We start from the raw sequence: 69,720 nt of genomic DNA, 5'->3' as shown, positions 1-69,720 counted from the left end.
GTAGAGAGAAGAAGACGTCCAGCAGTCACGACGGCGCTTCCCAAAAACCTGATACGCCCCCTACCCCGTGCAGGGATGCGAGGAGACGTAGGCTTCAGAGCCTACTCTCCCGACACCGATGGCACGTCAGCGATGGGATGGGGAAGACGGTGACAGCGCAACAATGTGGCGAGGAATTGATGAATCTCTCGATACTGAGGACGACGTCTCGTCCCATATTTATACACACATCGCACGCAGCTAAGAAAAGCACTTAGCCGCTCAATCAACCACAGTGTTATGGTAATTACTTGTCGTTTGTCCACTTACCAAATAGGCTGACACAATTTTCTCCATGCATACAAAAATTTGGAGTGGTAAAAGGAAGCCGCGCCCACAAGGGTTGGAGCGGGAAATCATCGGACCATTCATTCTCCATGCATACAAAAATTTGGAGTGGCAAAAGGAAGCTGTGCCCACAAGGGTTGGAGCGGGAAATCATCGGACCATTCACGCGCATGTCGTGCGTGCGTGTCCATTGGCCCTGCCCTAGCGAGGCAAGGCGAGGCGAGTGAGCGCGCACGCGCACGCGTGTGGTTTTTTTCCTTTACCTCTCCCACTAGCTTCAATAAGATAGAGATAGCTACCTCTCCCACTAGCTTCAATAAGATAGAGATAGCTCAACTATTTAAGTTGGCCTCACTCCTCTTGAAGTAGCAAGGTGGGACTAAAGTCCTCCACCTTTCCATATATGTATGCATATATAAGTAGGTCTTTGGGATTTATTTAAAATTTTTTAGCCCATGGCCCAAAACATCTAACATCTAACAGCAAGATTGCTTCTTCGCGGCGGGGACATGGCCTGCTTGGAGCGAAGGAGCAGCGCAGACAGAGCCCAGCCAAACGTGCCTAATTATGTTATTATTATCTGTTACCTCATTTGTCCAAAATAAAATGCTAAGCCATAATTAAATTCAACAAGAAGTTAGTTGTTTATAAAATTAAAGTTAGTGTCTAGATACTTATTTGTTTTGCAACGAGAAAACTTTTAAATTTTATAAAAGGGGTAAAAGATAAATACATATTTCTCTCATCATTATTTTCAATGAATATATTTAATTGTTTTTTCCTGTTGCAACGTACGGACATGTTTACTAGTTAGGTACAAAAGTTAAGTTGTCATATAACAACGTACGGGCACGCTATCTAGTACAAATAATGTAAGCCAAAACATCCTATAATTTAGAATTGGATGGAGTATATAGACTTTGCTATGCATTTATTATATATAATAAAGAGCGAACGGGCCTCTTGGCTAGTGGTTGCTCATCAGTAGCACTCCGCTAAATCGGTTCGAATCTTTATGGGAATGAATTTCTAGGCCAGGTTAAAAAAAACAGGAAGGCTCTCCTGACGGTTCAAAAAAAGGTATATAATAAAGATAATGTATATATAATTTGAAATAAAGAGAATATTATAAGTATATAAATATAGATGAAGCGAGAAAGGGGTAATGTATGGGGGAGCGTATACTATGGAAACCAACTAGCTATGCAAACTATGCAAACTCGATGGCTTCCGGTGGAAGTGGGACAATTAACCACTTAAACCCTCCCACCAAAAACTTCCTAATCACTTAAACCCAGTCTGCCCCGCTCCGTTACGTCGATCTCCGTTACACCGTTCTCCGTCCGCGACTTGTGGACTCCCCTCGGTGCCGCCCCCAGTCGCGCTCCGCTCGGCGCCGCCTCATCTCCGTGTTACCTCCATCGATCTCGCGTCGTGCTCTCCATCGATCTCCATCCTTCCGTATTCTCGACGCTGCCGGCTTGACGCTGTGCCACGCAAGCACGGAAGCCCCGCCGCCATGCAAGCACGGAAGCCGTGGTGCCGGTGCGTGCGAGCCCTCTGGTCGACGTAGTGAGGTGGGCAGGACATGAGTCACGACCTTCGTCTTCATCTACCGGTTCTGCATCGTCAGGGGCGAAGGCATATATTGTGTACTTGGTGCAGATGCACCACCCCGATTTTTGTTTTCACCTTATAGTAATCAAGTTTTGGCCCTATATGCACCCCCCAAAGCCCAATAAGCTGCACCACCCACAGTTGACAGCCCAGCTAACGTGAAGGAAGCCAGGAAATATTTTCTCATAATTTCAATCATCGTCGCTTTGTTTTCCGTCGCCGCCGACATTCACGAGTAAAAGAAAGTCCGCGTCGTTTCATCTGCTTCCTTTGTCTCTCTCCGACTCTCCCAGCCTCCTAGCGAGGAGGGACGAGAGCTCCTTTCTGAACTTCTGATCTGACAAGAATACAGAGCACTGAGAGCACAGGTCCCCAACCCCAGTCCCCTTCACAGACGGAATCACAGCAACACGGCTGCTGGATGCACGCACGGCTTCATTCAGCAAGCAAGAACAATATTTTACGGTGAGATTAGATGTCATTCCTTGTTCTTTTCCACATCGTTAGACTTGCAGTAGTGTACATATTTATGCTCCTTTTATATGTGTCAATGTCAGACTAATAGATGGAACAATTTTTCAAAAGGAAAGCACCAGAACCTAGCACTGCCAATAATCTCCAGAATTCTTGTTTGGATGATATTAATTGGGAGGAGGAGATCAAATATGATCCAGGATTACGGAAACAAATTGATGATTACCATCCTAATCAGAGAGAGAGAGAGTAAGAAGGAAGTACTTGGAGAATAGGCCATGCCAGCCTCGTACACTTGGTTTTCCAGTGACATATATTGGAGGAGTTCCGAGAAGATTCGTTCCAGAATGGTTTGATGAGTTTGATTGGCTTGAATACAGTGAGTCCAGAGATAGAGCATATATATTGTTTTTGTTGTTTCTTATTTAGAGATAAGAAGGATGCTGGTTATAATGCATTTGTTAAAGATGGTTGGAACACTTTTCATAAGAAAGAAAGGTTGAGAATTCATGCAGGAGATGTCGGTGGTGCACACTATATTGCAATGAAGAAGTGTGATGATCTGCTACAAAGAAATCAGCATATTGATGTTGCTTTTCATAGCTTGAGTGAATCTAGTAAGAAGAATTATTTTACTAGGCTGAATGGGTCTATTGATGTTGGCAGAATATTATTGCTGCAAGGATTGCCTTTCCGAGGCCACGATGAGTCAAAGGAGTCCTTAAATAAAGGGAATTTCAGAGAATTTCATAATTTTGCAGCTGAGCAAAATCCAACCTTGAGAAAAGCAATAGGCACAAGTGGATCAGATAACAGTCTTTTGATTGCTCCTGAAATACAAAGGGATATTGTGCATTGCTTTGCACAGGAAGTGCTACAATCTATTCTAGAAGAAATTAGGGATGACGTTTTTTCCTTACTAGTTGATGAGTCAAGAGATGTTTCTTGGAAAGAGCAAATGGCAATTGTCTTGAGGTATGTAGATAAATGTGGAATTGTCAAAGAGAGACTTGTTGGTCTTGTTCATGTGACTGAAACAACATCTGCCCATCTCAAGTCTGCTATTGATGCACTATTGGCTAATCTTAAGTTAAGCTTAAAGCAAGTCTGAGGCCAAGGATATGATGGTGCTAGCAATATGAGAGGTGAGTTCAATGGCTTGAAGTCTTTGATATTGAGAGAAAATAGTTCAGCTTATTATGTGCATTGTTTTGCTCACCAACTACAGCTAGTACTTGTGGCTATCGTTAGGAAAGCATAAAGGGGTTAGTGAACTTTTTAATAAGATTTCCATGTTACTGAATGCGGTGGGTGGATCATCCAAGAGAAGAGACATGATTAGAGATATTAATCTTGAAGAAATTAGCAAGGCACTAGGATGTGGGCAACTTGAAACGGGGACTGGGTTGAATCAAGAGCAAAGTCTTCAAAGACCCGGGGATACTCGTTGGAGTTCCCATTATAAGTCTCTCAAAAGTTTGGTTGGCATGTTTTCTACCATAGTCAAGGTGCTACAAATTGTGGAAAAGGATAACAGGGAATGGAAACTTAGAGACCAAGCGTCAAATCTTCTAGAGTACTTCCAGTCTTTTGACTTTGTCTTCTATTTGCATCCCATGTTGACTATATTGGGAATCACAAACATCTTGTCATTAGCATTGCAACGCAAGGATCAGGACATATTAAATGATATTAAATGTGTGGGAGCAACTAGAGCCCAACTAGATGAGCTTAGAACAGAAAAAAGGGAAAAATTATTAGATGAGGTGCATGAATTTTGGTGATAAGAATGATATTTCCAAATTGGAAATGGAAGATGAATATATTGATCCCAAGAAGCGGAGGCATAAATCTGGAATTACAAACAAACATTACTATCAAGTTGATTGTTTTAATGATGTTATTGATTGGCTACTTCAAGAGCTTGACAACCGCTTCAATGAAACAAGCTCTCAGTTGCTTATTTGCTCAGCTTCTTTTAGTCCAAGAGACTCATTTCATGATTTTAATTTGGAGAATTTGATGAGCCTTGCAAAGCTTTATCCACATGACTTTGATGCTAGGGAATCGAGGGATCTTCGCCACCATCTTGGTGTCTACATATCTGATGTGAAAGATGATGATAGGTTTTCTAACCTTCAGACTGTTTCTGAGCTTTCCCAGAAAATGGTGGCGACTAGAAAGCATGAACGATATCCATTAGTTTATCGACTAATGAAGCTTGTATTAGTGTTGCCTGTTGCGACTGCTACAGTTGAGAGGATTTTCTCTGGGATGAAGATTGTGAAGACAAATTTACGCAATCGCATTGGTGATGAATATATGAGTAATTCCCTTATTTGCTATGTGGAGAAAGAATTGATGTTGAAAGTCACAAATAATGCCGTCGTTCGTCGTTTCATGAAAATGAAAGGACATAGATTTCAAGATGAAGATTAAAGGTAATTGCTTATATTTATTTTTATTTGTTCATTGTTTTGTTGAAACAAAATGAAATTTGATCCACAAGTAATTTGTTTTCTTTGTTTAGGGCCTCAAATCTATAACTCTTATAAAGCTAAACCCCACTAGATGAATTCTCTCTTCATGCAAGGTGTCCACATCATTCTCCACTAAGTAACCCACTAAATATTCTATCTCTTCATGCAAGGTGTCCACATCATTCCCCACTAAGTCCATGTCATCTCATATTAATTACAAAAAATGACCATGTCATCTATATCATGTGAAATATTTTAAATTTTTAATCTATTAATATACAAGAGTATGTACACTATTTGTTTTATCACCAATTAATTCCTCTATGATGTAACCAAATATAAGTTTTTGTTCTATTAACTTTTACTAGATGTAATACAATAAAATACATGCAAGTCAAATTCATATGCATACATACATAATAAACTGAATGCCATATAGTAATGCTATGTATATAATGATTTATTTTTATGAAAATACCGCAGCAACGCGCGGGGAATTCACCTAGTTGTTGAGATGTTCAAGACTTGAAGTTAAACGGTGTATTTTGCCCCATGCAGACGTTTTTATCATTGCAACGGTACTTATTCTTTTCTAAACCTCTTTACCACTTATTTGAGTTGCACCACCCACTATTTCGCTCTAGCTTCGCCACTGTGCATCGTCGAGGTCATGATCAAGGTATCGCACGAGCCGACGGAGCTCCAGACGATGGGGACAATGCTCGTCATCTCCACGGCGGCCATGATCACGTCCGGCATGGTGGAGAGCAGAGGCTGGTGCGCGCCACGGGAGGTGTCAGCGTCGACGCATCCAGCACTCTCAGCATCCGCTGGCAGATCCTGCAGTACCTGCTGATCAGAGCGTCCAAGGTGTTCATGTATGTCACCATGACAGAGTTCTTCAACGACCAGCTCCCGGAAGGCCTGAGGAGCCTCGACAGCGCCATGAGCTTCGCCTCCATGTCGGCTGGGAGCTTTGCGAGCAGCCTTCTTGTTACTCTGGTGATGACCATCACCTGTAGAGGTGGCCGGCTTGGGTGGATACCTCAGGATCTCAACAAGGGTCATGTGGACTGGTTCTTCTACCTCATAGCAGAGCTTAATGCTGTGGATCTCTTCGCCGTTCGTGGTGTTTGCCAAGAGGTATAGGCCGGCTCAGGTGATCATACATGGACTTGGCGTTCGTGCTGCTGGGGGGTGAGTTGAAAAAAATGAATAAGATTGGATTGGTGGGAGGGTTTAAATAGTTAATTTTCCCACCTCCACCGGAAGCCATCAGACAGATTAGAATAGTGTGTGCTTAATTAGAGTTTGCATAGTTTGCATAGCTAGTTGGTTTTCAGAGCATACGCTCCCATGTATGGGTGCCTCTCATGATATTATGCTGACTTCAGGTTTACATTTTTTTTAGTCATGTGATGTGGGAAGGGTGTGCAGTAACAAGTGCAAAATATTGGGCCTCTTTGGATTCATCAACTAAACTTTAGGGTACCAAATTTAGCTGCTAGGGATTCCAATGGCCTAGCTAAAATATCAGCTAAAGTTTAGCTAAGTTTAGCTAGCCTTTTTTTTGAGATTACACAGTACAACGCAGACACTCAACACGCACGCACACTCACCCCTATGAACACACGTACGCAAACCCTACCCCTATGAGCACCTTCGAAGGACTGAGCCAGCAAATCTTGAAGTTCACGAAGTCACCATAGGCGCCTCGCTGTCGACGGGCACGTCGCCTACCACTTAATGCATAGCGCCGGAAAATCCTGGAATAAATCCAGAATAAGCTGAAAGATTCAAACACCCTAGCTAAAAATTTGGAAGAACTTTTAGTTGATTAAAGTTTAGCTTTGATTTTTGCTTGTTAAATAACTTTAGTTAGGTAGATCTAAACAAAACCATAATAGGAGAGCTCCTCCTCGTGTTTCTTTTGGGCCGTGTTTAGTTCCTGAAGGGAAAAATTTCGTGACACTGTAGCACGTTCGTTTGTTTGTGATAATTATTGTCTAACCATGGACTAACTAGGCTCAAAAAATTTATCTCGTAAATTGTGACCAAACTGTGCAATTAGTTTTTATTTTCATCTATATTTAAACTTCATGCATACGTTTAAAGATTCAATGTGACAGGGAATCTTGAGAAATTTTAGGTTTTGGGGTATAAGTAATAAACAAGGCCTTGATAAATTTATAAAGATGAGCGGAAGTTATTTTTGGAGACAAAGATTTAAATTTTGAGCTAAATTACCTGCTAGTACAACAGTACCATTATAGTATGTAGTCGCAACACCCTGTAACAAAATAATAATACAATCCTTCTCTTGACGGAGTACTAAGGCCTTGTTTAGTTCCTAAAAAATTTTGCGGAATTTTTCAGATTCCCTGTCACATCGAATCTTTAGACGCATGCATGAAATATTAAATATAGACGAAAATAAAAACTAATTGCATAGTTTGGTCGGAATTGATGGGACGGATTTTTTAGGCCTAGTTAATCCATGATTGGATAATATTTTTCACAAACAAACGAAAGTGCTACAGTACCTGTTTTGCAAAATTTTTTGAAACTAAACAAGGCCTAACCAAAGGTTGTTCCGTATGTTCCCCTCAGATAAGCCAAAAGAGAAAAACGACACCTGCAATTGCGGCTTTTGGATAGGACTGGGAGCAGGCAATTTTTGTCAGTCTGCAACTTCACAGCAACCTTTGCGGCGGAGGCCTTGTTTAGTTCCGAAAATATTTTAGATTTTGATACTATAGCATTTATTTTTATTTTTATTTGATAAATATTATTCGATTATGGACTAACTAGACTCAAAAGATTCATCTCGTGATTTACAGGTAAACTATACAATTAGTTTTTGTTTTTATCTATATTTAATGCTCCATGCATATGCCGCAAGATTCTATATGACAGGAAATCTTAAAAAAAAAATAGTTTTGAGGTGAACTAAACCAGGCCTGAAATGTGCCTGCACTTTTGACCAGACCGACAACACCGGAAATGGAGCTCGAAAATGCAATTACAAGCTTTTCAATTTTTCATACACACCACACATTTAACCCCTATGGATAGGAGAGCACAGATCTGCCTTGTTCGTTTGGCTAATAAACCGTAGCAGAAAGTATCGTTGGCTGATTTGTTGTGAGAGAAAAATATTGCTAAATAACTGGCTAATTCGGCTGATAAGCTTAAACGAACAAGTTGATATGATAGTTTTCAAAAAAAATTACACAAAAAAAATTAGTATAAGATATTGAATATAGAGAAAAAAATAGATCCTTTTTTTACAAAAACGGAATTCATTTATTAACCGCAAGAAGCTGTGAGTAACCTTACAGAGGTTAGGGTAACATTATTCAGAGCCTGAAGTACAGGAGCAGAAAGCCTAGAAAGGCTGAGAGATGTCTAAACTATAAGCCAGAGCCTATCTAGCTAAAAGATCCGCTTCATTGTTGTTTTCCATGCTAATCTTGCAGGTAGTAAATGATGAGTTTTGGGAACTAGCATCGAAATGTTGTATGTAAGTCTTCGTTCTCCAATCAGGGGGGTGATTGCGTTCCTCTTCATTGAGGTATTGAAGGAGTAATATGTTGTCCCCTAGAATCTGAGCTTCATGTACCTACATAGCATCAAGAATTTTGGCAGCAAGGGCTACCGCAGCTGCTTCAGCCATAATGACCGAGAAAGTGTCATTTAAGACGGCTTTTATGTGGATTCTTGATTCCGGTTGTGCCTGCATGTTAACAATGAAAATACCCAGACCAGCTGGACGTATGTTGTGGGCAAGAGTTTCAGGTTCAGTAGAGGCGTCAACATAGCATGTAATCCCTTGTAACATCTGCGGATTTTGAATATGTTGAACTTGTATTCCTGCATTGGTAGAATGGATGTGATGATTACCATGTAACTGAATTTCACTATGAGCTTGCATATGTACATAAGCATGGGACTTGGCCGCCTGATGGACACTCCAGGCAGTCCATGTTTTCCTGTTAAACCTGTTGTCATTTCTAGCCTTCCAAATGTACCAAAGGAGAAGAATGGTACGGGTTAGTATTTCATCATCAGCATTATTAGGTATAATAAGAGGTAAAATTAGCTGAATTCCATCTTCTTCTGGTTGGAAGCCGTCAGTAATGTTAGGCGGATTGGACAGTCTCCAGACCTGTTTTGCTAAGTTACATTGGAAAAACAGGTGGAAGTCATTTTCAATAAGACCACAGTAGGAACAGCATTGATCAATATGTACCGTGAATCTACTGGCCCTTTCTGTAGTAGCCAAGGCCCTCCTAATTAGTCTCCAACTAAAGTTCTTGAGGATTGGCGGAATGGTTTTGCATTTCTAGGCTTTCTGGAGAATTTGGTTGGCATTGGGGTGGATACTACGAGTACCATTAGGTGGCAAGGGTTCTGTATTCTGAGAAGCCAGATAAAGATAGATGTTTTTGGAAGTGCACTGGCCATTAGTGGCAGGTTGCCATCTGAGAATGTCATCAGTGTCGCTCGGTATTATTTGGGTGGAGGTAACAGAGTTGGTGAAATCGGTAGAGAAGGTGTTGGCAATAAGTTGATGATCCCAGTCATGAGTACCTTGAATCCAAAGGTCAGAGACCTTGGCGGGGAGAGGATTGGTAGTGACTAGAATGTTGAGGTGATCATGGATGTCGGACCATAGAGGGGTCCAAGGTTCTGACCAGATGGGAGTGTTGCCTCCATGGATTTGGATCATGCAGTTGGCAGAGAGTTCCTCTTTGACCTGCAAAATAGATGACCAAAAGATAGATCTAGTCCCTCTGTTGTTAGCTTTCCAGAAGGAAGTGTTATTATAATATTTGGCTTTTAAAATCTGCGTGAGAAAAGGGTTTTTATTATTAGCGATATTCCAAGCAGACTGCATGATAAGGCTTTTGTTGATATTGTGAAGGTCTCTAATTCCAAGTCCCCCTTGCTCTTTGGGCTTGCAAATGCCCTGCCAAGACCTGTAAGAGCATCTCCAACAGTTATGCAATTGGACTTTGCATTCTTAAAATTTGCCAAAAACCTTAAAAATTGCTTTCCAACAGTTTTGCATTTGACTTACGCATTTTGGCAAACTTGACATTTGATGTACCAAACTTGGCATTTTTACATAGGCACAATGGCTTGGCAATTTTGATATCCCGAGAATCTTGGACTCCTTGTCGTGCCCGTACTCCCCACGTCGCGGTAGTTTCCCGCGAGACGACTCCTCCCCGCGCGCGACTCTTTTCTTTCCCCCGCGTGCCGCCTCCTTTCTTCGCGCGGGGACGAAGGAGATCGATGAACGTGGTGGTACGTGAGACCTCGAGCAGATGTCGTCGGCCTGGATTAAGCAGATGAACGTGGTGCACCCTGGGACTGTTGCCTCGATCAGATCTCGACGACCTGGACCAAGCGGCAACGTGGACTTGCGGGATGAACATGGCCGCGCGACGCGCGAGAGAATTGGTGGCGACGGATGAAGGAATTGCGCGCGACGGGCGAAGGAATTGCGCGCGAAAAAGAAAGCGCTCGCGCGACGCACGAGAGAATTTCCCGCGAAGATGAAAGATTCTCGGACAAAAATAGTTGGATCCACTATTTTGGGAAATGCCAAGTCAAAAATACCAAACACTTGAAGATGAACTTATTTTTCCTTTGGCAAAACGTTCAGGGACTTGGCAAACTCCAACAAATAGCAAATTCCAATTGTATAACTGTTGGAGATGCTCTAAGCAATAGGACTAGTGGTATACTCATCCTGCACACCAGCCCACCAGAATCTTTTTATGATTGTATTAATCTTTCCAATAAAAGTATTAGAAAATAGAACAATAGACATGTAATAAACAAGGATGGAAGAAAGAACAGCTTTGATGTATTGGAGCCTGCCTGTGTGGTTAAGTTTGTTAGATTTAAGAGTGCCAAATTTAGCCATATACTTGTTGTAAATGAACTCATATGCTTTATTCTTGTCCTTGTGGCTAAAGATGAGTGGATGACCAAGATGCATAGTATGAGGTTGAAGGTCACATACTGGAAAGATAGATTTGATTTGCTATTTGGTTTGATTAGAAACATTTTTGCTAAACAGGATAGATATTTATTTAGGTTGGGTGACTGACCTGATCTGCTGCAGAAGTCGTTAAGTATGTCTTTCATGGCCTGCGCTTCTTGAATTGTGGCATTGCCACAAAGAATTAAGTCATCTGCAAATAAAAGAGAGTGGATCTGTGGACATCCAGGTCCTAGGGTGATACCTTGTAGTCTGCTAGCTCTTAAGGCCTCCTGAAATCTTAGAGATAATTCATTGATGGCTATAACAAAAAAGAGAGGGGGAGAGAGGACAGCCCTGTCTGATTCCCCTTTGAGAGATGAACTGGTCAGTAGGTTCATCATTGACAAGAACTGAGAATTGAGGAGAACAAATGCAAGCATGATCAGTGAAATGAAATCATCATTAAAATTTTTACGTTTGAGAGCTTCATAGATGAAGTTCCATTCAAGTCTATCCACTACAAGAAATCGTTTAATCCGTGACGGATTCATTATGACGTATTCACAAACCGTCACAAACGACGCACAACTCCAGCAATACATCGAGCTACTGCAGTGGATATCCAGCCCGAAGCCCAATACCCGCTGACATATATAAACAATCCTGAAAACCTAACCGCACATACCCTGCTGCCTCCGTTCTCTGCAACACCGCAAAAGCCGCCGCCGTGAACCCCACAACTTCGTTGCCATCGCCGGCCCTTGCCCACGCCAATGTGGATTTGGCCTCGGAGGCCAGCACACGCATGGCGCAGGAGGCGACCAAGGGCGGCACTCCATCCAGCCTTCACCACGGAGGAAACTGAGGGCGCCGCCGCCTACCTAGCCCTCGCCGAATCTGGACCCTCGAGCGGAGGATCTTGGCGTCGGATCCGTATCTTGGAGCGGAGGAGCTCGGTGCCGATCCAGACGCTGGAGCAGTCCCACCCCCACGTTAAGTCCAGCAGCGAGCACTTCAAGGCAAAACTGGTCCACATCGAGCTGCTCAGGTGACTCATGTGTTCCCCCATGTGGTTCTATATCCATCTTTCTGCAGGGATTTTACTAGCATGCCGGTGGTGAGGGATCTGCACGGCCAGGGTCTGACGCTCGACGGAACCTGATCTGAATGAATCCAAGTGCCATGATGCCAATACTGCAGATTTTGCTCATCCAGTGCAATGACCAGAGCTTGCATTCGGATTCCTAAAAATCTAGTATTTCACATTCCAGGAGATACTTAAATCTTAGCTTCGACCATGTTTGTTTTTTTAGAGTAATTTTTAATCAAATGCTATGCAGACCCATGGGTTGAGGAATAAAGCGACACTGGAAGTTTATGAGAGATATATTTTTTTATTTCAAATATGTTGTTTGCTACGGCATGCTTATCATGATTGGAGGTTCATGTTATGTGATAGTCTTATTCATCTGTGGGTATGAAGATCTATTAATGTCTTACACAAATTTGTGAGGACACAAGTGAATCCTATATGTATTCCAAAATTATCTTCACTTATACAGGCTCTACTTCTTCCCATTTTCACAAATGTGTTATGGAAGTAGGTAGTATTAATTTAGTTGGCCCAACTAATTATACATTAGCTTCAATAAATTCTTGTGTATTGTTTTATGATTTTTTGGTTGGAAATTTCATATCATTAAGAGAGCTCTCTGCTTTTATTTTGCATACCTAACTTAGTTTTCAGTTTTATATTCTTTGTATGAATCAGTTTGGATGTAGTTTCAGTTACCGTTTGTATTTCTATCTAGCTTGTTATATGATATATGTGAAGCTACTATAATACTATGCATTTTGGCTTGTATCTTTTGTCATCACAATTTTAGATGATTGTTTTAGTATGGAACGCATGAGCATGTGCTCTGGTCTGGCTGTTACCATTTATTCAACATTTCTTAGTGCTAGTTGTCTGAATATTTTGCTTGATTTATTCTCTGCACAAGTTGTGGTCTTTTTACAATGTAATAGCAGCTTAACTCATTCTGACCTTTTAGTTATGGCCGCTTCGGTTACAAGTCGTTTTGCCTGCCTTGGTTTTTAGGTAGCAATAATAGCAGACTGTTGTATTCCTCTCTAACGAGAATCAGCAGCTGCTACAATTTGTTCTTGTTGTCAGTTCTCTAAAGTCTGATTAATATGTTGACAACTAAAGAATGCAGGTTTTTATTAACTAGTGCAGCAGCAGCTCGTGCTTTTCAAGGGTAGTTTTTCTCGCTGCCATTCACCAACCACAGCCACAGGAGTAGACAGACAGCAGCTATTGGTTTTCTTCAATGACGACAAAAGCTTTAGCAATAGTATTCTGGTATGTTCATTTCAATTTAGGATTCAGTAACTAGTGCAGCCGCACATTGGAGTTAGTTCAGCACTGTTAGTGCATCACTTTACATAGATTTTATTTTGTGAATTTTCAGATTTGATGGCCATTTATTCTTTTTATACAAATGTGAGTTTTCAGAGTTTCAATTTTTTGTTTATATGAAGCTCTATTGTTTTATTGTTTGCCATGCGTTGGTTCCTCTAGACTTATTGACCACAATATTCAGTTTACATGGAAACATGATCCATGTATCTCATTTTCTGCCTGTCTTGCTCGTTATGGATTAGTGTTTGCTTCTCTACATGGTTGTGTAGTTTTAGTTCTCTGCATTCCAATTGTTAACTAAAATATATTATTTTGTTGTAGTTACTCTGTTTAACCACGACCGCAGGATCCGGCTCCAATGTCTTGGTTCGGCTGTAGCGCCATCCTGGAGCGCACGACGATCTGATAGGTGGCTACTGGTTGTATTTCTTTGATAAGTGGAGAAAATTTGACAAGTGCACAAAATGACCATCCATGCTTTCAATAAGGGAATCGATGGATAAACAACATTGGAGAAATGCTTGACGAAGGAGCATCATTCCATTGAGGCGGCTGCATTGCCTATTTGCTTATTTGCGGCACGGAGAGACAATTGTTGGTTGTATGAATTAGTCTTGTTTTTAAATTGCTTCATCATCAATGTGTAAATATTTATATATACATAAACATATTTGACCAAATGGTTGTAAATCTATAATTGGAAATGTAATAAAGAAATGTCATCATATTTATCATTCAATAAATGTCTGTGATTTCTTACAACAAAAATAGCTGGGCTAGATGGTGATATAAGCATCCATGTCATGGTCCACATAAGCAGTCTAGATGATGTGGCAATTTATCTATGACGGTTTAGAACTGTCACAGGTAATGGGTTTGGGCTGGGCTAACTAGGCCTTGGGCTTAATTGTGACGGTTTGAGATCGTCACGAATTCTGTTAATCTGTGACGGTTTTCTCAAAACCGTCACGGAGGTTAATCCTTGACGCTCAATAGGTGACGTTCTCTAAAACCGTCACAAATGTTGCATAGTGACAGTTTTTTGATGATCCGTGACAGAAATTTTTCATCATGGATTAGCAAGATTCTTGTAGTGATCAAAAGCCTTGGCGAGATCAATTTCAAGAATGAAGACTTGACTATTCCAGGACTTAAGATGGAAAGAATGGATAATATTCTGGGTAGTAATGATATTAGATGAAATATTACGACTAGATACAAAGGCAGATTGACCTTGATGAATGCAGTTGGGAAGATGAGGTTTAATTCTATTAGCCAATGATTTAGAAATGATTTTATAAATAACATTACAGAGACTAATAGGTCTGAAGTCCTGTGGAATAGTAGGTTGGGTTTTTTTCAGAATCAAGGTAATATAAGTTTGATTTATGTCGGGATGCAAAGATTTAGAGGAGTAGAAATCAGTGACTACCTTGAGGACATCATCTTTGATCCAGGGCCAAGCTGATTTATAGAAAAGCTGCATTAAGACCATCAGGGCTAGGAGTTGCATTGCTTTCATTTCCTTGATGATTGCATGGACTTCACTGGCGTTAGGGGTGGAGTAGGTGAATTCCAGTTGTTCTGCATCCACCATATTGTTGTCGTGCTGCATATTATCTGTGACTGAAAAGTTTAAATTTAGGTGAGGATAGTTAGTAGCATCATTGTTGATTTAAGAAGTGAAAATCAATTGAAAGTAATTCTTGAGAGTATTGGCTATGTCTTCAGGGGTGGTGGAGTGAGACCCATCCGGGTTAGTGAGGTGGGTAATCCTATTCTTCCGGTTTCTTTTGGTTATGGCTCTAAAGAAGGAGGTGTTCTTGTCTCCTTGAATGATAAGCCTCTTCTTTTGTAGTGATGTCTTGATGTCTCTCCATTAGCTGTTTCTATAGGTTATAGTCCTGCTGATCTGGTGGCTTGGACTGCTCGTCAAGCAGTTGGGCCTCAATAGTGGCTAGCATATCACAGTTCCTGGGTTTGGATCTTCTCCACGATCTGAGGTCAGCAGCAAGGTATCTTGTCTTTTGAGTGAAGATGCGGGAAGAGGATTTGCTCCAGCTTTCTTGTGCAACCTCTTGGTATTGTTGGTCCATGAGCCACCAATTGTCAAACCGAAAGGGTTTGCGAGTCTTCCTGCTTGTGGATTTAAGAACCGCAAGAATAGGGGCGTGGTCGCTGTGCATCATGGGAAGATGGTAGATTGTGGTAGTGGGAAACGCCATACACCAATCTGCATTACCCAAGCAACGATCAAGTTGTTAGCACGAGAACATATAAAGAGAAATACTTATTCAATGACTTAAAATCTCCTACAACTAAAAATACTAAAAGTAAGACTTCCCCATGGTGCGACATTCGTTTTCGTTCCGTCGGTCCACGCTTGGTGCGACAATCGTCGCTCCGTCCATCCACTCGGCCCGCCCTGTGCGAAAAGGAAACTCGCAGCCTCGCCATCTCGGAAGGAAACCTCGCGCGTCGCACGCCTCCCCGGAGCCATCGCGCGCTTTGCTCGCTCTCCCAGTCTCCCTTCCTTCCCCGCACTCCCCCGCTCGTGCAGTCCCCTCCCTCCCGCACGACGATCTCGGTATGCTGCTGCCAGGCGTTGCGCCGTCGCCGAGGCCACAATGACGGCTGCGCCCATGTCTTCATCGGGGCCTCACACGACCGGAACCCACTAGATCCAGGTACGCCCGCCCCTTCTCTTTCCTTCCAGGTACCCGTGAACCCACTGGATCCAAGTACCCGAACCCTAACTTGAGCTATTTGTACCTCTAGATCTGAATCACAGGGCATCCTTCTTCCCATCTTATGGATCCACTGTGGGGCTTGCCCGTCAATCACGCCTGCGGGACTTGCGCGTTTTGCTGGGCTCAGCGGCGACGCGACGTCCGGGGGCAGCATCGATAGGGAGGTGCTAGAGCTGACACTGCACAAGATGGCAGCGTACACCCACCGCCGGTGGCCAACACCCACCAGGTATTCATACCCCTTCTCTCCCCTCCCTGCTGTCCAAAACCGAGCACACGAACCCTATTAGGATCTGATCTAATTCAAATTTACATATGTATTTCTAATGAATACGATGTTATTTTTTTTACTATGAACCGCAAGCTTCAGCTACCATCGGTCAAGGCAATAGCTTGAAGTGTATAAAAGTGTTTTTTTTCTTGCAGTTGATTGTGTTGATGGTCTTGTTTTCTGTAGTCCAAGAGGCTGAAACTGAAGAAAAATAAGCTATGAATCCTACAAATTTGATGATATCTTCAATGAAAATGCTAAACACAAACTTGTGTATGAAGTAGTTGCAGAGCCTATGCTCGAGGCAAGTCTTCCATTCCAGATGCCACTAATTAATTTTGGTGTTCACTTATGTCTAGGTAAGTGGGTAGAAGTCGCGTTGTTGTATCCGATTTGTCCAATTCTGGAAGCAGGAAGAAAGTTGAGTGATTTTTGCTTCAATTGCTTAAGGCGCATCAGAGGTTTCAATGACTGATATGGCAAGGATTTAAAAGCAAGGTATTTCTTTTAAATGTTGGCATGCTTGGATCCCTGTCCCTATTGTTATCATTCAGTTGCGCTCCACTATCATGCTTATTTTGCAGCCGAAGTGTTGGACTGATTCGCACATCCTGAAAGGTCGCCCCCCGCTTCATGGTCCCTCTTTTTAGTCTCTAATCTTGAATCCACATTGTCTTGGTCTTTATCACAAGAATTTGCACCTTTGCATAAATGTGGCGTGTGAAGTACGTGTTTGTAGAAATGCCAAACCACTAACGCTTACATACATATAGGTATATGTGCTTGTCATTCAGTCTTAGTGTGTCGTATTTTTCTATTCTATTTTATTTTGTCGATCACCATTGATGGATATGATGCAGTATTTTTTCTTGCCTTTTTGGTACATATCATGTTTATTGTTGATGCCTTGACAGATGATCCTCAACAGGTATGCTCGGTGAAATTCAATTTCTGTTTTGCTTTGAGTTATTTCACATCAATACGCCTAATTTTGCATAATTGCTGCAGATTGGTTTGACCTGTTGGCAGTCAGTTCTAGACAAAGATGGCCAATCGCCTGAAACATATGCCAAGTTGAGGAATCATACTTCTTATAATGAGCTTGTAGCGCAAAAGCTGCTGGACATGAAGAACAACCAGGTTACTATAACAGTTAATGGCGATGAAATTCGTATGGATCAGTTAGGGAATGTTGGTGACCATAAACAATCTGGGGTTCAGGTGTTGCAAATAAGATCTTGCTCCCAGTGTGCCATTTTGGAGTCTGGTGTGCTAAGGCAGGCGGTGCGATCAAGGGGATTGCTTGCTCGGTCTTATATCCATTCAATGCTTGCTATAGCAGCAGTCTGCGTCTGCGTCTGTGTATTCATGCGAGCTTTGCTGCGGATTAATTCTGGTAAATCCTTCAAGTGGGAGAGGCTGGATTTTGGTACAATATAATATAATGATGGGGACACCTGAGCCTTGTGGTATTATTAAGTTAACAAGCAGTTGGGGTTTGAAGCTATTTTGGAGCCTTGGAGGGTATGGAGATTGTTTTAAGCTTCCTTGAAACTCTTCTATCCATGGTTGAGTGGCAGAATATAATATTGTTGGAGAATTCCTTTACTTCCTGTGAAATAGAAGTGTTAATAGGTGAGGTGCTGGAGATGTTGGATGCCTACAGGCAAGTTAAAGGGGAAAAAATGGCAAAATCTGGTGCCAAAGGTGGAGCTTGAGCAGAGTTGGCACATCTCATGGAAAGGAACGTAACAACTGCGCTCCCACAAGATGAAATCCAAAAGATGGAAGCAATCGCAGTTTGATTCATTGATTGATTATTACAAGGCCCTAGGGTCTATATTTATACCCTGCTCAAAGAGCTACAACCAGACACGATTAGAATTCGAATTCCAAATTACACGGAATCCGTATACAAAACGATGCAAATAATTAAGGAAATAACAAAACTATCCCTCGTGACAAACCGAAACTCCTCCACATAACGACCGGCAGCTTCCGGACTCTCTTTGCATCATCGGCAGACCCTTTGCCATAGTCATCGGCAGACTTTCTTATCTAGCCATCGGCACCATATTACTGCCTGTGGACTTAGTCACGTTCAACTTCTCCCTCATCGGCAACCATCCTCATCGGCAACCCACTTTGTAAACATCGTACTACCACCTTATCCTGCCATCCTAGACACGTGCCCAAAAACGGTGTCAACACAAACATTGTCCAATTATAGAGTAACTAGGCTCAAAAGATTCATCTCACACATTACAGGTAAATTGTGCAATTAGTTTTTATTTTCGTCTATATTTAAAGCTTCATGCATGCGACCAAAGATTCGATGTGACGGGAAATCTTGAAAATTTTTGCGAACTAAACAAGGCCTTATTTTGTGTGTATTAAATACAGTACTCTAGCATGAATGTATCCTATATCGACTTTAGATAGTAGCAGAGGTAAATGAAAAGAGGCTTGCATATGTCTGTATCGATCATTTTGACTTGTAGCTACATAGAAATGAGGCAGATGTGAAGTGTACTTGGATCTTTTTGTTTTTGGACATCCACCATAAGTTCCCATTCTGAAGAAGCTTAGTTACACCTTTCTACTATATTGTTTTCTTGGTACCTGCAGGTTTGCTATCATTATCTTCTTCATTCACACTTCTGAATCAAGTTTGTGCCTGGATTCTCACTCATCAAAATTCTCAAGTATGCCTTGTTTGGAGTGTGAAATCCATTTTCTTCAAAGATCTTTGTATCAGGGCTGCTATACTATCTATGAGTTTCTTTCTTTTTTTTGGAGTGTGGAATCCATTTTCTTCACATGTTGTTTCCAATTTCCAGACCTGCCAAAGCCGTTGTGTTTGCATGGTTGAAACCACGCAGTGCTGTCCATGCACGATCCCCACCGCCGCTAAATCTATCTGAGGAATGGTTGAGTGGAGCCTGTGTTGGCATGCAGGGTCTTGAGGAGAACGAGTGTGCAAGGGAGAGATAAAGTGTGTTGCGTGATTGTGGGGTACGTACAAGTGTATTTATATTTTTAGTGTTTGTCGGAATGTTTAGTTTGCAACAATTGATTTTTGTAAGTGCCGGTAGATGCACATCCACATTTATAGGTCAAACAACAATTAATTTTGTGTTAATGTTTGGAATAACTGATTATGTATCCATGTTGACATCAATAAATTATCCATATTTATAGTCTAGCTTCTTTGGATCAGCGCTTTCTTCTTTCTCCTGTAAGCAAGGATAATAAGAATAAATAAATGTTGCAACTCAGAGCAGGATATTAGGTGAGGACCGAAGACTGTGTGGTTAATGGGATGTTCTAGACTCTAAATAGTCTCAAACTTAATTTGGTTCTAGACTGGAAGTTTCTCTGTTTCAGTTTGATGTTGCTCTGTTAATTATCATTAACTTTTGTTTTAGGTAATGCAAGTGTATTAGGCATGCAGGTTTCTGTCAGTCTGCAGATTGTTTGTTCACTGGGCTGTTCATCTCCTGAAGTTCTCTGACTTACCTTTTCAGTTTGTGTGACCTTGCTTTTCTAGGTAAGCTGCTCGAAACCCAAACACTTCATGCCTTTTCTCATCTTAATCTTGTCGTCAGCTAAAAAGTATGTGAGTGTCATTGTTGACTTCCTATTTTGGCATATCCATCTAAATTTAAGTTTTAGCTCAGTAGAGTGTGGAAAGGCTTGTATATTATTTTTGTTATTACCTATTAGTTTGATTTCTAAGGCCAATGGTGGATGTTGTGTTTCTTTTGGATGTTTTTTTATGCAACGCGTTATTGTTGACATCTTATTTTGGCATATCCATCTAAAAATTAGTTTCATCTTAGTGGAATGGATTGTAGATTATTTTTTGTTATTACCTATTAGTTTGATTTCTAAGTTCAATGGTAGATGCCTTGTGTTTCAATTTTGGATGTATTTTATGCAACAGGGACGATGAGTCCCCACCTAAAATAGTGAAACTAGCGATGACACTATGATACTTATATACCAGTTAATGCTATGGTTCGTTGGTCACTTGACAATAGCTTTTGACTTGTGGAACCTGAACAAACCGATGAGCCCGAAGAAGAACGGGAATCCTGTGCACCAATGGCGCCCACAGCGGGAGGTTTGGCTCAAGTGACAAACACGGATGTGGCCTTCTATTCAGAACAAGGACAAGAGTGTCCGAGGTGGTTCTCTAAAACGACCCAGGTCTCTTTGTTGGAGCACGAATGGGAGGTGGTACCTCCATGGCTTTGATGCATTGACCTGGAAGCTTTTGGCTTGCGGGGATGGTGGTGCCCTAGCGCGAGACAGGGGGTGCTGCAACTTATCCTAGAGACCAATAGCATTGGAGTTTGTGAAGTTATGGAAGCAAGGCGCCAACCGACAATCATTGCGCCAATCATCAGGGAAACCCAGGGAGATTAGCTCATGTTTTGTAGATTTTTCTATGATGTATACAAGTCGCACTTGTAACTGAGTTGCTCATGTGTTAGCTAAGCAAGTTTCAAGGCATGCAGTGTTACCCATATGACAGGTATTAATATTACATATATACTTGAACCCATATATAGTATTACACATATGGCTGTTAATTTTACAAACTTTGTTTTTTATTAAATATCATTTTAATGTTGATATTTAATTTTTATAGTATTATCATCTTATCACTACAGGAGACAGCTGCTTTGCCGAGTGCCGCACTCGGCAAAGGCCCCTCGGCAAAATTTTTGTCGGCAAAGACTTTGCCAAGTGTCTTTGGGAACCCTCGGCAAAGAAAAGTTGCCGTGACGGCGATTCTATAGCTGATGGTCGCTTTGCCGAGTGCCTCCTGGGAGGGCACTCGGCAAAGAAATATTTTTTTAAAAAAAAACTTTGCCGAGGGCCTCCTAGGAGGGCGCTCGGCAAAGAAATAATTTTTTTTAAAAAAAATTCTTTGCCGAGTGCCTCCTAGGAGGACACTCGGCAAAGAAATAATTTATTTTAAAAAAAAATCTTTGCCGAGTGCCTCCTGGGAGGGCACTCGGCAAAGAAATTAATTTTTTAAAAAATAATTCTTTGCCGAGTGCCTCCTAAAAGGGCACTCGGCAAAGAAATAATTTTTTTAAAAAAAAATTCTTTGTCGAGTGTCTCGTGGGAGGGCACTCGGCAAAGAAATTAATTTGTTTTTTAAAAAAAATCTTTGCCGCTCGGCAAAGCTAGGAAGTTTTAGCATCAGCATCTTCCAGGGTACCACTAAGATCTCGCTGTTTAGCCACCTGAGGTATCAACGATGGCTTCTGCGGTGAAACACTTCCATCGACGCTGAATGAAATCTGGCTTATTCCAGTTACAATTTGCTGTCATCAAAAGTTGAATCACATAGTAAGAAAACAATTCTTCTATGACATGGAATCAATCGATGCAAGACAACTAGAGATACAAAATCTATGGTCATATATAAAAGTTACATAAACCTAAGCTTAGCAAAAATGTGAGAATGTAAGCTCTGGAAGATGCGGTTCCTTTGAAATATCAGTTATAGTGCATTTTCTTAAGAGAAATATAAGCATCAACTTGGCATTCCATCCACATAAACATATAGTAATATGTATTGGCACAGTAATGCTGAGAAGGGGAGAATAGGTTTCAGTAGAAGGATCTGAATAAGGGGAGAATAGGTTTCAGTAAAAGGATCTGAATAAGACCAGTACCTGGTACATCCTCAAGGAAGTCTTGTTAGCAGGATTTGAAGCCACTGAATCACCATTTTCACTCTTCTCAGCAAAAATCCCACTCCCACTCATCTCTTTCAACTTTGAGCCAGAGCAAAATTTCCTTTCACTACAATAGGTCAACAGGAAGGTTAGTGTTCAGTATATTTTATCTCTGAAGAAGTGCCAAAGATAGAATTGGAAGCAATGCTGAAAATTACATAGACTAGAACATCCCCAGCTGTTTGTCTACCACTGTGCAACGCAAGCACTCCATCACAAAATTGTCAGGTACATATTTTCATTTAACACAAATTTCGAAACGGAACATACACAAGGTTTGTCACGGTTGCCTGAAAATTTTCAACATCCTCCAATGTAAAACAAAATTGTATACTTTCAAAAATACAAAAAGAAACAACATGTTAAACAGGCAGTGACACCACTGCAGCCTACATCAAGGAGTCGGTGCGCACAGCCTGCCATCACATCATCAGTCTGGAAATATCTAAATTTCAAATTGGAGGCTTGTGTTCTGCATCCTTGAAATCACTTTCAGTCAGTGCTAAAAACTTGGAGTCTAGCCCCATCTACAATACACTACTGATACCAGACACTAGCAGCGTCACCCACTTGCACCGTACCCCACGCACACGGCCCAGCCTTCACATGAACCAACCGCTGGCAAGCAAGGCTCCCCAGCAACCACCATGGGAAGGTGTCGCAAGCATGGAAACGTGCAGCTGCCACTACTCGCTAAACCCCATCCATTATAGAATGGCTTGCTATGTTTGAAATGAGACATCGACTGGATCGGTCTAAGCACACATCCGAACAGAGCACGCACGCACATACACATAGATACGCATCGCTAGATCAGATCGGAACCGGATTAATAAGTAGAATGCAGTAAATGACACAGATCGAGCGGATCAACACGGAATGCAGAAGGGGATGCCCCAGAACTCACCTCTTGCTCAGATCCTTGCCTCCTCCTCCGTGACCCGCGCGCCGCCGGCATAATCCCTGCGGCCGGCTGCTCACACATCATCACCCCCAAGTCAGCCGCATAGCGCGGAAACAGAAGAACAATTAATTCACAACAGACCAGCGCATGTATGGTACGATATCGATAGGCAACAACAAACCGGCGAGGCAGATGCGTCAGTGCCCGTGACCGACCAGGAGACAAGGTCGGCCGTGTTGGTATGCGGGGGCCGCAGCGAGCCGAGGGCGGGCGCTGCTGGCGCGGGGGCCGAGGGCGGGCGCGCGGACGCCGGGCGCGGACGGCCGCAGCGAACCGCGGGGGCCACGGCGAGCAGAGGGCGGGCGCAGCGGCAGCCAGGGCGAGGTCGGGCGCACGGACGCAGGGCTCGGACGCCGGGCGCGGGAGCCATGGGTGGGCGCTGCGGCGGCGAGGCCGAGGCCGGATGCGGGCGCTGCGGCAGCGGGCGCGGGCGCGGGCGGGCGCTGCGGCGGCGTTTGTGGGCAGGCAAGCCCAGGTGGCGTGACCGGTTGGGGATTTTAAGAGGCTTTGCCGAGTGGCCGTGATGCGGCACTCGGCAAAGTTTTTTTATTTTTTTTAATATCTTTGTTGAGTGCCACTCGACAAAGATTGTTTTTGAAAATTTATTTTTTGCCGAATACAACCGAATCAGATGCTTGGCACATATTTTAAATTTTAATTTTTTTTGAAAAATTATTCTTTTAGTTTTTTAAAATATTTTTTGCCGAGCGCCTAACCTAACAACACTCGGCAAAAACAACAGCCGTAATTTTAAATTTTTTTGAAAGAATATATTTTATTTTTATTTTTTCAAAAAAAATATATTCTTTGCCGAGTGCCGGAGACACTCGGCAAAGACAACTCTCTCAATTTTTATTTTTTTAAAAAAATACACATTTACTCTTTGCCGAGTGCTGTACGCAGTGGCACTCGGCAAAGGTAGTGTTTGCCGAATGCCTTCCTATGGCACTCGGCAAAGATTTTTTATTTTTTTTATTTTTTGTCTCTAAATTTTTTGTACTGACTTTACACACTTTATTTTAAAGTGTATGTTAAAATTTTCCACGATTCTCAATAGATTTCCTATATATATTTAATTTATTTCGCTTAAATGTATTTTTCTTAAAAATACAATATTGAACTACAGGTGCATCGAATCATAGAATTCGATGATTGGAAAAATTATATTTAGGATACTTGTTATAGTTTGAGGCCATTTCCACGAGCACATCCAAAATTTTGAATATCTTATACACGAAACATGGCGACAAAGTTGCGGGAGAAATGCATTTTAATTATATAAATTACAAATAAATTCCGAAAAACTTAAAATCTGGCGACACGTCTTGACATCACATGAGGACGCTACGATAAAATTTTGAGATCATTTCGCGAAAGTTGTCAAGTACGATAGTTATAAACTTACAACTGTCAATTCATTTTCCATGTGACCATCCCATGTGACCATACGTGAGAGGTGTAGTTTTATAACTAACGTATGTGACAACTTTTTTGAAACATTCTCGAATTTTTATCATAGCATCTAAATGTGATGTAAAAACATGTCGCCAGGTTTTAAGATTTTCAGATTTTATTTTTAATTTATATAATTAAAATGCATTTCTCTCGCAACTTTGTCGCCATATTTCGTGTATAAGACTTTCGAAATTCCGGGTGTACTCCTGGAAATAGTCTCAAACTATAGTAAGTATTGTGAATATCATTTTTCCAACCAACTAATTCTATGATTGGATGCACCTGTAGTTCAATATTGTATTTTCGGAAGAAATACGTTTAAGCGAAATAAATTAAATATATATATAATATCAAGAATTGTGCCAAATTTTAACTTAGGTTTCAAAATAAAGTGTAAAGTTAGTAGAAAAAAATTTGAAGACAAAAAACCAAAAAAAAATTCTTTGCCGAGTGCTAAATTTCTGACACTCGGCAAAGACCATATGTGCCGAGTGTCTGCCTTCTGGCACTCGGCAAAGACTAACGGTGTATACCACCGTCACCCTTTGCCGAGTGTCGGACACTCGGCAAAGACCATCTTTGCCGAGGGCTGGGCTTTGCCGAGTGTTTGACTTTTGGCACTCGGCAAAGCATTTAACACTCGGTAAAGCTCGGCTTTCCTGTAGTGTATTGTGTGATCCATGTATTTTTAGTATAAAATATTAATTATCCCGTAGCAACGCACGGACACGCTACCTAGTAGAAATATAAAGATTAAAGTTTCAAAGTTGCTTTAACATAACAGAGTTGAGTAGACAGAGCAACCATCCAGGTGACATGTGTTGCCAATGCCAGTTGCTCTAAATGGTCATGCAAGCATCACACTGAATTAATTGAAGTTGTTAGTGATGAAACGGATGTTGCAGGTGCTGGTTTAGTGACCTAGGACGGGGCCGTGGTTCACTATTGGAAGTAGGAGAGTTGTTCTTTGCTTTCGGACGGAGCTCGACAACGGTGGCCTACAAAGGACTCCATTGCTGTGATCGTGCCCATTCTGTTATGGCATTGACGAGGCATGCGCCTCCCTGGTGCTTTTTTTCTTGCTCTGCAGCCGTGTACTTTCTTGAGTGGAGCCTGCTGATGTGGAGTCGGAGCTATTTTGTTGGGGGCATGACGAAGCTCAACGATGATGTGGTAGACTCTTTCCAGGTGTGTTAGAGCAACTACAATCAAACCCTTAAATTTTAGGGGAAGGATGAGCGGATCCAACATTTGAGGGTCTAGGAGAGAGAAATAAGAGTTTCTCATCCATCACCAGCTAAATAGGGTCTCGGTTAAAAAAGAGTTTTCGTTTATTTGAGCTCTCAAGATGGGATGAGGTCTTAAGTAGGGGTTTGGTTAGAGTTATTCTTAGGGCACTCACAATGCAAGACTCTATCACAGAGTCCAAGACACTTAATTACATATTATTTATGGTATTTTGCTGATGTGGCAGCATATTTATTGAAGAAAGATGTAGAAAAAATAAGACTCCAAGTCTTATTTAGACTCCAAGTCCTCATTGTTCGAGGTAATAAATAACTTTAGACTCTATGATAGAGTCTGCATTGTGAGTGCCCTTAGTGGAGCTAACTATGTTCAGGTGGTGGTGTATGTCTTAGGGGTTTTGGCTAAGGTCCAGCACGAGAAGTCGAAGTTGATTTATTGCTTTTCATCAAAACTCAGCAACGATGGGTATCGTATCTTTGTGGTCATGCAAGCACCACGATTGTGGGCTTTTTTGTGTGTTTGTTGCTGGTTAACGGTCATATGGGTATCGTATCTTTGTATGAACATCTATTTTTCTTATTTGAACTCCAGAGTTCCTGTCCTTTGGTTAATCCTACTACTAAAAAGGTGAAAGTAAATCGCTCATCGGCAGTCGCTCGCTCGCTTTTGGCCGTGGTGCCAGCCCAATAGCATGCCTGTTACCAGCTGCCGCCTAGCGCCTAGGTCTCTTTCTGCTGCTGCTGTTGAGGCCTGTTGCTGCGTTGGGCAGGGTGGTGCTAGCAAGGCTGACAGAAAAAATGTCTGGAGAACAACTATTGCATACTCTCGTCTTATAAATAATTATATTTTTTTATTTTATATTGGCAGTTCATCTTATTCAAAAAAATTTAATAAATATCATTTATTTTTTCATAACTTATTTTATTGTTAGATATATTTTATAATGATTTATTTATTTTATTATTTATAAAAAAATTAAATAAAATAAATGATCAAATATGAATTGTAGAAATATATTTATTTATGGGACGGAGGGATGTATTGTGCAAGTGTTGCGCTCAACTTGTGGGCACGCACCCATCTGGATCCAATTTTTTTATTTTGATATTTTAGCACTTTTGTTTGTATTTGATAATTATTGTTCAACCATGGACTAACTAGGCTCAAAAGATTTGTCTCATAAATTACAGGTAATTGTGCAATTAGTTATTTTTATCTATATTTAACGTTCCAAGCATGTGCCGCAAGATTCGATGTGACAAAAAATCTTAAACAATTTTTAGATTTTAGAGTAAACTATACCTTAAGTCTGGTTTAGATTCAAAAGGTTTTTGAATTTTAACAATGTACCACTTTTATTCAAAAAGTTTTAGACTAATTAGGCTCAAAAGATTTGTTTCGTAAATTATAGACAAACTATACAATTAGTTATTCTTTATCTATATTTAATACTTCGTCCATGTGCTGTAAGATTTGATGGTATAGAGAATTTTTTTTTATTTTTAGGTAAACTAAACAACGCCTTAGCACTACCTATCTGCAAGCAATGTGATGGACAATCCCCTACACGGGCGGTCATCTAGATAGGCCAAGCACTCTCAGGCCTTGCTTAGTTTTATTTTATTTTATTTTATTTTTTGCAAAATGGATACTATAGCATTTTTGTTTGTATTTGACAAATATTATTCAATCATTAGACTCAAAAGATTTGTCTCTAAAATGATAGGCAAAAATGTATAATTAGTTATTATTTTTATCTATATTTAATGCTTTATGTATGCGTCGCAAAATTTGATGAAAAAATCTTGAAAATATTTTGATTTTTTTGGGTGAACTAAACAACGCCTTAGCACTTTGCAACCAACGTGACTATTTTGCCCAACTTTTATATTTTTGTATTTGCGTCCTTTGATACTGACATTTGTTCTATACATGTGAATTTTAGGTAATAGTAATAGAGGAACTCACAAAGAAATGAGAGACAAGTAGTTATGACTTGCTGACTTGTTACTGATTAGATATACAAATTATATATAACTGTAACCTGTTCTTAAAAACTTATGTATTATTATATTAATGTTTAATTATCACGGTTACAATATAGGTTCTTACACGCATTCAAAGTTAAAGTTAACTATCCTTCTTTCTTGAACTCCCTTGTATATATGTTATCGTGGTATTTTATGTTCCCGTTGTAACGCATGGGCATTTACCTAGTTTATTTTAAGTTGCAAAGTAATCACAGGGACATCGTAAGAGACATGAAGCTTGGATTATGTTTCACTTCCAATTCCAGTGTGGAACTTATAAAAGCTCAACACCGTTGATCGCGGGTTCCCTCAAAGCTTTTTCTTCAGTTTTCCCTCAATCAGCTCCCTCCTTCATATTGTTATAAAAAATAGAAAGAAACTCCCTCCACTTCCCTTATCGAAAAGGAGGATCTTTATCTTTGGTTGTCTCTCGCTTTTTGTTCTCTTTATTTATTTATATTTTGTTCCAGCACCAACAATCATGATCTACACGTAATCATGCATGTCGACGTCCCATACTACTCTGCTATGCCTAGTATGAACATTAGCATGTTTTGGAATATCCATCAAGATGCCCTTCTGAGTTCCGATTAATTAAGGTATTCATGGTCTTCGAAAAGGTGATGTCATGAGTAAAGGTGTAATTGGATAGGATATGGACCGAATTGTTTACACTATATTAGTTTTCGTATTTTTCTTTAAAGTTGGGGTTAGATATAGATAATGTCAAATACAAATATAAATGCAGATTTCTCTCGGTTACCAATGGACCTCTAGCTCTAAGTAGTCTCTGGTATATATGAGGTGGCGCATCCGACGCTTGGTGTCTGACACGTCCGACATGTGCCTCAAAAGTTTGTTAATGTTTAAATGACCGTTGGTGATCAATGGGACACGTTTAATTGAAGACACATGACAACAATCTAATGAGCGTGGCAGGTGAGCATCGGACGCTGGACCGCGTCCAACGCCCTTGAGTTTGCCCCTAACGGCTAGCCCTCAGATGAAACGTTATAAATAGAATGTGGCCGTTTGGAGGCTTTTTTCTTGCATATCTGAATACTTGAGGCATACTTTGATCTAGAGAACATCCCCTCCACCCATCTTCTTGTTTGATTGCTCATTCTAGTGAGATTGTGTGAGATTCAAGTGTATTGGTTTGAGAGTTGCATCTAGTGGTACTTGATCATTGAGTTTGCTGTGGATTTCTTGATACTCTTAGGTGTTTCCTAACACCCTAGACGGCATGGAGCAGCTGAGATGTTAAGCTCGTGATTGGAGATTGTTTTGAGCCTCACCAAGTAATTTGTGAGGGGTTCGTGAGCCTTCCCCATGATCGCAATTAGCTAATCTAGTGGATTGCTCATGGCTTAGAGGATCCCCATCTTGTGAGTGGACGTGCGACGCTCGCTGAGGGTTTGGCTTTGGATTGTCAATTAGCTCGTGATCCATCAAGTGGGTGTATCGCCACAATGAGGACTAGCTTGCCGAGAAGTAAATGAACCTCAATAAAAAATCTTGTGTCATCTCTTGCCAATAATTTTTTATTGTGCATACATTGTGATTGATTCTTGGATATATCTCAACTCATCAATGTCAGGCCTTGTTTAGTTCACCCCAAAAAGCAAAAAGTTTTCAAGATTCCCCGTCACATCGAATCTTGTGGCACATGCATGAAACATTAAATATAGACGAAAGCAAAAACTAATTACACAGTTGAGCTGGAAATCGCGAGACGAATCTTTTGATCCTAGTTAGTCCATAATTGGATAATATTTGTCACAAACAAACAAAAGTGCTACAGTACCGAAATCCGAAATCTTTTCGGAACTAAACAAGGCCTCAGTATAAGAATCTCTCCTCACTCCTTTACTTACTTGCTTACCTTGCTAGTTGTTTAGCTTGTGTAGCTTTGTCTCTAGGTTAAGAAGTAGAGCTAAGTATTGTCTTACTTTGTTGTTGTGATTTAGTACGTGTTCAGCTTTGTACTAGATTTGTATAGATGGTTTGCATAGCTTAGTTACTAATGTTAAAATAACTTTGTCATTTATTTTATTAACATACTTATTTAGTTGAGCTTGTAAAATTTTAAATAGGCTATTTATCCTCCGCTCTAGGCATTTAAACCTTACAACGGTGACCACGGCGTCTGGGACACCTACAGCAGCGTCCTGCGTCCACTGCCCCGGCCCGGCAACACCCTCGACGGCGACCACGGACGCTGGCTCGACATCGGTATCGATGAGGCACAGGAGGTGCTCGACTGAATGCCATTGAGGTAAAAAAAACATGTTCTTCTCTGTATGTTTATGCTATGAACTGGGTGTATTTAGTTGATTGGACGACTTAGGAGATACTTGAACTTTTGTAGTATCATCGTGTGTTTCTTTCCTGACTCATAGAAGAGGTTTTAAGGATTGGTACGCTAGTACGAGCTTGATTTGGGCAACAACATTTACTAGTCCTTTGTAGTAAGTACTGTACTAATTGCTGGTTGTTGGTTTTCACCATCTGACTCCAGAAATTCTGAATTTGGGAGGGTATATCTTTCCTCGTGATTCATAGGCCAAGACTTTTCTTCAGAGAAAAAAAAATGTGTTCAAATTCAGTGGTTGCCTACTGTGGGTGATCACCTTCAGCTTGAAACTGTTATTTTTACATGGTATATTTATTAAATTTGTCAATTAACTAGATTATCATGTCTGCACAGACATTTAACTAGAATACAGAAATTTAACTAGAACTTATTGTCTCTTACTTAATATTATGTGTGCATGTAGTGAACAATCATTTTTCGACATGATGAATGAGGCTGTGGACGTAGATGGTATCTCTTTGTCCAGTGGATTTGCATATGCAGATGAAGAAGTTACTGAGGTTGCACCCACTCCTGCTACAAAGAAGAAATGGGCAAGGTCGTCGAACTATTCTGTTGATGAGGATGAGGCCTTGGTCATGGCATGGGAAAGTGTCAGTCTTGATCCTGTTGTAGGGGTTGATCAAAATGTAGTGTTTGTTTTCAGAACACAATAGTTTGACGATTTCTTTATGTTGGTTAATTTGGTGGATATTTTATAGCTTCTCTTCTTTGTAGTAGTGTTTTTTTCAGAACACAATAGTTTATGCATGCACTAGCTGAGATGAATCTTGCTCATGAACCACACTTGACTTGACATGCCTGTTGCAGCTGCGAAATGTAAGGGGAGCAATCCACTCGTAGTACAAAATCAGCCTCCATTAGGGCATGAACCCCAAAAGGGAAACCCAGTTTACACACAGACACACACACATTGTGTGTTCCCACTTCGTGTCTCCATACCATACTCCACACTCGACAGCCCTAGCTATGCTCGTGGGGACCTGTTCATCTGTGCTATCCCCAATACATTATTTCTGCCGCATGACACGGAGTGTGTGTGCACCCAAAAAAAATTGGGGGCGCTTGGACTCGATGTCCCCGGGACCCTGGCGCATGCAGGCGGACGCAGCCACTGCCGCAAGCTATAGCTACACAAATCATGGCTTGATTAGCTGAGAGTCCGGCGGCCCCCAACCCAAGTCAAAAGGCTCAAACAAAAACACACACAGCCCGGCGCGCGAGCATGCATCAAACGACGCGAAAAAGAGCAGAAAAATTATTCCGAGCCGCGGCAGCGTGTCTGTGGACTCGTGTGTGCATGTGCTGGTGTGCATGATAACTTCGGCGCTGCCCACCCCGCCAATTCCCACCATGAATGGCGCCAAGCATTCCGGATGATTTTTTTTTTTTCATTCAAACCTTCAAGTTACTAGAAGTATACTACTATGTTACTATTAACCACTGACCAGCTGAGGGAAGTCCACTAATTTTCCTTGAGTTAGTTCATTTAACCTTTAGTGGTGAAATTAACATTGGTACTGCTCTGCTCGGTGTCAAACTTTTAGCATCAAATTAAGGTCATGTAAGGATCCCATGTTCTAAAGTTCAACCACTAAACTTTAGATCACTTTAGTTTTTGAGGTTCTAAACAGAAAATCTAAAGTCCCATCTAGAGTTTTGCGACCGTAAAAGTAAGCTAAAATGGTTTAAACTTTTAGTCCTCAACTTTAGCCAACTAAACTTTAGACCACAAAGTCTAAACAGGCCCTAAGTTTATAGAAAAAACACACACACACACTAATATCCATATCATTAAATTAGTTTCACTAAATTATCCATTGAATACATCTTACTAGTAAGTTTATTTAAATTTTATTTAAACTCAGATTGCACTAGTACAGAAATGGTCTTTACTCTCGGTTGGGAAACTCCTTTAGTCCCAGTTTCCCAACCGGGAGCACCAATCCGACTCGATATTTGATTGAAACCTTGGGGAGAAAGAAGTTGGCCGAGAAACTAGTCGGGATATATAGGGTGGATCTTTAATGTCGGTCAGTGAAAAGAATCAGGATTAAAGGTCTATTTCTAGCCACGGGCCCATCCACCAGTCGGGACAATATCTTTACTCCCGGTTGGAGCCAAGGACCGGAACTAAAGGTTGACCTTTAGTCCCGGTTATTGGTTATATACCCGGGAGTAAAGGTCCTCTGCTACACAACCATGGCGAAGTAGCTGTTGGGCTGAGGCCTTTAGTCCCGGTTAGAGACTTAGAGTACCTAACCAGGACTAAAGGTTTTTCTAGTCTCTGACGCACAAAATTTCGGGACTAAAGCCAATTTTAACAGAGGGATCAAATGTTGTTTTCTCTACTAGTGTTGGTGCTAAAATGTTCTGCAAAATTAGAGAAGTTTATAACTTAGAAATAAGCTAAAGTGACATGTATAGATTGGAACGGGCCGACTAGCAATTATACATGATCCTCGCAGGGAATGGCTGAAACTGCCATTCGTTTTGAAGATAATAACTGGTGTTGAATGTTGCGGTCGTTAGCTCATGAATGCAAATGTTTTATCAAATGAAGTTCGTTGTACTCCATATTCTCTCTTTTTTAGCTTTATTAGATACTCACGAAAATTGCAACTCAAGCTCCTGCTTTTTTTGTGTTCCTTTTCTTTTTGGGCTCATATGGCCTTCTTCTTTTACACTAGAATCGCTTGTTGCTCAAGCATGTAGTGTGCCATTAAAATGTTCTAAACCTCTCTCAGACAAGAACACATGCAAAATTGTAAAGTAAATTGGTGGCTGCGCTTTTCCTTTCGAATGCAAATTAAAAACCACTAATAATATTAATCATTGAGGATGAAAAACTAGTACTCCGTACGTACTATTTGTCACTGCGAACTGTCAGTCTCTTGCCGGCCGCTCATAGTGTAAATGCTTGAATATGTGTGTGAAAGCATGCATGGGCAGTTTTTTTTTATCAACAACCAGATTTTTTTAGCTCCCAAGCCAAAATTCGTCCTTGTGATTTGCAGCATGCTTTGACCTCGCGGAGGGAGATTTCCCATACATAACTTCCCCGATTGTTGTGTCAATGAACACAAAAAGAAAATGACAAGATGTGGCAAATCCCTTACTTATTGACCATACGGGATGTTTTTTTTTTTGCCACAGGAGATCGGGTCTGTTTGTTGAGCTGAGCTATGAAAAATTGTTATGAGCTTCCCTATTTGGAAAAGGTTGAAAGCTGAAGGAAAAAAAAAACAGGGTTCAAAGTGTTACAAAAATTGTATTCCACGAAAGAAAGCGTTTTCTAAGAAAACAACTTTAGATTCTACCAATTTGGTTGACGTTCTGCTTTAGCAATAGAAGCACTCTCTAGAAGCTAAACCACATGCAACCAAAATTTCATGAGCTAAAATCAACAAGACCATTGGAACTGGTTGCAACAAATGAGCATATACAAGCATCTATTCCTTTTAATTTATTTATTTAGTTATTAAAATACAAACTCTGGATGCCTACCCATTTTTGTGACCGAAGAATGTATAGGGCAAACGCATGCAACAAAGAGAAAAAGGGAACAAAAAAAGAAGAAACCTGCCGCATCATGAGCATACAAGGGGTTTCTTTTCCTTTTTTTTTCTTTTTTTTTTGAATGATCCACTTGCTAAAGTCCGAAAGGTGATCGATCGAGCCGCAGTACACAAGTAGTCAAGCTCAGCTTTGAATCTCTATCCATGCCCCCTGTTCCCTCCAAATCCAATTTATAAATACCTCTGCTTTGAGCTCCCTCCAAAGTCCAAAACCAACCAGAGATCCCCTGCTCACTCACTCTGGTACAGTAGATAGAGCTCGCCTCACTCACACTGGTGCACTGCCATGGCCATGAACGTGATTGCGCTACTTGGCCTCTTGGCAGTTGCATCGGTGGTGAGGACGGCTTCCGGCGCCGGCGGCCATGACTACGCCTCGGCATTGAAGAAGACCATCCTCTACTTCGAGGCACAGCGGTCCGGCGTCCTCCCGCCCAACCAGCGGGTCACCTGGAGAGGGAACTCCGGTCTCTTCGACGGCAAGGCCAACGGAGTATGAACAATGTGCTTCGTAGCACTAGTCGTTATTCATCAAATTTCGATGCTGTTTCTAGCTAGCATTGTGAGTTTGTGACCATGGCAGGACGGGGTTGCTGTGAGCTGAACAAGATTTTTATTTTTCTTTCTGTTTTGTCTCGCCGGCCGGCCAGGTGGACCTCGTCGGAGGGTATTATGACGCAGGGGACAACGTGAAGTTCGGCCTGCCGATGGCGTTCACGGTGACCATGATGTCGTGGGGCATCCTGGAGTACGGCAGACAGATGGCGGCGGCCGGGGAGCTGCGCAACGCCATGGACGCCGTCAAGTGGGGCACCGACTACTTCATCAAGGCCCACCCGGAGCCCGAGGTGCTGTACGGCGAGGTGGGCGACGGCGACACGGACCACAGCTGCTGGCAGCGGCCCGAGGACATGTCCACCAGCCGCCAGTCCTTCCGCATTGACCCCCAGAACCCCGGGTCCGACCTCGCCGGAGAGACCGCCGCGGCCATGGCCGCCGCGTCCCTCGTCTTCCGCAACACCTACCCGGGCTACGCCAACCTGCTCCTTGAACATGCCAAGCAGGTACTGAAAATGCCCAGCCCAACTGAGCAGAAATCGTGCCATAACATTCCATTCCACCTCGCTCTGATCTGCAATGTGTCCAATGTCGTCGTCTTCAGCTGTTCCAGTTCGCCGACAAGTACCGTGGCAAGTACGACGCCAGCATCCCCGTCGCTCGCAACTACTACGGATCCTTCAGCGGATATGGGGTAAGTCAACCGGAAAAACAAAATGCTGGACATGCTCACCTGCAAACACACTGGCCTTCAACTTCAATGCAATGTCGTGGTACCAGGATGAGCTTCTGTGGGCGGCGGCGTGGCTGTACGAGGCGACGGAGGAAGGGTGCTACCTCGAGTACCTGGCCCGCAACGGCGACGCTCTGGGCGGCACGGGCTGGTCCATCAACCAGTTCGGCTGGGACGTCAAGTACCCCGGCGTGCAGGTGCTGGCAGCAAAGTTCCTCCTGCAGGGCCGTGCCGGCGCGCACGCCGCGGCGCTGCAGCGGTACCGGCAGAACGCCGAGTTCTTCGTGTGCTCCTGCGTCGGCAAGGGCGCCGTGAACGTGCCGCGGACACCCGGCGGCGTCATGTACCACCAGCGCTGGAACAACCTGCAGTTCGTCACCAGCGCGTCGTTCCTGCTGACGGTGTACGCGGACTACGCCACGGCGCTACCCGGCAGCTCCGGCGGCGCCGTGCGGTGCCCCGCGGGCGCCGCGCGGCCCTTCGAGATCCTCGCCTTCGTCAGGTCCCAGGTGAACTACATCCTCGGCGACAACCCGCGGGGCACCAGCTACATGGTCGGGTACGGCGGCAGCTTCCCGCGGCAGGTGCACCACCGCGGCGCCTCCATCGTGTCCGTCAGGACGGACCCGTCCTTCGTCAGCTGCCAGGAAGGGTACTCCGCCTGGTACCCGAGGCAGGCCGGCAACCCAAACGTCCTGGAGGGCGCCATCGTCGGCGGGCCCGACGAGTACGACGACTTCGCCGACGAGCGGAACAACTACGAGCAGACGGAGGCCGCCACATACAACAGCGCGCCGCTGCTCGGTGTCCTCGCCCGCCTCGCCGGCGCCTGCGGCACCGGGCTGGAAGAGTACCAGCTGCCACCCCCGGAGGCCGCCGCGAACGAGACGTCGTCGCCGTCTCACCGTCGCCGACATCACGCGCCGTCGTCGTCCCCGATCGAGATCGAGCAGAACGTGACGAGGACGTGGGCGAGGCGCCGCACGACGTACTACCGCTACTCGGTGACGGTGACCAACAGGTCGAGGAAGACCGTCCGGGAGCTCCACCTCGGCGTCTCGGAGCTCCGTGGCCGGCTCTGGGGCCTCGACAGGGCAAGGTACGGGTACGTGCCGCCCAAGTGGCTGCCGGCGTTGCGCGCTGGTAAGAGCCTCAGGTTCGTGTACGTCCAGCACGGGACGCCGGCCAACGTCTGGGTCACCGGCTACAAGCTACTCTGAAGTTCTGTAGTCGCCAAGTGATCGACTGTGGCACTGTGCTAGTAGCATGCTAGGATTGGAGTTTGGTGAGTTTGTTTAGCTGCACCGGCACCGCGATTTGGTTAGGTTGCTATCTCGCTGAGGATGGAGTGAAGAGATCGTAGTAAAATATGCGCGAGTGCTCATCCTCTTCCTCCCAAGACCAAGAGTATTAGTATTCAGTGTGTCCTATTTTGGTTAGGATGGCAAGGGACTTTGAGAGATGAAGTAATTAAGTGCTCATCCTCTTGCCCTTGCGAGTTATCGAATGTTATATCAGAAATTCGACTTTTTTTTGTTGTGTTTCTTCTAGCGTTCTGCCGCGTCAGATCAAAAGAAAGTAAGAGCATCTCAAGACATTTTCATATTTTATTTTCCAAAATATGATGCTTTCCAACTCCTAACTTAGTATGGGAAAATTTTATCTCCAAAAAATACCTATATTTCTATTATAAAATTTTTTTCTATACTTTTTCGTACGGTCTCAATGTTTTGTACGTATCAGAAATCCTAATTTTGTTTCTATATGCCACTACAAGAAATCTATCATCTTTTGACATTTAACATTAGTCATAATACATGGAAAATAAGTCATAGGTTGTCATTTGTGACAACAAGTTGACAAAAAATGAAATGTCAAAAGATGACTGTCTAATGACCACTTATGACTTTTAGTGGGCAAAGTCATAGCATTATGACTTTGATTTTGAAAGTCACAAACACTTATGACAACTGATTTAAAGTCATAAGTTTCTTGAAGCTCACCACATAATTATATATAATTTTAATTTCATATTAACCAGATTTCATGCTTAATAAACATCCATAACAGGTCACATTATTCATCAACCACATACATATGTAAACAATAGCTGCCCACAACACTCATCAACCATATAAGATAAGTTATCTCAAGTTTTCATTCTAGCCAACATTACCAAGTCTGCTTGCATAATTCATGACAAGTCACCATTACACAAGGAACAACACACATACAATCTAGCTAGGTCAAATGGCAGGCACAGGTCATATGTTTGCGTGCACAATCTAACTATCTAGATTCACTAAAAAAGCCTCATCTCCATCTTATCAAAAGCAAAATGTCATATGTTTCCTTCCTCTAAGGCCTCCCTCAACCTGTAACATCAAGATGGCATAAAAAAATTTAGCAAGAAAATGAATACACATGTATCTATATTTGTGTATCCCAGAAAACAGCTAGCTGAAAATTAGACTAGCAAAATGTTTTGCATAAAATACACCACAATTTGTATACTAATTGTTCCATTTTTTTGCATTCCCTGCCATTTGCAGTTTATTTACTCAAAAAAATAGAATCCATAACAAAATTTCTAAGGATCAATCTAAGTTTCATGTAAGACATCAAGCAGATTTCAATATGAAATAAAAAATTATATCACAAGCAATGGCTAGGGAAGCAGAAACCTACCAATATAAACAAGTAGAGCTGCTGCCAACAAGAGCGCATTCAAATGCCTTCCCAAGGTGTCCAATTACACGTGGAGCAGCTGCAATTACAATATGATGATGTCAGACTTGGCTGGTATATATCAACAAGTTCAGAGAAAATTGGTACACGACATAGTATATAAGTCTCTAGATTGTAGTCTCTGAGTCTCCCAACTTCAATTTATAAGTCACTCTTTATCAATTAGAGGCTGGATGTAATCTTTTGTATCATAGTAATACAATTTCTATTCTTTTTCATTTAGCTGGTATGATTAATTGATAAGAAACAAAATCCAAAATTATGCTGACTCAAGAGATTGGTCTTACATTTTATCAGATTTATCTCAAAGGCTCCTAGCACAATAGCTCTTTCAGTTTGCAATATGCACTGAACCTGCAAAGAAAAGGTTAAAAAAATTATGCAAAGACAGTGAGGTTGAGCAATGCAAAAACATGGAGCAAGCTGAACAAAATCCCATGGGAGAAATAAACACCACACACTGTAAGCGTAAATACTTGTGTATATATTTACAAGGGAATCTGTTCACTAGACACTTATAAAAGCCATGGAGTTCGCAGGCAAGAAAACATCAATGAAATAAAGAAATAAGCCAAAAGGATATTTCCATAGAAAAGAAAAGAATTAATGATTTGCATACAATACACCACAATTTATATAGCCAATACAGTATGCTTTTTACCGGACAGGATGTAGGTCTAGTGGCAACTGAAATATACAGACAACGAGTGGGCTGGGTCAGACAGAGACCCCGGAGCCTCCGCGCCAGAGCCCGGAGGTTCCGCGCTATCAGAAACTCACTAGATATATTTTGTGTATGCTTTATACCAAGAATGCAAACAATATTGAATATATTGTTACGTCCGTGATGCAAGGGCAACAAATCTATATGAAACGCATTACATCTCATAAATATAGTAGCAACTGAAATATACAGACAACGAGTGGGCTGGGTCAGACAAACCCCGGAGCCTCCACGCTGGCCAGATCAGAAACTCACTAGATCTATTTTGTTTATGCTTTATACCAAGAGTGCAAACAAGATTGGAAGGGAACACCATGGTCCTGAGGATGAATGAGTCAACAAGACGGAGAAGTTGTGAGAAGAGATTGGACCTCGACTCACCAGATCACAGGGACACGTGACGATGGGTGTTCTAAGAAGAGACTCTTCCTTGCAGTGCTTCAGGCCCTCCATCATTGGGTTGCCAGCGCCATTCTCCTGCCGATCTGAAACAAGAAAAGCACAAGCACGAATTGGACCAAGATCTAATGAAAACAATACATTCACAGGCCACACACACAGAGAATCAATCGTTCCGAAGTGCAGAGCCCCATTCACAGGCCACATTCACAGGCCAAAGCGCAGAGCCCCATGCTTGAACGGTTGAAACGAGGACACACATGGTAGCAGCAGCAGCATCCTAATCGAGACGCAGATCAGATCTACCACCTGTTTGCCGCGTCGGAGGCGGAGGGAGAGGAGCTGGAACGAGCTGAAATAAAACGTACCGTTCCTGGCCGGCGGTGTCCCAAATCTGGGCCTTGACGACCTTGCCGTCGACCTGGAGGGAGCGGGTGGCGAACTCGACGCCGATGGTGGACTTGGACTCGAAGCTAAACTCGTTGCGCGTGAAGCGGGAGAGCAGGTTGGACTTGCCGACGCCGGAGTCGCGGTCAGGACCACCTTGAAGAGGTAGTCGTAGTCGTCCTCCGCCCGGTAGCCCGCCGCCATTGCTACTTGCTCCGCGCCGCTCCGAGTCTGAGACCCTCTCTGCTCTTGTCATGCCGATTTGGTTTGGGGGCGAGAGAGAGTGGTGGTGGGGTGGGGGCGTGGGGAAAGGAATGAAGAGGGACGGGGAAACAGGAATGGAAAGGAAGGGGGCAACGGGCACGGCAGCGAGTGCGGTGGGTGGTGCCGTGCGCTGCCGCGGGTGGGGGATTTTGGTCGGGTGGGTTTCCGCTTTCTCACGCAATGAAGGCCTTGTTTTAGTTTCCAAAATATTATACAAAAAATTTCACGTTCCCTATCACAACAAAAGTGCTACATTTTTATTTTGCAAAATGTTTTTGGAAGTAAACAAGGCCTGATAGCGTTAACCAAAAAACAAAAAAACTTTTTAAGATTCTACGTCATATCAAATCTTGTGCACGAGTGAGCTGGGTCAAACAGGCCCGGGAGCCTCCACGCCAAAGCCCGGAGGTTCCGCGCTGGCCAGATTATAATGTTTCAAAAAATTTAATAAATTATCTTGTGACTTATCACAATATACCATTTGCTATATAATAATAGTAAATTGGTTATTATGACATGGTAAATAATGTCATGATATTCCATTATACTAGCATTAAGACATATTTTATGACATAAATTAATTAAAGTCACTAAGCTAAGTTGGCTCCACAAAAAAAGTCATAAAGTAATCAAAGTAGTGACTATTTAGTCTAATGTCATGGGGTAAAAGTCATAAGATGGCAAATTTCTTGTAGTGTGCGTTGCGTTTAAGACATTTCACTATATCTTTGTTTCATACGTTTTTCTTACCTAAAACCTGTCTTTCTTCCTTTTTAGGCCTCGTTTACTTCCACTCCAAAACCCAAAATTTTTCAAAATTTCCCGTCACGTCGAATTTTTAGACGTATGCATAGAGTATCAAATATAAACGAAAATAAAAACTAATTATACAGTTTGGTCGAAATTTAAGAGATGAATCTTTTGAGCCTAGTTAGTCTATGATTGGACAATAATTACCACAAACAAACAAAAGTGTTACAGTGTTGCGAAATTTTTTCGTCGAGGAACTAAACACGACCTTAGAGCATCTCCAATAGTCCTAAGAGCAACTCTAGCCCAAGTCCCTAAATTAAGTCCTTAAATTTTTATTTACATGCTATGATAAAAAAAAAGTAGGGGCTTAAATTAAGACCCAACTCCAACCTACCTCCTAAACAAGTAGGATAGAGGGTTCTAGATGTGAGGGGTTGAAACTATAATTTAGAAGGGCATGAAAATGGGAGCCCAAGTAGAAGGTAGGTTGGAGTTGATTTTTTTATCAAGTCCCTAGATTAAAAATAGGGACTTGTTTATGAGGTGGGTTGGAGTTGCTCTAAATCATAGTATTTGTCAACTCCTAAAATTATATGGGGAGAGAAAAAAGAGTCCATCTCTAATAGTTTGGTATAATTTTCTTGCCAAAATGAAAACTTGGTCCCATAAACTTGTTTTTTTCCGTGCCACTGGAGGGACTACCCGCGCTTCTGTCCGCCACCGCCGAGTTGTTGCCGCCCTACCTAGCGGCCAGCAGTTCCAGGCAGCCAGCAGTACCTCATCGCCTACCAACAGATCTCATCAGCGATCAGCAAGAGTTCAGCACGTAGGTAAAGATCCGTCTTTCAGCTCCTCCGAAACGAGCCCTTCGTCCCTGCCTTGCTACCGCAGGTCCTTCGAAGAAAAGGTTCGTGCTTAATTCGTAGAACCGTGCAAGGAGGCAACCAGCAACGTAGTACAATATGTACACCGACCACACAAGCACAACACAGTACCATGCACGACGGCTAGCAGCCCGCCATCCCTAAACCCTACCACGACGGCCAGCAGTGCAACAACCTAGCGGCAGGACGGCCGAAGCTAGCAGCCACCGGCAAACGATCTCCAAGCCTATCGATCTCCAACCCTATTTGATGAACCCCATCGAACTGTACCACGTCGCGGCATACGATCTCCAAGCCTGGACGAACCGAATTGGATGAGTCCATACCTGAACCCTACCAGCCGCCGGCGCGACGATCGTCGTTCCTGGATGCAAACTTGGCTTCGCCATGAGAAGGAAAGGATCGCATCGTGAAGAGGAAGCGCGGGAAGTCCTTCACACGCGCGGGAAGAAGCCGGCGGCGCCTAGCGTGACTCGATGCGCGGCCGAAGAAACACGCGTATATATGCGCGCAATTGGGAGACTTTTGCCAAAGATGCCAAAGCCAGATGCCAAACTATTGGAGAGAGTTTTTTCTCAGTTTGCTAAAAAATTAAGGATGCTAAAGTCAGATGGCAAACTGTTGGAGATGCTCTTACTAAACAAAGCCAGAAAATTTCGGATGCGCATTCCTAGGCTGCGCGTATATACGTGCGTTAGAGATAAATTTTTATGAAATTAGGAAAGATGGAGAGAGAAAATATCAAACTATTCGAGAGGGTTTTATTTTGTTTTGCAAAAAATTAAGGATGAAAAAGCCGGATGACAAATTATTAGAGATGCACTAACATGCATTTGCAAAGTACTGTTGGAGCGTGCGGATGCAAATTTGAATGACACAAACAAAACTTTGGTGCCCACAGTTTGTAGTAAGTCTAAGCTAATTGTAAAATCGTCCCCTCCCATATATGTATTGGCAATGTAAAAATCCCTTAAATACGGACATACGTAAATTTTTTGTGTATCTCTACAACTAAAAAGACCCGAAGGTCTTCGGCGGTAATCGCCCCCCTCCCGTCTTCGGCGGTATCTTCCCCCCTCCCATGGTTTCGTCCCCCCCTCCCTTAGTTTCGCCTCCGACCCCCGCACACCTCGGTCGCGCACCCCCCCTCCCCCTCTACCACGATTGTCGCACTCCCATCAGCGCCACACTTCTCCTTGGACTCCTGCAGTTATGGCCTCCGCGCCCCTTGGTCGCCCTCCTCTGAGCTCCAATCCTCCAAGAAATCGTGGCCCCTATGCCCTTGCTGTCGGCGTCGCCCAGCTCCACAGCTCCCCGTGCGAGGCTCCAGATAGCCATCGTTGCCCACGTCGTTGCCCTCTCCGTTAGCGCAGCTGAGAGCAGAGAGAAATCGTGGCCCCTGCCCCTGCGCCCTTGCCCTCGCCGTCACTCGGATCCACACCTCACCGCGCGAGGCCTTGTTTCACTGTAAGCTCATCGGGGGGACACAATCGTTTGACTCCCCTCACCCCCAGCCAAAACGTTCACAACGACTCTCTGTAGCCGCCGCTACCGCCGTACGAGTACTCCCTCTCCAGGTTCTCCTCCACCCTCTTCGACAGGCGCTCCTCGAACTTGTCCTCCAGGTAGCTGGACCCGCCAGAAAGCGCCAACCATCCGAGCACGCCCGCCGCCGCGCCCACCGCCAACCCCATCCCCATCTTGTTCTTCTTGCCGTCGGCACCAACGGCGCCGGTTCCGTACCCGGTCGTGACAGTGACAGGAGGAGCGCCATACACGGTGACTGGAGGAGCGTCGTACGCCGATTGAGGAGGCGGTGGCGTGGAGCCGTAGGTGGAAGGGTACCCCGCTGGGGGGCGCCATAGTGTAGGGCTGTGCGGCGCCGTAGCCACTACCGTAGGCGCCACCGGAGCCGTATCCACCTCCAGATCCACCGTAGCCGCCTCCAGAGCCATAGTAGCCGCCAGCAGACGAGCCGTAGCCCATAGGGGTCATGAGCACCTGCATTGTTGGCATAGCCCGCAGGGTCGGGTAAGGGTTGGGGGCCGCCATCACCTTGCGCTGTCATCACTCGCACCAACGCTGTCGGAAGAGCAGAGGAGGACGCCTGCTTCTTCCTTGATGGCGACGACCCCGCTGCTATCTCCCATGCCAACGCCATTGGTCAACAACACACCCATCCCACCCTCCCATGTGGCCGTTGTAGCCGCACCATCGCCTTGCCATCAGAAGAGCTGAGGAGGATGAGGACACCTGCTTCTCCCTAACGGCGAGTGGGTCGGCTCTATCATCCGCGTCGCTGCGATGACGAGTTATGTCTGAGGACGCAAGTGAGTAATACCTTTATACAATTTTCCTCCCTTCCATCTTGATCTCATCTCCTACTTATGTGTTATCTGGAACAATAGCAACTTCGTGAGGAGGAAGAGATGTGCCGCTAATCGACGTTCAAGTAAAAGCCCTGCATTAGAGCCAATTTTGTTTATTCTCAAGCACATCTCAATCTAATTCAGACTTCCTCACGTGCAGTGCAGAAGACAAATATTGATGTGCCAAAAAAAGTTGAAGCAGCAGTACATATATATTTTTCTTTGTCAGATTTTTTATACCAATCCATGATCCCCTTGATGCAATTTATCATTTGATCCTTCAATGTCACTGATGCGTTCAAGTTGTGCCTAGATGATTTGGCCACTGGTGATGCACAGAATTGATGGTCTTTGTTTTATGCAGTTAAAATTACACTGGCACATGGTTGCAGTTTTGGGGTTCTCAAAGAATGAAGCGTGGGAAGTGTTTGTTGAAATTCTCCAGAGAAATGTGCTTACGATTTTTAACCTGTGTTTCGTTCTGTTCTGTTCGATGGAATGGGAGCTGTCTGACTCCAGCGTGCCTTCGTCAGTCAGGCCTCATGCCTCGATGACATTTGCCGAAAGGTAAGGATTATCGCTGATAAATCTCTGAACTGTAACAACAACAGATCGATTTTTTGTCACTATACAAAGTGTGGCATGTATGTTTGAATAGTTTTTCATCTCTTGTTGATTATGTATAGCATGTCTTACCAAGGTACTGATGCCCACTTTTTGTGGTGGAAGCTAGGATCAAAATCCTTCCAAATGCTTCACTCGCTTCGTGAGCTTAGATTTGAGGAGAAAGAAGAGACTTGGTGGATGGAACTCGTAGTGTAATATGTCACTCCTGTGAGTTCTCATATCTTAATCCATTTTGTTTTTCTGTAACATAAAAATTTTGTGGGTTTTCTAAACATTGAAATAGTGATTTACCAAAATTGTTAGCAGACATGATTTTCTCTAGAATTTTACTAAACATTTGTCAATGCATTCATAGCTCCTGGCTATCAAGAGGATTGACATGATAGATCTGTCATTTGCTAAGTCTGAGTAGAGTATGATTGCACATGTTGCTGTATTTTTCTTCTGAAAAATTATTAAATTATATCTATAAGAATTAGTTTAGTAGTAGTAAACAATATCTTGAATAAGCTATATTTTCCTCATATTTTGTGCTTCGTGGGAATGTGCCTTGAAGGTAAGCCTGAGACTGAGCAGCAGCCAATGTTCAAAAAAAAAAGAAGTAGTAGCCATTGTTCAGCTATGCATTGCCATCCTTTGGCAAGACAAGTTGGTTGTGAGGCCAGCACTCTGGTCGCTGCTCAAAAATTGAAAACCCAATTTTAACGGAACTAGGTAATGGTTGTGCTTTGCTTTAAGCATAGAAAATTGAAAATAAAACCTAATAAAATATGACCATTTCAGTTTTATTGGTATTAAAGCCTAATAAAATAAAATATCTTAAATTTATTCTCAAATTATAAACTTTGATGACCTTTCTGTTTGATGACCTTTATATGCAGAAGTTGGAATCATTCTACACTTGCACTGGCTTGCCAATGCCTAGGTTATGGCAATATTTGGTTGATATTTCCAAGGATTTGGTTACACGTCAGGTGCTAGAGTGAATCCCATACTTTGTATACATCTGTATTGATGGAATTTGTTTTTTGATATTAAATTTACCTCATTATGTTCGATATTTCGTAGGATTGATGGCAACTATGTAAACAAGACTCTTCAAACAACACTGGACTGGAAGCAATGGCAAGCACTAATTAGAGATTTAGGGGCTACACACCTTGCATGCTCAAACAAAATTGAGAGTCTGTAACATGTGAATAAAATTGCTCATACAAAATTAGTTCATGGTTTAAGGTGATGCTATTTTATTAGTTTGTACTGACGCTATGTTCATTATGTGCTGAAAGTCTGAAACATGTTGTCAAATAACTTTGTAGAACATAATTGAAGTTCTACTCCTGATGCTATGACAAAACCATGAAGGTTTGGGACTTGGTGAGATGCCAGGAGGAAAAATTATTAAATGGTAATGTTGCTTCTGTTTTTTTTTTGCAGAAATTCAAATAAAAAGGGTGTATACTATATAGTCCTGTGGAACGCTCCTAATCGAAATCCATTATATCTAATGTCAAGCTTAGGCGGTTAGACGATAGTGTGCATGACATTTTGATATGCCTGAGCCACTAGGATCAAATGAGAGGGTAGAGCTCCAACATGATAGATGAAGTGTTCAGCACGTGGACTGAGCACAAATGAGCAAAATAATTTTCCTTTTACCGTAGACAAGTATAAAAAATGACCCACCAATCTATCAAAGTTCTAAACTTAGCTATGTGTCCATCAAAATTGAATGTGGTTGTCGCTCAGCCAACACTAAGGTACCCGTTATGACGCACGGATATGAAGGAGTTTGGACAGAAGGCAACTCATCTGCAGGGATTAGACGCACACATGATTTGTATAAACAATAATTTGTTTGTGATGAAGTATAGATGAACAGTATATTTTTTGAATAACAGCACAACACAAGCTTATAGATATTTTATTGTGTATTATATTTTCCCGTTGTAACGCACGGCTATTTAGCTAGTTGAAAAAAAAAAGCTTTCGTGCCCAGCACCTCCCCATCTCAGGCCCATATCTCGCGGACAGCAGCCCAAGACAACACCCCACCCCCCACCCCCCGGTCGCTGGTTCGAGAAGATCGCCGGCGACTTTTGCCATTTTGGATCGCATCCATTTCCTCCTCCCTCCGGTAACGACTCAATCTCCCGCTCCGACAACGTCCATGGCGGCCGCCGCCTCCGTCTCCGGCACCGGCGGCGGGGCGCGGCTTGTGGACCGCTGCATCGATGCGGCAGCGCGCGGCCCCGCCACTGTGGAGGCCTGGCGCCGGCAGCGCCGCTCCCTGGAGCGCCTCCCGGCCCCGCTCGCCGACGCGCTCTTCCGCCGCCTCGCCGCGCGTCGCCTCCTCTTCCCCTCCCTCCTCGAGTAAGCTACTGCACCGCTTTTTAAACTCGTCCTCGCGCTGCCCAATCAAGGGATGCTCGACGCCCCATTAGGGCTACTTTGGCAACTCAGGGTAATTAACCCAGCAGAAAAAGTGGAGGGGGAGGGATTTTTCTGGACATGCTAATCCCCTCCCCACCTCGAGGTGAGATTTCACGTGGGAGCTCATTTCCCTGCGGCTGTTTGGAAGCATGCAAGGAAATGGATGTTGGCATCAAACGGCTCTAGCACAATGAAGTCAGATAAGCATGCATGCATGGATGAGTCTTTTTTTGATGGCTCACGGGCTTCTATGTTGTTCATCTCTTCACTATAAATATAGTATAAAAACGTCTTAAAAATAAAAAATTTCAGAAAAGAAAATTAATATAAGAAAGTCACTACATATCCATTCAAGCATCGAGAAGTGATGAAAAATCTCAAGAATAAGTCTGTTTACATAACAGATTGTCGCAATTTTTTGACATAGTCCAATGCATAGAAAATTTAATTCAAGTGGCAAATTCAACCTAGCTAATCCATTCGTCACCAAATCATAGATCATCTCCATCCATATATCCAAGACATACATAAAAAAAAATAAATTTAATTCCTTTTCATAAGCTTGTCATAGGCACTGCAGCAACATTTTTCTTCAGAAATAATACATTGCTTCCACCAAGAGCTCTGCAAGTAAATACAAGGAAAAACATTAGCAGCTAGAGACATATCTAAAATAAACTAATCAAAGTTTTAGAAACTGAAAATCGAAATTTACTAGAGAGTTGCTTTGCTATTGCTGTTACTGAAAATCAAAGTTTCAGAAACAAACAACATTGAACATCACCTCTAAATTTCCAAAAACGAATCAAATCAAAATCGAAAGAGCTTTCTCTACTCAACAAACAAAAAAACATACATGTAAAAAAACAGACATCATAGTAGCATGTGAAAAACAGTTTCATACGAAAATAAAGTGCATTTTATCTCAGCGCATGAAGCAAAATAAAATCTACAAAATGAGGGTTGACTGACTTGGGCACGTGATGGAGCATTATTGATACTGACAATATAACTAAAACACATTGAGAAGAGTAAAGATTGGTCTCTTTTCAATGCTAGCAATATAACAGGTCTGCACATTGCAATGCTAAGTAATTATAAGGAGATAACAATCAACAAGTTAAAACTAATAGTGAAACAGAGATAACAGGTCTGCACATTGCCATGCTAGCAAGCAATGTCCTGTTATTGAACATCTATAGAATGTCAAAGTCAAAAAATAGAATATCCTGTTATAGAACTAGTAGAGTATATTAGTTGTGGCTTGGCTAAAATTCAATGGCATCTATTTAAAGTTAAGAAGCCATACATAGTAACAGAAACTTAAACTCTCTGAATTCAAACACTTCAATGCAAATCTCTGAAACCAGACAGGACACATGTTTTCAAGTTTTTTTAGCAGTAAAATAGCAGATGGCTCATGTCTGGCTTCTACTAGTTGCAACAGCATGTATGCAATCCAATCAATCTGTCAAGTTGCTAAGATCCAGACAACTAAATTTCACTCTTGCACGCATTCAGTTAGCATACTATATTAAAGTCGTTCCACTGACCAAATAAGGACCCTAACAAAACAGTAGTATTAAGAGATCAAGATACACTGAAATTAGAGTATAAGCAGAACATTACCACTCAATCTCAGAACTAGTCACAACTCACCTCTGGGCACTCACCAACACATATAGCAAAGAAAACAAGAAAAATCATAATTGTAGCAGAAAATTCAGTATAGTGAATACCATGTTTCTCTTAAACTTAAAGGCTTATAGCAGACATGAGGTATCAATGACTGCATTTTATTTTCAGCAAAACCTGGAGGATGTGTATGCCAGGCAAAACCTGCACCTTCATACTCTCTAAAAATAAACTGCAAATAATAAGCTGCAGAGAGATTCGTGCAGCCAAGCTACAATTTTTCTGGCAAGATTTCCTTAGCTATGACTAAATTATATTATTAGATATATAAACAATCATGATTGAAACTTCAACTATCACTGAATTCTTTAGCTATGACTAAGTTATATTATTAGCACCTATCTGATATGCACCTGATGGATAATGTGGGTGCAACCAAAGTAATTATCTAACACAAAGCAAATCATCTTAATCAACCAATGGCTTTCCTCCTAAAAATAGATTAAATTGTCGCTTCAATTATCTTGTATATCACTGTATCTTTGATGTTGGTACCCTAAGGAAAGAAATTCTGCTTAACCAATGAAATGGAACCTGACACAACAGACTTCACCTGGCAGAAAACTATCAACCTATGGCTAATGCTTCCATGTGCAATTGTGCAGAAAAAAATCTAGCATTCTAGGATGGATTATAGAACATGTGAGATGATAAGTTGCTCCAAACGGCTGAAGCAAAGCATACAACAATTAAAATGTATCTTCCATCGAAATATAGTGTATCAGTAAGAATCTCACCAATTCAAATCAACTATGGGAGTCAAACTGGATCTAGTCAGACTGGATCTACTACAAACAAGAAATCTAAGAAGCAAGACAATCGAGCACACTACCAGAACAAGTAAACCTGAGAATCAAATAATCTACCGAAACCCTAGATCGACTATACAACAGATCGAGAAGGGGGACCAATCGAGCGGGTCCATACCAGATCGAGACTGCCTTCCTTCGTTCGGAGGGAAGAAAAATCCGAGAAGAACTGGAGTGGATCTCGGAGCCGGTACCTTTCAGCAGCTGCGGCGGTCACGTCTCTCCAGCGAGGGGACGAAGCCGATGTGGAGGTGGGGACAACGACAGTTCGGAAGGGACGTTGGCTGGACGGAGACGAAGATGGCAAGAGGATAGAGGGGCGAGGTGACGGCGGAGGGGCGGCGACGGAGGAGAAGTCAGAGGCGAGTTGTGAGGAGAGGAGAGGAGAGGCGACTCGAGCTGGGGAATGCCGGCCGGTGTCACGAGGTCGGATATGTTTCCCCGTCAAAACCCGGTTGCTGCAGGGCGGAGACACCCGTGCCACGTGCTTCCTAATCGACCCGATCGGTGGCCGGTGGAAAATCACCGTGGGGAAAAGCCCGGGTTCCCGGCGGGATCCCCTGCTGCCAAAGGAGGCCTTAGGGAGTTTATGGCTTTTTGCCATCCCCCCCCACCCCCCCCACCCACCCACCCATCTCTACCCATGCCTCCTTCCCCTCCGCGCCGCTCTTCCAGCCATGGCGATCGCCACAGAGTCGCGCGGCAGCGAGGACAAGGCTTCCCATGCGAACGAGAAGCGGTGGGTACTGTCTGATTTCGAGGTTGGGAAACTCTTGGGAGGGCCAATTTTAGCCATGCTTATCTAGCTAGAGAAAAGAGTATTAGTCAGATTGTGGCTTTGAAAGTTCTTTTCAAGAGCCAGCTCAAACAATCTCAGGTCGAACATCTGCTCCCAATGTTCTTTGCCGGTATGGGTACTTCTATGACCAGACCCGGGTTTACCTAATCCTGGAATATGCTGCCAAGGGTGAACTATACAAGGAGTTGACAAGATGCAAGCATTTCTGGGAGATGCGTTCGGCAACTTATATTGCATCATTGGCTAGAGCTCCAATCTACCTTCGTGGGAACCATGTTATCCATCAGGACATCAAACCAGAAAATCTTTGGTTGGAGCCATGGGTAACTCGAAATTGTGACTTTGGCTGGTCCATGCGCACCTTCAACAGAAGATGGACTATGTGACTACATGATCACCGTGTTGACATATGGAACCTGGGTATTCTGTTTTATGAATTCCTTTATGTGGTCCCACCTTTTGAAGCTAAGAGCAAGTTTAATAATACAGCTCACTTGCTGGCTGTAAGATTCCTTGCAGCCTTCTTCCAGGCTTCCAGCCCACCCATACAACAGTTAGCTACTCACTATTAATACATGACCCACTTATCTCTCTCACAAAGTTTCTTGGTTCATGTGCCTAAGCTGGCTGTGAGCTTAGGCCAGTCTCAATGCATGTTTCATGAGAGTGTCATGCACATTAAATATGGTGCCACATAAGCAAAATTGCTGACTTGGCAGGGCCATTAAATGAAGGAGTTTCATGAGATGAGAGAGGAGTTTCATCCCCATGAAACTCTTGTGGCTCGGTTACCTAGTTTATAGTCTTGGTAACTGTGTCATGAAACTATGCATTGAGACTGACCTTACAGCCTGCTTCTCCTCTCTCTCCTCCCTTCTCTCCTCCACCTCAGCATTTAGCCAGCTTACAGCTCACTATAATACTTGCTCTAAGGAGCACTCAAAAACATACAGAAGGATAGTAATTGAAACCTTTCGTTTCACCTGCTACAGAGGACTTGATTTCTCAGATGCTCACAAAGAACTCAGCGCACTGACTTCCCCTCCGCAAGGTTCTTGAGCACCCATGGATTGTCTAGAGTGCCGACTGCCGACCCTTCCTGCATGTACAGAGGGTAGAACCGCCACCAATTCGAGGGGAGTGCGATTATTTCCAGTTTCCACTGTTGTTTATGGCTCCAGCCCTACCAAGCTTCTGTCACCCGAACTCCCCAACCCAAATTGCATCTTGTAGCACCATGTAGTTCAACGGATATACCAGGAAATGTGGATTAGCGTTTATGTGATGGGGCCATGTTCTTGTATGACAAATTGCGCTGTACTAATGTAGCATTCCCTGTTGAACAACCTTCTTACTCATTTATATGAACAATATATACCTGTTAAAAAAATGTCATTTACCTTCTTATGAGGTTCGCTATTGTTCCTCATGTTGGTTCGTGGCTGAATCATGTCTCCCATCGTGTGTAGGGTGTTTAGCCGGTCAGTGGAGGAGGTTGACCTGAGTGGATTTCTGTCTGTGGACGCTGAGTGGCTGGCGTACCTTGGCTCCTTCCGGTTCCTGAGGGTCCTGACGTTGGCAGACTGCAAGAACATCGACAATGACGCTGTCTGGTCACTCTCTGGTGAGATGCTGAAACTTCTCTGATCATATGATTACACTGGTCATGGGTGGATCCAGAATAGAGAACCATCGATGTCATCTCACTAGTGTTCAAAAGAACGATTGTTGGTCATGTTTCTCTTGAATCAACACTTTAGCCTTTGATTTTTAAACTGTTGTCAAGTGACTGCATCTAAATAGCCTTGCTTTGCCCGTGCTTTCGAGTTCTATGATTTGCAACATAATTTCCTTGTTACTTTAGGAATGAACACATTAAAGGATCTGGACTTGTCAAGGTGCAAAAAGATCTCTGATGCTGGCATCAAACATATAGTGACCATTGAAAGCTTGGAGAAGCTGCACTTATCTGAGACTGAATTGACTAACAATGGAGTGATGCTCATTTCTTCACTGACAAATCTAAGTTTCCTTGATCTGGGTGGAATTCTCATGACAGACAAAAGCTTACAGTCTTTGCAGGTATGAATTCTTATGGTGTGCCACCATTTTCTTTTAGTATACAGGTGCCTGTGTTGGAATTGCCAACCATACATTCAATCTACTAATATGTGCCGACTGATTTCTTTTTGGTTGCATGTACCAGACTATTGATTTCTTATAGCTGTATTATTGTTCTAGGTATTGACAAGACTTGAGCATCTTGATATATGGGGTAGTGAAACTACAAATGAGGGAGCTTCTACTCTGAAATCCTTTGCAAGGCTGATATTTTTGAATCTTGCGTTGACACGTGTCAACCATTTATCAATTCCTCCAACCACACGCTGTCTAAATATGAGTAACTGTGAAATTCACTCCATTTGTGATGAGGATTCTGAAGTTCCTGTCCCTCTAGAAAACTTTATTGTCTCTGCAGCTACATTTGGCAATATTGATAAAGTGTTTTCTAGCATCCAAGCAAGCTCACTGACACACTTGGACTTGTCTAGCTGCAAGTTAAGCAACTTGTCTTTCTTGGAAAAGATGAAAAATCTAGAGCACCTGGACCTTAGCTATAACATTATAACTGATGGTGCAATTGAACATATTGCAAAGCTTGGAACAAACTTGCAATATTTGAGCCTCAAGAATACTGGAATAACTTCACAGGCACTATGTATTCTGGCAGGGACAGTTCCAAACCTCACCTCACTGTCTTTAGCTAATACAAAAATTGATGACTCTGCTCTAGCATATATTGGCATGATACCTTTGCTGAGAACGATAGATTTAAGCCAGACAAGTATCAAAGGTTGTGCTCTTGCTTGCTATATTTTGTTTCCTTGATTACATCAATTTACTTTCTGCCACAGGAAAATAAATTTTATCTTATGGCAGGTTTTACTCATATGTCTGCATTTGAGCATCTCAAATATCTGGAAAGTCTAAATCTGGAGGATACACCGCTATCAGCTGAAGTTATACCTCCCTTGGCATCCCTTGCAGCACTCAAATATCTGTACCTGAAAAGTGATTTCTTGTCTGATCCTGCCTTGCATGCGCTCTCTGCTGCCTCTAATTTGATACACCTTGGGTTCTGCGGGAATATATTGTCGAGCTCGGGACTTTTACAATTTGTACCCCCTACCACACTGTGTGTGTTGGATTTAAGTGGCTGTTGGATCTTAACAGGTGAAGCTATTTCAACATTCCGTAAGCGTCATCCTACAATTGAATTGAGGCATGAGCTCATGGAGGAAGTTCAGGCAAATTTTGTTGGTGGTTCCCAATTTCGTAAACCTAGACGTAGACAATCTCCACATGTGAAATCAGAAGTTGGAAACAGTTTTGCTGGCCCAAGTAGGCTACGTGACATCTGTTTTGTAGGTGAGGATGCTAGATATTCTGTTGTGCCCCTTCACTTCCTGCTAGAATACAGTCCTAGTCGGAGCTTTGCATTTTTACAATATATTGATAACCGGTTTGCCTTTCGTTTGAACAGATGAAAGGATAAAATACAGCAAGGAGGAATTTATGGAGCTACAAGGCCTTGTTAAACCAAATTCGTTAATGCTTGGTGTGTGGCTTCCACCAGAACTGCGAAGGTCCAAATGATAATTTTGGATCTTAGTTTCTTATGCATTTACTGCCAGCATATCATGAATCCAGCTCTCTGATCTGTGATATCAATATCTTTTTCCTGGAGTTTCCTGTTGGTCACGTGAAATCTTTACACTCTTTTGCCAACTAAAGGAGTTTCATTGTGGTCTACCATTGTCCATGTAAACATTTTCATGAGTGTATATCCTTACCACACCCATTCTGTGACTTTTTTTAAATCAAAGTTCAATGAAAGAATTACGTGAGACAACAAGCTTGTTATGGCTTATAATTGTGTAATGATTTACAAGCTTTCATGGCTGTACTGTATGCTTAAACTCATGCAAGCAGTTATATTTTGATTTATCCATAAAATGATAGTTTATCTTGCCTATTTTGGACGTGTTTATCTTGATTTGCAATGAAAATTACATGAAAGTTGTTTTCATCGCCTGCAGTCTCAAAACAATTCGTATTTATGGTGCATACAACTGTACAAATTCTATAACCATAGTATAAACTATCACAACAACTCATGCTTTGTATAAACTATGATTTTGTGAAGGTGCTACAAAAACTATGAACATGGTCACTCACAGTCAATAATGCTATGGTGCGCCAGACTCTGTACATGGCTCCTCAGCTAAATGTGACTACGTGAGCCAGCTTGCTTGTTACCAGTATTCTCCGCATGAGCATTCCCCATCCTTCATCCTGTGGAATCTGTTGCTATCTCTCAGAATTATCTCCCTACCAGTGGCCTTAGAGACATACTTGAGTGCTGAATGACAATCAGCGCATACACGGAGGTTCTTAAATATCCTTATTGGTTTTATTGCTGATGTACAACTGATCAAACCGAATGCAACAGCAATCTTCTCGCTGTGCTGAAGCAGACAAAGCTCCTTAAGCTCATCCGACATGTCATGGAGCACTATGCTGGTGTCTGGTACATAGCCTATGACTTTGATTTCTCTTATCAGCGTCTCCAACTTCGTATAGATCTCCTCTGCTTGTGGATGGTTGGTATCACCAGCTCGAAACTCGTGAATGGTGTTCTCAACATGCATCCAGCTCAACCCTTTTTCTTTCATCAAGTTTTTATCCCTCATTAGACTCCTTAGCCTAGCTACTTGATCCCACAAACCAGCATCTGCATACAAGTTGGAGAGCAAGACATAGGGGGCTGGATCTTGTGGTTCGAGCTGTATGACGTGGTTAGCAGCAATCTCACCGATATCCATGTTGTTGTGGGTCTTACAGGCACCAAGGAGTGTCTTCCAGACCAATGCGTCTGCTTGACAAGGCATTTCGTTGATGAAATCTAGTGCTTCTTCAACAAGGCCTGATCTTCCAAGCAGATCAACCATGCAAGCATAATGCTCCATCCTTGGTATGAGTCCATGATCCTTCTGCATCATTCTAAAGTGCTCCTGCCCTTCTTTAACTAGACCAGCATGACTACATGCAGATAAAACAGCAATGTATGTGACATCATTTGGTTTCACCCCAGCTGCGATCATATCATGAAACAATTCCAGAGCTCTCGCTGCATACCCATGTTTTGCCAAACCACTAATCATTGAAGTCCATGAGATCACATTATGGTCATCCATTTCATCAAAGGCTTGGCAAGCATCTACTAGGTATCCACACCTAGAATACATAGACACAAGAGAGTTGCCTATGGCTCTATCTGACCCAAATCCAGCCTTCAGTGAGAGGGCATGCAGCTGTTGGCCTCTGGTTAGGAACCCTACAGTAGCAGCGCCACTGATCAGACTAGCAAATGTGAAAGTGTTGATTCCTAACTCCATTCTTTCAATCTGATAATCTTGATAAGTGTTGCTCCTCCCATCTCCATCTAAATTGTTGTTGAAGGATACCATGTTCTTTTCATACAGCTGGTCGAACGCATGTCTAGCTTGTTCCATGGAACCAGATTCAGCATACATGCTTACTAGAGCATTCCCAACAACATTTAAGTCAGCTAGGCTGGATTTGACGCAATGGGTATGAATTTGCCTGCCTGAATCTTGATCACCAAGGTTTGCACACGCCTTAAGCATACTAGAATATGTGATATGGTTTGGTCTGATGCCTTCATTTAACATCTCGCAAAACAGTATCATCACCTGGTTGTCCTGCGATCCACGCTGCACATACCCTGACAAAAGTGCTGTCCATGACATCACATTATGCTTTGGCATCCGATTGAAGACTTTCCTCGCATTGTGCAAGGAATGTCCATTGTGAGACTTTGCATACATGTCCACAAGCCCACAGCTCACGCAACTATCTGATTCCAGTCCAAGCCTGAGCGCTAGAGAGTGCAGTTGCTGCCCCAACCTGAATGATCCCAACTCTGTACAAGCCGATAACATACTGCTCATGGTGTATTGATCCGGCTGAAATCCATTCTCCAGCATGTCAAGAAACAATTCTGCAGCCTCATCAGAATAGCCACTCTGCGCATACCGTGTAATCAGCAATGTCCAGACGACAACCGTCCTCTCGAACAATCCATCAAACACCCTGCGCGCCGCCACCAAATCCCCATTCTTCGCGAACATGTCAATCAGAGCGCAACCCACCGAGACATCAGTACCCCAGAAACCCAATTTGAACACCAAACCAAGAACCGCGCCACCAGCCGAGTGGAAGAGCTCGGTGAGAAAGCAGGCCTGGGCCGCGGCGCACAGCGTGAACGCGTTCGGCAGGAGACCCTCCTCGAGCGTCTCGCCGAACAGGCGGAGCGCCTCGGCCTCCGCGCCGTTTCGCGACAGGCAGGACGCCATTGCCGTCCAGGAGACGAGGTCCCGCAGGCCAACGGGCATTCCGTCGAACACGCTGCGCGCGGCGACCACGGCGCCGCACTTGGAGTAGAGCGTGAGGAGCGAGTTGGTGACGACGGCGTCGGCGTCGAGGAGTGACCCGGTGCGGAGGAGGCGGGCGTGGAGAGCGCGGCCCAGGCGGAGGTCGCGGGCGCGCGCCGCGGCCGTGAGGAGCGCCGCCGCTTCGGACGGCTCGAGAGCCGCCTGCCCGGCTGCGGTCGTGTTGAGATGCTTGCGGTGGCGGGGAGAGGTGGCCGCGGGGGTGTGGGCGGGAGGTGAAGATGGAGATGGCGGTGGGAGACTGGGGGAGAGGGTGGAGCGGACGGTGGCCATGGCGGGGACACCGGGACAGGAGAGGATGGTGAGGTCGTTAGATAACTCCCAGCATTCTATAGACTTTCTTTTCTTAAAAAAAAACTACATTCTACTGTATAGACTATTGACTCTTGCAGTGCTAAGATTTTAGTTCTTCATTTTTTTTCCTTTTTTTGTTCAACTGTGCATCCAATCAGTGCGGACTTAGGATTTTTCATAGGGTATGTCGCATAAAAAAATTCTTACACGATTCAGTAAAATCAATTTCAATTTGGTAAAATCATGTGCATTAAATAACATGATAAACCTTAAATTTAAAGATTAGCTAAAAACTATAAAAAATTATAATATAAAGAAAAGAAATACAAATAATTCGAAATAATAGCCATAAAAAAGACTTACAACAAGATGGGATGAAAAAATAGCAAAAAAAAAGATGAAATATGCTATTTATAGTTATAATATCTAGAATGGATAAAAAATAAAAATAAAGACACATAAGGTCTCATGGAATACAAGAAGAGGTGATAAAAACAATAGAAAAAATAATTCATTCTCACTCTATCCCTGAAAGCTTCTATTCCTAGAATCTGTGTCGGTCAAACTTTTTTAAGTTTGACCAACTTTATAAAAAAAATCAATATCTATGAAATAAAATGAGTATCTTATGAAAATATATTATATTATAAATCTAATCGTACTAATTTGATACTATAAATCTTAGCATTTTTTAGAAATTCGGTCAAAGTTTAAAAAGTTTAATTTAAGACAACTTTAGAAATTGAAGTTTCTAAGGACACAAGGAGTACTTAATTTTAAAAGAGACAAAAGAAAACAGAAAATTAAAATGTCATTGTACATAGCTATTGATAAATGATAATGAAACGATGCCAAAGTTATATTACGTTTATTTATTATTTCATTTCATAACGTGTCTCATGAAAAACAACAATTTGGGATAATAAAACTATAAAGTAAAGGACAAAACATATTATACATAGTTATTAATATCGAGAGGGGATAAAATACCAAACATTTAAAAGTTTTTGCAAGTGAGGTTTTACAGGACACAATAAGATGGGATAAATATAAAAATTAAAAAAATATATATTATATATAGTTAATTTTTAAAGGGGCAAAAATACATGGAATAAAGAAATACAAAACAGAAAATAAAAACAAAAAATTGCAGCCACGAGGGTTAAAGACTAGAAACTTACCATTGGGCTAGGAAGACATATCAATAATATGAGTTGCAAATAGTTATATGTAGATTATAATACATTGTTAATTAAGTGGAAAGGCTGATCTACATGGTATGCGTGGCCATACCCCGTGGGTATATCCTCGGACATATTTATTACTTTACGTAGCCAATTTATATTAGTTTCTTAAAATTTTTTTAGATTTCTCATCACATCAAATCTTACGGCATATGTATAGAGTATTAAATATAGATTAAAAAATAACTAATTACATAGTTTGTCTGTAATTTACGAGACAAATCTTTTGAGTCTAGTAAGTTCATGATAGGACAATATTTGTTAAATACAAACGAAAGTGCTACAATGTCTATTTTGCAAAAAAAAATGTAACTAAACAAGGCCTTAATGTACGGTAGTTAATCCATACTCCAAAGTCCAAACACCAAGGCCTTGTTTAGTTGCAAAAAAGTTTACAAAGTGGACACTGTATTATTTTCGTTTGTATTTGACAAATGTTGTCCATATGCTAACTAGGCTTAAGACGTAAATTACATGTAAATTGTGCAATTAGTTATTTTTTATCTATATTCAATGCTGCATGTATGTGCCGCAAGATTCGATGTTACGAAAAATCTTGAAAAATTTTGCAATTTTTTTGGAAAATAAACAAGACCTAAACACGCACTACGCACAGGAGTAGTGACGTGAGTAGTAAAAGAAGTTTGGAACAGTAAAGGGGCGTTTAGAAGCGTATGAAATGATAAATTTTTAATCTTTTGTTGTAAAATTTTTAACCAAACTTTACGTCTTGGTATTTAGATGTAATAAAAAATTTTAGCCATATAAATACAACATATGCCTCCATGACGTTTTTTCATAGTTTTTCATACTCATTTTGCTAAAAAATTTTGAAACTAAACAAGACCTTAACCTGTCAAGGCTGATCGGAAACGAGCTTCATCCGTCTTTCTATGGAGCCTGGCTCGCATGAGCCTACTCCCCCTGAACCAGGCCACGAAGATACGAGCCAGGGTGTTCTTTTTTTTTTGAAAAGAGCGAGCCAGGGTGTCTCATACGGGAAACCAATCATATCGTTGGGTCCTAAATATAAAAAATTTTACAGCTCAGATTTTACTTCTATTTATTCATACTGTTTAGATCTATTTTACTAAAAAGTAGACTAAAATAGTAAAAGTTTAGGTAAAAGAGGGGAAGTAAACACCCCTGAAACATGGGTCAAAACGCTGAATCGTATTTGAAGCAGACGTTGCACAGTGATTGACGGATGAACAGTGATGAGTGCGTAAACAGTGATGTTCGAGTGAACGCGTCGTCAATAGGTACTGCCGCGTGGGCATACGGAGGAGGGAGCCTTTCATTACGCGTTTAGGAGTAAATCTTGTTTTCTAATAATGGTCAACGACTGCTTTCCTATTTTCTTCTGAAACTGAAATAAGGGGGATGAAAATTTTTTGGCTGTCACATCGGATGTGTCGGAAGGATGTCGGGAGAGATTTTTAGAAACTAATAAAAAAACAAATTAGCTCGTCAGGAAACTGCAAGACAAATTTATTAAGCATAATTAATCTGTCATTAGCATATGTGGGTTACTGTAGCACTTAAGGCTAATCATGGAGTAACTAGGCTTAAAAGATTCGTCTCGTGATTCTCAACTAAACTGTGTAATTAGTTTATTTTTTTATCTACATTTAATGTTCCATGCATGTGTCCAAAGATTCGATGGGATGGATGAAAAATTTTTAGGTGGGGAACTAAACAGGGCCTAAAGCACTGATATTACTTGGAGAGAGAAAAAAAACAACTTGTGGTTCTATTAGCACTTTTGTGGACTTTTGCTTTCGGGCAGTAAGGGTCAATTTAGTTAGTGTCATAGTTTGTCATTTCTAACTTTCGGCAAATTATTATCATTATAGTTATGATTTGCCACATCTAACCTTTGACAAATTATTATTGTGATATACGGTGTGAAGAAAAAGTTAAAGCCACAACTTGTTATAAAGTTTAACACGATCTATTGCACATATAATAGCGTGATATAAAAGTGTGGCATATTATGATTTGTGGCAGGAAACCAAACAATTTGTTGAAAAAAGTATAACATGACTGACATAATATGTTATGGTTAGGAACGTAACCAAACGAGTTTTAAATTTGTCAAACTCAACAACCCCGAAGCCAGGCCAACAGCACCTAGACAGCAAATGGAAACGACACGTTTATGAAAATGCCAGTCGTTTTCTTTGAAAGGAACATAGGTCCCCTATTGAATATTTATTCTAAATATAAATGTACACTTGGACCGAGTATACGAGCAAAAAAAGGTTCAAGAAGGAAGCTACTCTTATTTCAGGCGCGACCGCTTCTGCATCGGCGGCGTGCTTCGCTTCTCAGCTTCTTCCTCCTCCCATCTCGGAGACTTCTCCCCTGGTTGCTGCACAGCCCTTTTTTGCGAGGTCGAGAGGTTTGGGGAGGAGAACGCATCCAAAATCAGAGCGGAGCAGGATAAGGGCTCTCTCTTGCAGTTCTGGCCCGGGGAGGGAGAAGATGTGCAAGGGGCAGCTCTTGTTGCTGCTGCTTTTGTGCGCTGCCGTGTCAATAATCGCCTCTGCCAACACCAACCAGCAAGATGGTAAGTTCCTTTTTCTGTAATTCGTTGAATTTTGGTTGTGCGATCCAAAGAGTAGAGATACGTTGATGGGTTTTTGCCTGTTCTTTTATGTAATTATATGTCCAACTACTGTTTATTGGTAGAAGAAACTTTCTCTAAACAACAGATTTTTGGTTGTCTATAGTTCGTACTTGGTTATGCGACTTTATTAATTTCCAGTTGAACTAAATAATGGAAATCATAAGTACATCCGTTTTGCTGATTAAACTATTTGGGTGGATTTTGTAATTTGTTTGGATGAGACGCTTGTGGAAATGGCAACAAAACAATGCAAAAACTTCCTTGCTCGTTTTCTGAAAATGTTCTTGGTGTCATTTATTCAGTCAGTTAATAATTTCACCTCTTAATTATTTTGTGTTCATTTGTATTATGAAACTCTGCATCAATACATATGCTCACACCTTGTTTGATGTGATTCTTCCAGTTTCTGGATGATAGAAGATAAAACCTTTTGATGGTTCAATCCTTTTTTTATTTTTTATTATTGAAATATATTAATGAGATCATTAAATCGAATGTCCAAAAGTTCATTGACAAGTTGTTTTCACCATTCTCTCTCTTGCAGCGGATGCTCTCAGATCCTTGATGAATGGATGGAAAAATGTGCCTCCTAGATGGGGAAAGTCCAACAATCCTTGCGGCATGGAATGGGCTGGTATTTTGTGTGATGAAAATGGAAGGGTCACATCACTGTGAGTAGAGCTGCTCCCCCCAGATGTCAGTGTCTGTTCAAGATCCTGAAATTTGTTCTTGTTAACACCTTTTGACATCACAGGAATCTGTTTGGTATGGGCATGAGAGGCACTCTGAGTGATGATATAGGAAGTCTGACTGAGCTAAGGATCTTGTGAGTATTACCACCATGTAACTTTGTCTTCTCAAAGATGCTCAAGATGCTTCTGTGTTCCACAATTTACATTAGGACACTGAATCACTCACTTTCTGAGAAATGCTTTGCAGAGATCTGTCCTCAAACAGAGATCTTGGTGGGCCATTGCCAGCTGCCATTGGGAAATTGGTTAAGCTTGAATATTTGTAAGTTGCAACAGTTTCTGCTACGAATAGAGGGACCAATGCTTATCCTCTCCTACACCTTACTGGTTACCATCTTCATCTTTATCTTTTAATTTTGTAGAGTACTGATTGGGTGCAGTTTCAGTGGTCCTGTTCCGAGTGAACTAGGAAACTTGTCACAACTCAAATTCTTGTAAGAGTATTGTTCTTCCTATTAACAGTTGCCAACACAGTGAAATATATCAATAGGATATTAATTATTTCCCTATTTTTGTTGCTTTTGCACAGTGCTGTGAACTCAAACAAACTAACGGGTAGCATCCCACCTTCATTAGGCAAGCTCTCCAGTGTCACCTGGCTGGACCTTGCTGATAACCAGTTGACTGGACCTCTCCCAACCTCCAGAGATAATGGAACTGGATTGGACCAGCTTCTTAAGGCAGAACACTTGTTAGTAGTGTCATAAAATGACATCAGTTTTGTCACTTATTCTTTATATGTCTCCATCACTCATAAATCTGTTTCTTCTGCTTTTTCTAGCCATTTTAATATAAACATGCTGGAAGGTTCAATCCCAGACTCTCTCTTCAACTCCAACATGAGCCTCAAGCATATGTCAGTGACTCAGATCAAAGATTTAACCTTTGCATTGTCATTTACTAGGAATTTTCTAACAATGGTTTCTTTTGTCCAGCCTTTTTGACAGAAACAGATTTACTGGACAGATTCCAGCATCTATTGGTGTAATTCCAAAACTTGAAATACTGTAAGTGTTCATAAAACTTGCTCTATGGTTTGCTGGCAGTTAGTCTTAGTTCAGGAAGCTGCTAATATTGTTGTGCTCTCTGAATACAGTCGTCTAAATGACAATGGTTTCGTGGGACCAGTTCCTGCTCTCAACAACCTGACTAAGCTCCAAGTTTTGTAAGTCGTCCAATTACAACATTTTACTTTATTAGAATAACCTCTGTGTTGTGTCACCTGTAACAATTTTTGTGGAAATAACAGAATGCTTTCAAATAACAACCTAAGTGGACCGATTCCTAATTTGACCAGGATGAGCTTGCTGGAAAACGTGTAAGAATTTCCTTCAAGCTCAAGCCACATTTTGCTAGAAATTTACTCTCTTACTGCGATTGACATGCTTTATCATTTTCCACAGGGATATCAGTAATAACAGCTTTGATCCTTCTAACGTCCCAACCTGGTTCTCCGATTTGCAGAGCATAATGACCCTGTAAGTAACAAACCTCATCTGAAATTAATCAGTAAATTGACGGTTTTTGGAGCAACACATGACCAAAGTCTCCTTTTTCTTCAGTACAATGCAGTCAGTTGGGCTTTTTGGGCAACTGCCACAGAAGCTTTTCAGTTTTCCTCAACTGCAGCATCTGTAAGACAACATGTTAAAATTACTAGACCTCTCTACTTTGTGTATTTAACAAAATACACTAACTTGTCGAACATCCTGCAGAGTACTGAGTGATAATGAACTGAATGGCACGCTTGACATGGGAAACAATATAAGCACGCATCTTGATGTTGTCGATATTCAAAACAACAAAATCACCTCAGTTACAGTGTACAACGGCTTCGACAAAAACCTCAAGTGTGTATCACTGCTAATTTCAATACTTAGTTTTCTGACAGCATTTACATTCCTTTCTCACCAAATTCTTTAATTTTCTCAAAGGCTTGAAGGAAACCCACTCTGCAATAATTCTCTTCTGTCAGACACAAATCCATGCATGGGCCCGCAAACTGAAGCCCCACCTCAGCCTATTCCCTTTGATGTTCAATGTGCATATCCTTTTGTAGAAACTATCGTATTCAGAGCTCCTTCCTTTGCCAATGTACTCGAGTACCTTCCTGATCTGGAGAAGAACCTCTCTAGGCAACTGAGCAGCTGTACCCCGAACCGGCTAGGCTTGAGACCTTACTCCAATGAAGATGCATACCTAAATGTGGATATCAAGGCATGCCCAGTAAACCAGAAAAAGTTCAACTACTCTCAAGTGTTAAACTGCTTCAACCTTACCCTTCAGACTTACAAGCCACCGGAAATGTGGGGGCCTTACTATGTGAATGCACATCCTTACCCATTCCACGACAAAAGTAACAGCTCATTTCTTCTTTGTTGTTTCTGATACTACCATAGTTGCAAGTCTAATATGTGAGATGTGACTGATGGTGTGCAGCCTCTCGAGCTGTGTTGATTGGCATTGTGACTGGATCTGTTCTCCTGGTCGTGGGACTCACTCTGGTTGCATTTTACGCTATACGTCAAAAGAAAAGGGCTCAGAAGCTTGTGTCCATCAACGATCCTTTTGGTGATGCAATCTACCAGAGAATTGCAGTCAATACTTTATGCCTTCATCTAATATTGCTTTGTTTTGTATGTCTTCACTAATTTTTCAGCTTCTTGGGGATCAATGGGAGAAGATATTGGTGAAGCACCAAAACTGAAAAGTGCTAAATTCTTCGCATTGGAAGAACTCAAGTTATGCACCAATGACTTCCGAGAAATTAATGCAATTGGAGCTGGCGGCTATGGAACAGTAAGCAAACAATGCATTTGAGTACTGTAAACACAGTATTTATTCTTTTGTTCAGTACAGGTTTACAGTTTTTCTGGTTTCAATGTAACAGGTTTACCGAGGAAAACTTCCAGATGGGCAGTTAGTGGCAATCAAGAGATCCAAGGAAGGGTCCATGCAGGGTGGCCTTGAGTTCAAGACAGAAATAGAACTCCTTTCCAGGGTTCATCACAAGAACTTGGTTGGACTGGTTGGCTTCTGCTTTGAGAAGGGCGAAAAGATGTTAGTTTATGAGTTCATTCCTAATGGAACACTAAGTGATGCCTTATATGGTAAGTTTTTCATCTCATTTTATTAGTTACATTTTGTTATTGTTGTGCATCTTGTTGATTAACTGTAGACTGTCTTGATTTTGGGCTACCATTTCTGTGAATCCTCACTAGGTATGAAAGGAATACAATTAGACTGGAGCAGGCGGCTCAAGATAGCTCTGGATTCAGCTAGAGGGCTAGCATACCTCCATGACCATGCCAATCCTCCAATCATTCACAGAGATGTGAAGTCCACTAACATTCTCCTTGATGAGAAGATGACTGCAAAGGTTTCAGACTTTGGCCTGTCATTGCTGGTAACAGACAGTGAGGAAGGGCAACTATGCACAAACGTCAAGGGAACACTGGTGAGCTTTCATCCTAAATAAATGTCGTGCTGCTTCATCCTAACTTGACAATACACTCACTAATCAACACATCCAAATTATTTGAATCTACGCCAGGGCTACCTGGACCCGGAGTACTACATGACCCAGCAACTCACAGCAAAGAGCGATGTCTACAGCTTCGGGGTAGTGCTGCTGGAACTCATAGTGGGTAAGCCACCAATACACAACAACAAGTACATTGTCCGTGAGGTGAAGATGGCACTAGACATGGAGGATGGCACACACTGTGGGCTCAAGGATGTGATGGACCCGGTTCTTCAGAAAATGGGGGGCCTCCTCGGCTTCCCACGGTTCCTAAAACTAGCACTGCAATGCGTTGATGAGGTGGCAACAGGCCGGCCCTCGATGAACAGCATTGTGAGGGAGATTGAGGCGATAATGCAGGACAATGGGCTCACAGTGGGCTCAATGTCTACGAGCTCTTCATTCAGCATTGAGTCAAGAACGATGAAGGTTGGACCCAAGCTCCCATACTCCAGCGCATCCACGTCAACCTCGACGTTTGATATAGATAGTAGGGCCTTTGAGTACAGTGGGGGGTTCCCTTCTTCTCATGGCAGCTTGAAGCCCTGAAGATCAGAACTCCTAGACGCCAAATTGTATATTAGTGCGAATTATTAGTTATTATGATATAGGTTTCAGTAGGACTGTACAGAATTGATAAATTTGACGATTCTTTTTGCCTTGGGAGAGAAAAGTACCTATTGGTTTTTCTTTTTAAAGAAGAGAGATGATAACACTTCAATCACTGTTTGTTTTTTGAAACGAAGAGAGATGTATATAAGACTTCAATCACTGTCTCTCAATGATAAAGTATCGTTGTCTTCGTGTCTTGATGCAATTATTGGGGTAATAAGCTATGCCTTGAACGTACCCTTACATTTCAAATTCTAGGTTACTTTAGCTCTGTTTTAAGTCAAACTTCTTAACTTTTTTGAACTGGAACAGTACGGTAAAGCCCCCGGTGCTATTATTAAAAACAAACAGACCAAACAAAACTCAAATGTCAGTAGGGAGCTAACCCAAAAACTCTCAGACACACGCAAAGAAAGAAGAATAAAAAAAAGAGAAAAAATAAAACGGACACTGAAACATAGAGAAAGAAGAAGGGTAGAAACATAAAGGAGGGAGAAATTACAGGGTATTAAGCCAGGACAAAATAGGACCATGGAACTGCTTTTTGATCCTAAAAAGATGGAGAACTACTTTTCTGAAGGAGGTCTTCCAATTGCTCAAGTTAGGCACCTTATTATTGAAGATGAAGTCATTTTTTCATTCCAAAAACACTAGGTTGCTAGCATGAACATTTCCATGAAAGAAAAAGAAAAGCATGAGCTTGCTTTCCAACAATAATCTTGTGAAAGAAATTTGCAAGTCATGCCACTGAATCCCAATTGCAAATCGTCTAGTGATGGCCCAAGAGAAACAAAAAAAACACATAAATAACAGTCTCCTGCATGTTGTCTTCACGGAAAACACAGTTATAACCTTCCTGCAGGACAGAGGCAATGAGGCATGTATACCCTTCCTACCCACCACGAGGAAAAAAAATGATTATAGCTAAATTTTCATCATATTTGTACCTTAAAAGAATCAAGATGCTCAAGAGGAGGAGGTGGGGTGGGGTGTTGAATTGGACTAATCTAAAATTTCTTGCAACAGTTAAGTTCTACTGCTTAGCCCATTTCACCCCTTGTGCCTAATAGTGTTTTCTATCCTACTGCACAAAGAATTTTGCATCCTAGGTCCAATCCTACTCTAGCATGACAATTCTATGAATGTGAAAACATAAATGTATTGCTCAAATATAAATGCTCAAAGTAAGGAGAGGGAAAGGAACACGACGATGTTTCCCGAGGTATTGGAGAGTTAGCATGCACTGCTCACTAGTCCTCGTTGTCGAAGCTGCATAAGGGTATCTTTTAGTGTTATGAAACCACCGGCTACTTCGTATGGTTGCGCGTTTAGACTCACATGTGTTAGCTAAGGTGGGTACAAGGAATTATACTGGTTTGGGCAGAATGTTTCTACTCCAATTGCGGCTGTTGTGCTACCCGCTATTTGATTAGTTTGTGTAGGGGTTACAAACGTGCGAGAGAGAGAAGGCTACCAAGTCTCTCTGTTGTGTGTGGTCGTAGTTGTGGGTTGTTGAACTTAGAGGAGTTCAGAAAGCTTGCCCTTGATGGGCCCCACGGTCTCATTTTTATAGTTCAAGGGAGGATCCTTGGGAGACATGATGGTAGAAAAGAACCGAAGAGGAAAAGTAGATGAAGCGCCTAGAGGAAGGAGCTTCCGTGACGGTGCCCCCTTTCTTCCTCTACCGATGGGGCCTATAGGTCCGGTCGCCGTACCGTTGCCGCTGAGCAACAATGGTGTGCAATTCGTCTAGACAACGTGTGCTGTATCGCCGTGCCACGCGGCACAGCTAGCAGCCCAACCTACGCCACGCCTGATTGGTGTCGTAAGCTGCTCTTGGTGGCATAGTGCCGGGCCACCCCTAGCCGTTGCGTGCGCTCTTAAATGTTGCCCGATGCGGCCTCAGGTGGCGCAGGTTCTACCAGTTCCACGAGACATGACAGTGTTGTAGTACGAATCTTTCGCGTGCTGGGTTGCGACAAGCGGTTGAAGGGTGGAGATGGCGGACTAGAGGGGGGGGGGTGAATAGTCCTTTCTAAGACTTATCGCACCGGCTAACTGAAATAAGTGCGAAATTAAAATTATCGGTCTAGCCAAGACTACACCCCTCTATCTAAGTTCTCTAGCACATTGAAAAGATCCTAAACAAGCAAGCAAGGTGCTACCTTAGCAAGAGCTCACCTAACCAATTCTAGGAGCAAGGTCACACAAACCTATGCCACTAGTACTTTGCAAGACCGGGGAGCTCCTACACAACTAGTAAGCAAAAGCACAAAGCTCCTAAGATCACTAGCAATTCTCAATAACAAGGCAACCAATGCCAAATTAGAGAGCGCAAGTTACTTAGCTACACAAACTAAGCAATGTGACTAATAAGGTTACAGAAACCAAATTAGTCACGCAAGGGAAACTACTTCTAGCTACACAAGCAAGAAGGTAACTAGTAAGCTACACAAGCTAACTAATTACAAGAGCAACTACTCAAGCACAAGTATATGAATGTAAATACAAGCTTGGGTTAGGGACTTACAAACCAACAGGAAGAACAATGTTGACACGATGATTTTCTCCCGAGGTTCACTTGGTTGCCACCAAGCTACGTCCCCGTTGAGACAAGCTCCAAGGTTGCCGTCGGTCCTCTTGCTAGTGGTGACCCGCAAGTCACACTCTCCCACGTGGAGTGCTTACCACAAGCTCTAGCACTTGACTCGGCCGGACCACTTGTCGCTCTTCACGTCCCGCTCAACTAGAGTTGCTCTTCGCGATCCCTGTGGGGTGAGCACCGTACCCCTCACAATCTCTTCTTCGGAGCACCGCACAATCTCCTTGCGTGCTTCGACGGAGTCACAAGCCACCAAGCCGTCTACGAGGTGGCAAGCTCCAAGAGTAACAAGCACCACCGGCTTGCAACACGAACACCTAGTGCCACTTGATGCAATCTCTCAATGCAACGCACTAGAATCGCTCACTATTGATTCGCACTATTGCAAGCACAAGTGAGTTAGAGGCTTTCCTAGCACTCCCCAAGCATGGACACTAAGTCCCAAGGGTGCTCAGCACTAGCCAAGGCCAGCCACCACTTCGATTTATAGCCCCAAGGGCTAAACTAGCCGTTGCCCCTTCACTGGGCAAAACACGTGGGCACCAGACTCACTGCATGGACCACCGGATGCTCAACTCCCAGCGTCCGGTGCTCAGGCGTCAGCCACGTGTCACTAGCCGTTTGAACTCGACCGTTACCGCCAACGGCTAACACACACACATGCCTGCACCAGCCACACCGGACGCTCTACTGCTGCACACTGGACGTGTCCGGTGTTCACCAGACTCGTGCGCAGAGAGCTCTACAAACCTACAGGGTCACCGGACGCTAAGCACCGATAGCGTCCAGTGCTCACCGGACCCATGCGCAGAGAGGGTCGCAAAACGCCCGTACACCGGACGCTGAGCACCGGACTCACTCCGGTGCGTCCGGTGCACTCTGCTTCCTCTGGTCAGACCTGACAGTACACCGGACGCTAAAGGCCAGTGTCCGGTGCCTCCACGCAGTGCGTCCGGTGAGTGTTTCTCAGTGAGAAATACTCCCGCGACTTCTTCAAAACTTTCCACCGGCGCAATAGAAAATATACACTTAATTTTCTCAAAAGCGCAGAATCCCGCCGAGCTTGAACCCACACCCCTCTCAACCCTAGGAACTCCACCTCCTTTGCAAAGTGTGCCAACACCAACAAGTGTACACCACCATGTGCATGTGTGTTAGCATTTCACAAACATTTTCCCAAAGGAGTTAGCCTCTCAACTTGCCACGCCACTCGATCCTAACACGTATGCAAAGTTAGATCGCTCAAGTGGCACTAGATGACTGATATGCAAACAATTGCCCCTCTTGATAGTACAGCCATCTATCCTAAATCCGGTCATAAACTTCTCTACACACCTATGACCAGTGAAATGGAAATGCCCCTAGGTTATACCTTTGCCTTGTGCTTTCCATTTCATCTCCTCCAATGTTGATGCAACACATGCACCAACCAATCACCAAATGATATGATCCACTTCATATCATCACGTGACCGTATTGGTTCATCGATCTTGACCTCACTTGCTCTTCACTGTTGCCTCGGTCCATCGGTGCCAAGTTTTGCTCAAGCTTCACCGTCACACGTGGTCCCTCGCTTCAAAGCCTCCGACT

General features: G+C 42.5%; 7 protein-coding genes, 1 long non-coding RNA gene and 1 pseudogene across 24 annotated transcripts; 5 read left to right on the top strand and 4 right to left on the bottom strand.

Moving 5' to 3' along the window:
- On the top strand, positions 11,556-14,060 carry LOC110430315. 12 transcript variants are annotated; one of them, XR_002447664.1, is made up of 4 exons: positions 11,556-13,261; positions 13,371-13,402; positions 13,668-13,730; positions 13,810-14,060. XR_002447664.1 is itself a non-coding variant. In XM_021447835.1 (3 exons), the coding sequence occupies exons 1-3, from the start codon at positions 11,670-11,672 to the stop codon at positions 13,844-13,846; spliced, it is 375 nt and encodes a 124-aa protein (XP_021303510.1). In that variant the 5' UTR covers positions 11,557-11,669; the 3' UTR covers positions 13,847-14,060. The 12 variants fall into 12 exon arrangements, 1 of the variants encoding a protein (XP_021303510.1); XR_002447660.1 differs by having other exon boundaries at positions 13,643-13,730; XR_002447665.1 differs by lacking the exon at positions 13,371-13,402.
- LOC8065943 lies at positions 21,517-34,041 on the bottom strand. Its single transcript, XM_021448062.1, has 6 exons — positions 34,026-34,041; positions 29,926-30,061; positions 23,187-23,570; positions 23,009-23,074; positions 22,039-22,168; positions 21,517-21,684 (listed from the first exon to the last, which is right to left on the bottom strand). The coding sequence occupies exons 1-6, from the start codon at positions 34,039-34,041 to the stop codon at positions 21,544-21,546; spliced, it is 873 nt and encodes a 290-aa protein (XP_021303737.1). The 3' UTR covers positions 21,517-21,543.
- Positions 33,798-36,634, top strand: LOC8055751 (endoglucanase 15). Its single transcript, XM_002440747.2, has 4 exons — positions 33,798-34,246; positions 34,404-34,817; positions 34,916-35,005; positions 35,092-36,634. Exons 1-4 carry the CDS (start codon positions 34,040-34,042, stop codon positions 36,262-36,264), a joined length of 1,884 nt encoding a protein of 627 aa, XP_002440792.1. The 5' UTR covers positions 33,798-34,039; the 3' UTR covers positions 36,265-36,634.
- LOC110430156 lies at positions 37,217-38,145 on the bottom strand. The gene is made up of 3 exons (XR_002447448.1): positions 38,080-38,145; positions 37,733-37,811; positions 37,217-37,419 (listed from the first exon to the last, which is right to left on the bottom strand). It is a non-coding gene; the product is annotated as an uncharacterized LOC110430156 (long non-coding RNA).
- On the bottom strand, positions 39,123-39,558 carry LOC8055750 (ras-related protein RABA4b). The gene is made up of 2 exons (XM_002439409.2): positions 39,284-39,558; positions 39,123-39,195 (listed from the first exon to the last, which is right to left on the bottom strand). The coding sequence occupies exons 1-2, from the start codon at positions 39,556-39,558 to the stop codon at positions 39,123-39,125; spliced, it is 348 nt and encodes a 115-aa protein (XP_002439454.2).
- On the top strand, positions 42,753-53,887 carry LOC8055749. Of its 6 annotated transcripts, XM_021447674.1 has the most exons (12): positions 42,753-43,533; positions 43,612-43,655; positions 43,733-44,139; positions 44,306-44,406; positions 45,081-45,173; positions 45,268-45,435; positions 45,519-45,607; positions 51,405-51,559; positions 51,800-52,017; positions 52,177-52,789; positions 52,876-53,364; positions 53,480-53,887. In XM_021447674.1, the coding sequence occupies exons 7-12, from the start codon at positions 45,582-45,584 to the stop codon at positions 53,590-53,592; spliced, it is 1,614 nt and encodes a 537-aa protein (XP_021303349.1). In that variant the 5' UTR covers positions 42,753-43,533; positions 43,612-43,655; positions 43,733-44,139; positions 44,306-44,406; positions 45,081-45,173; positions 45,268-45,435; positions 45,519-45,581; the 3' UTR covers positions 53,593-53,887. The 6 variants fall into 6 exon arrangements, with proteins under 6 accessions (XP_021303349.1, XP_021303350.1, XP_021303352.1 ...); XM_021447675.1 differs by having other exon boundaries at positions 43,738-44,139; positions 45,268-45,607; XM_021447677.1 differs by having other exon boundaries at positions 44,302-44,406; positions 45,268-45,607.
- Positions 49,763-51,325, top strand: LOC110430278 (annotated as a pseudogene).
- On the bottom strand, positions 54,036-56,858 carry LOC8065941 (pentatricopeptide repeat-containing protein At3g49170, chloroplastic). The gene has a single exon (XM_021447671.1). The coding sequence runs from the start codon at positions 56,742-56,744 to the stop codon at positions 54,252-54,254; it is 2,493 nt and encodes an 830-aa protein (XP_021303346.1). The 5' UTR covers positions 56,745-56,858; the 3' UTR covers positions 54,036-54,251.
- Positions 60,263-65,720, top strand: LOC8065940 (probable leucine-rich repeat receptor-like protein kinase At5g49770). The gene is made up of 19 exons (XM_021448030.1): positions 60,263-60,581; positions 61,186-61,312; positions 61,396-61,467; positions 61,581-61,655; positions 61,756-61,827; positions 61,923-62,084; positions 62,175-62,249; positions 62,329-62,400; positions 62,490-62,558; positions 62,643-62,711; positions 62,797-62,871; positions 62,956-63,027; positions 63,109-63,243; positions 63,328-63,749; positions 63,833-63,964; positions 64,053-64,192; positions 64,284-64,503; positions 64,615-64,850; positions 64,947-65,720. The coding sequence occupies exons 1-19, from the start codon at positions 60,497-60,499 to the stop codon at positions 65,463-65,465; spliced, it is 2,829 nt and encodes a 942-aa protein (XP_021303705.1). The 5' UTR covers positions 60,263-60,496; the 3' UTR covers positions 65,466-65,720.

This window comes from Sorghum bicolor, chromosome 9, assembly GCF_000003195.3.
Source record: "Sorghum bicolor cultivar BTx623 chromosome 9, Sorghum_bicolor_NCBIv3, whole genome shotgun sequence".
Classification (NCBI taxonomy): domain Eukaryota; kingdom Viridiplantae; phylum Streptophyta; class Magnoliopsida; order Poales; family Poaceae; genus Sorghum; species Sorghum bicolor.
Note: the sequence above shows the minus strand (reverse complement) of the source record. Positions and strands in the feature narration are given on the sequence as shown.

Coding starts and splice junctions, on each gene's coding strand:
- LOC110430315 (XM_021447835.1), top strand. CDS start 11,670: ATGTGGATTTGGCCTCGGAGGCCAGCACACGCATGGCGCAGGAGGCGA. Junction 11,945..13,667: donor GTCCACATCGAGCTGCTCAG/GTGACTCATGTG, acceptor CCACGACCGCAG/GATCCGGCTCCAATGTCTTG. Junction 13,731..13,809: donor AGCGCACGACGATCTGATAG/GTGGCTACTGGT, acceptor GCTTTCAATAAG/GGAATCGATGGATAAACAAC.
- LOC8055751 (XM_002440747.2), top strand. CDS start 34,040: ATGGCCATGAACGTGATTGCGCTACTTGGCCTCTTGGCAGTTGCATCG. Junction 34,818..34,915: donor TCCTTGAACATGCCAAGCAG/GTACTGAAAATG, acceptor CGTCGTCTTCAG/CTGTTCCAGTTCGCCGACAA. Junction 35,006..35,091: donor GATCCTTCAGCGGATATGGG/GTAAGTCAACCG, acceptor TCGTGGTACCAG/GATGAGCTTCTGTGGGCGGC.
- LOC8065943 (XM_021448062.1), bottom strand. Junction 23,075..23,186: donor CTGACGCATCTGCCTCGCCG/GTTTGTTGTTGC, acceptor ATGTGTGAGCAG/CCGGCCGCAGGGATTATGCC. Junction 22,169..23,008: donor GGCAAGGATCTGAGCAAGAG/GTGAGTTCTGGG, acceptor GACCTATTGTAG/TGAAAGGAAATTTTGCTCTG.
- LOC8055750 (XM_002439409.2), bottom strand. CDS start 39,558: ATGACAAGAGCAGAGAGGGTCTCAGACTCGGAGCGGCGCGGAGCAAGT. Junction 39,196..39,283: donor GACACCGCCGGCCAGGAACG/GTACGTTTTATT, acceptor CGTCTCGATTAG/GATGCTGCTGCTGCTACCAT.
- LOC8055749 (XM_021447672.1), top strand. CDS start 46,370: ATGGCGGCCGCCGCCTCCGTCTCCGGCACCGGCGGCGGGGCGCGGCTT. Junction 51,560..51,799: donor CGCTGTCTGGTCACTCTCTG/GTGAGATGCTGA, acceptor TTGTTACTTTAG/GAATGAACACATTAAAGGAT. Junction 53,365..53,479: donor ACGTGACATCTGTTTTGTAG/GTGAGGATGCTA, acceptor TCGTTTGAACAG/ATGAAAGGATAAAATACAGC.
- LOC8065941 (XM_021447671.1), bottom strand. CDS start 56,744: ATGGCCACCGTCCGCTCCACCCTCTCCCCCAGTCTCCCACCGCCATCT.
- LOC8065940 (XM_021448030.1), top strand. CDS start 60,497: ATGTGCAAGGGGCAGCTCTTGTTGCTGCTGCTTTTGTGCGCTGCCGTG. Junction 62,401..62,489: donor ATTCCAAAACTTGAAATACT/GTAAGTGTTCAT, acceptor CTCTGAATACAG/TCGTCTAAATGACAATGGTT. Junction 64,504..64,614: donor ACTAAGTGATGCCTTATATG/GTAAGTTTTTCA, acceptor AATCCTCACTAG/GTATGAAAGGAATACAATTA.